The sequence below is a fragment of the Ranitomeya imitator genome, chromosome 4 (assembly GCF_032444005.1).
Source record: "Ranitomeya imitator isolate aRanImi1 chromosome 4, aRanImi1.pri, whole genome shotgun sequence".
Classification (NCBI taxonomy): Eukaryota; Metazoa; Chordata; class Amphibia; order Anura; family Dendrobatidae; genus Ranitomeya; species Ranitomeya imitator.
Window position 1 is genome coordinate 699,983,312 of NC_091285.1, and position 72,089 is coordinate 700,055,400.

At 46.4% G+C, this 72,089-nt stretch overlaps 1 protein-coding gene across 1 annotated transcript; it reads left to right on the top strand.

Moving 5' to 3' along the window:
- The first annotated feature begins 374 nt into the window (after positions 1-374).
- On the top strand, positions 375-57,881 carry LOC138674778 (olfactory receptor 6B9-like). Its single transcript, XM_069762595.1, has 4 exons — positions 375-397; positions 3,184-3,303; positions 55,895-55,955; positions 56,943-57,881. The coding sequence occupies exons 1-4, from the start codon at positions 375-377 to the stop codon at positions 57,879-57,881; spliced, it is 1,143 nt and encodes a 380-aa protein (XP_069618696.1).
- Positions 57,882-72,089: the final 14,208 nt, after the last annotated feature.

Consider the following 72,089-nt stretch of genomic DNA (forward strand, 5'->3'; position numbering starts at 1 on the left):
CCACTCCTCCTTTGTTTTTGTTATAGTCCAGGATGATTCTGGGCTTTTTGTCACTTCCTGATGACACAGCTGCATCTTTGTGAAGTGTGGACATCAGTACCACATTCCGTCGTTTTTTGGGGCAATATGAAACAGCACTGGTGGTGTCTGTAAAATCAAACTTTGAGGAAAGTGGAGCCTTGTCTTTCATCTGCAATAATTCAGCGGGCAGCTCAGGTTTGTTTTTTTTCAATGTGCCCGCCATGGTGATTTTCCTCCTGAGAAGTTCTTGTCCAAGGTCATAGCTGGTAAAAAATTGTCACAAGTAATGTTGTGACCCTGCAGTCCAGTAGTCATATTGAGGGCTACACGTTTTCCTTGTTTTTTTTTCAGGGATGCCGCTTGCAGACTTGCCTGTGTAAATCTGTAGATTCCATGCATAGCTAGTTTGTGCATCACAGGCTGCCCAGATTTTTATGCCGTATTTGCCTGGCTTACTTGGCACGTATTGCCGGAAGGGGCATTTTCTGCGGAAAGGGAGAAAACGTTCGTCTACTGTCACCTCTAGCCCTGGGTTTAACATCAGTGGAAGGAGCTGCACCCATTTCTCCCAAACATCCCTGATGGGAGCAAGTTTGTCAGATTTTGTTCTGGTGTCTCTGTTGTCAAATCTGAGGACTCTTGATATCATTTGAAACTTTTGAAGTGACATTGTTGACCGGAAAATATTCCTGCCTGTCGATGCGTCCCAGAGACTATCAGTGGCCTCATTGCAGGATTTGTACACTCCAGCAAGGAGAAGAACACCAATGTAGGCATCCAGAAAATCATCATGAAGGTCATTCCACATGTTGTCATGGACTTTTTTTCCTTCAAGGTTTGTCATAGCAATAATGACTTTTTTTTATTGACAATGGCATAAACAGATCAAAACATGTCTTGGTGTCACTTACTCTTGTCACAGCAAACCTTGTGATCCCAGGGGTCATTTTTATGACATTTGCAGCATCTGCCCTGCCATGTACATCTGGAGGTAATGAGCTCCAACTGATCTTGTCACTTTTGGATTTGAATCTTTCAGCGGGAGCAGCTTCAGCACCAGTGACCTCCTCATCAGACTGATCAGAACTGTATGTGTCTTCTGGTTGATACTCCACATCATCTTCTTCCTCAGAAACCTGTTCATCTGTATCAGTTTGCTGCTGTGTGTCTTCTGATTCATTATGATCTAAGATATAATCCAGAATTTGGCTTACATCAAATCTTCTCCTCATTGTTGCATGTGTAAACTGGAGATGTATACTCTGCAAAGTACCAACTCTAAGCTGATTTGGCCATACATGCCTGGACATGTCCTAACTCAAGTTGTTGGAGGTAGAGCTGGCTGTGAGCTGTTGGTTTATACTGTGTTTATGAGTTTAGTTTTGGGACTTATTATTGTTTCTTTACTCTTATATTAGACCTGGGTCGCAATTGACCCCAACAACACAAATGTTATAATTTTAATAAGAGCATTTTACAATTTAGTAAAACAGTTTTATTTTATTGTATTTTGTTTAAAAATAAGTTCCTGAAAAAGTCAAAAAGTCTTGATGCAATAAACAAATGTATGTAGAATTTGTATGCATTTAAAACCTAAAACGGGTCGGTCACGACCCTAACTCTAGAGGAAGGTTTTAAAACTCCCTTTTTTGGGGGGAAAACTGCACTAAAACTCAGGCCCAGTGTATTACACTACACAATGTAAGTGGCAGAACGTGGCTGGAAGATATACGACAAACTAAAAGAACTGACGTAGATCCACTTAGTGCCAATTTAAATCTCCCTTTTTTGGGGGGGAGACTGCAACAAAACTCAGGCCCAGTGTATTACACTACACAATATAAGTGGCAGAACGTGGCTGGAAGATATATGAAAAAATACAAGGACTGTAGTTCAATTTCAATCTCCCTACAATGATCTCAGGACAAGTATGGCAGCAATAAAAAGGACTGCTGCACACAAAAGTGTGGACAAATAAGCAAGATAACTGTGCAGAAAGGAGCAACAGGATTTTTGCTTTTAAAATAGCAGTTGGTTTGCACAGCGGCGCACAAACAGCAATGCAGCTATCAGGGAGCCTTATAATGCAGCCTAATAAGCTACAGAGCTGATGCACAAAATTATAAACTCCACTGTCCCTGCAAAGAAAAGGTGGTGTTGGACAGTGGAAATCGCTACAGCACAAGCAGTTTTGGGGCTTAATCTTCTCTCCATAACTATATCCCTTCTTCTGATGAAGCTGCAGCAACCTTTCCCTATGCTACGATCGGCAGAAGTAAGATGGCGGTCGGCGTGCATGCCCCTTTATAGCCCCTGTGATGCCGCAAAAAGCAAGCCAATCACTGTCATGCCCTTCTCTAAGATTGTGCGGACCGAGACCTATGTCATTACGCTGCCCACACTCCGCGTCCTCCTTCATTGGCTGAAAAATGGCACTGAAAACATCATACGAAACGCGACTTTGGCACGAAGATCGCCGACCTCATGGCCGATCCCACACTAGGATCGGGTCGGGTTTCACGAAACCCGACTTTGACGAAAGTTGGCGATTTTTGAATTTGTCCGATCCCTTTCGCTTAACCCTAGTCTTTATCATGCTATGTATTGGAGGGCATACCAACTCCCATGGTTTTAGGATTCCCTTGGTTGAAAAAACATAACCTGGTCATAGACTGGTGGTCCAGGGAAGTAGTCAGCTTGGGTAAGTCGTGTAAGGACTGCCGTTCTTCTAAAACCTACCCATTCCCTTTCGGTGGGGGTAGCAGAGGTGCTGCGAGGGACCAGGGGGCAAGACTTTATCCTCGCTACAGGTTAACCCAGTGGGTCAGAGACCTCTTAGGAGGAGGGGTCAGATGAGGGTGGTGGTTTCCTCAGAGCATTGTGGGGGTGTGAGTGTAGTTACACAGAGGGATGCCTCTGTTGTCAAATCCTCAAAGAATTCTCTGTCCTGTGGCAAACATTTGCAAGGAAATAAACGTTCAGGTCCGGACCTATGTGTGAATGAGTACTTATGGGTGTCCACCAAAAACATCAGGTGGAAGTGTGAAACTGGGACCTGGAGTTTCAGGGTGATTGGGTCATTCTCAGCCTTGGGACTTTTCAGATGGAGTTATCCCCAGTTATGCATGTACACAACTCATTCCCTTGGTTGACGCTCTGTAGATTTGTGGCTCCTCCGGAGCCTACGTTGCTGGCATTTTCATCAGGTCGCGTTTGCCATAAACCTGGGAGTCAGGTGCCTGACGAGGTGAACTCTGGTGGATTGAGGCGTCCTCAGCGAGGGTAAGTCTGTTGAGATCTGATGTTGAGTGTCCAGAGGCCACTCATTGAAAGGGGGGTACTGTCACGATCCATGTTTGGATCTGTGGCAGATTTCGTTTCCCTCTGATTTAAACCTTTTTTCCTTTCTGCTAATTGGGGGTTAATGCAGTTTCCCCCCCAGTGGTGTAATTGCATTGCATTGCTGCTGGGTCCGCTGATGTTTGTGACCACTCCCACCATCCTTTATAAGGTCACCTGGTGCATCAGCTGACTGTTGGTTATACAGGTCCTTTTAGGAGAACAACCTAGGAGACCAACTTAGCATGCACAAGCTAAGTTCTGAGTTTTGTTTCTTTGTAATTTGTGCATTCACCTTTTGGTATCGTGTTCCCTTCTCTCTCATATTGTTTATTCCTGTTTATTTGCTTTGTCGTGCTGTTTACACTGTTCACCTTCTGGGGTGGGGGTTGGGGTTTAGTTCAGGGTTTAACAGGAGACAGGGAAAGATCGGTGACTTGGGCTTCCCTACCTAAAAGGGTACTCCCAAGTTAAGGAAAGACAAGGCTACCCCTAGCCTGAGGGGCAGTTCAGGGGCCCAGATTCCTAATCCCCTGTCTTCCTGAACCTTGCTTTGTGACAATGAGGCAGTGATGCACGCTGAGCTGACTACAACCAGCAGTGGCTGCAGAACAGACTACAGTGTGTGCTGAACTCACACAGAGACCTTGCAGACAGCCGTGAATGGCACTGCAAGGCGAAAAAAAGCTCCTCTATGTACTCCTATATAGTGTTCTTCCACAATCTAGCAGGATACGGATAGATACCTACTAATAGGATAAATCTGGAAAAATGTGCAGCAGGCAGCACTAATTGAAAAAAGGACAATGGAACAGTATATTACATAGTTATTAAGGTTGAAGGAAGACTTTAAGTCCATCTAGTTCAACCCATAGCCTAACCTAACTTGCCCTAACATGTTGATCCAGAGGAAGGCAAAAAAAAACCCATATGGCAAAGAGTAAGCTCCACCTTGGGAAAAAAATTCCTTCCCGACTCCACATACGGCAATCAGACTAGTTCCCTGGATCAACGCCCTATCAAGGAATCTAGTGTATATACCCTGTAACATTATACTTTTCCAGAAATGTATCCTGTCCCCTCTTAAATTTAAGTAATGAATCACTCATTACAACATCATACGGCAGAGAGTTCCATAGTCTCACTGCTCTTACAGTAAAGAATCTGCGTCTGTTATTATGCTTAAACCTTTTTTCCTCCAAACGTAGAGGATGCCCCCTTGTCCCTGTTTCAGGTCTATGATTAAAAAGATCATCAGAAAGGTCTTTGTACTGTCCCCTCATATATTTATACATTAACATAAGATCCCCCCTTAGTCTTCGTTTTTCCAAACTAAATAGCCCCAAGTGTAATAACCTATCTTGATCTCTTTGTTACTACCAAACTTTCCTTCCTCGCCATCACCGAAACCTGGCTCACCCCCTCTGACTCAGTCTCCCCTGCTGCACTCTCTTACGGTGGCTTCCACCTTTCCCACACACCCCGCCCCAGCAGCAAACATGGCGGAGGAGTTGGTTTTCTCCTGTCAGATAACTGCTCCTTCACCCCAATCCCACTGCCACCCTCTGTTACCCTCCCTTCCTTTGAGGTGCACTCTATGCGCATCTATTCCCCCACCAACCTCCAACTGGCTGTCATTTACCGCTCCCCAGGGCCAGCCACCGTCTTCTTTGACCACTTCACCACCTGGCTACTTCATTTCCTTTCTGCGGACATCCCCACTATCATCATGGGCGACTTCAACATACCCATTGACACTTCCCTCTCAGCTGCCACTAAACTTCTATCTCTCACTTCCTCCTTCGGCCTCACTCAATGGTCTTCTACAGCCACTCACAAAGACGGTCACACACTGGACCTCATCTTCACCCGCCTCTGCTCTCTATCTAACCTCTCTAACTCACCTCTTCCACTCTCTGACCACAACTTTCTCACATTCTCATCTCTCTCCACTCCATGTCTAAAATCCCCACCCCACAAACTTTCACACCCTCGCAGAAATATTAAACATCTTGACCTACATTCATTCTCTGAATCCCTCCTCCCCCTCACAGGCATAAGTTCCATACACAATGCGGATGACGCTGCTGCTCTATATAATACCACAATAGCTGTAGCTTTGGAATCTGCTGCCCCACTTACACATACCAAAGCTCGCAAAATCAACAGACAGCCCTGGCACACCAGCCTGACCAAAGAACTTAGGCGAGCTTCCAGGGCTGCTGAGCGCAGATGGAAAAGATCCCACTCTAACGAGCACTTCATCGCATTCAAACAGTCCCTCACTACTTTCAAGACCACACTTGCCACAGCTAAACAAACCTACTTCTCATCTCTCATATCCTCCCTCTCTCACAACCCTAAACAGTTATTCAACACCTTCAATTCTCTCCTCCGTCCCCCAGCACCTCCTCCCTCCCCACTTATCTCTGCTGAAGACTTTGCCTCATTTTTCAAGCAGAAGATTGATAGCATTAGAGACAGTTTTGGTCAACAACCCCCAGAGCTCTTCCTCCCGATTTCCCAGCCCTCCACCTCCAAAACCAACTTCTCCACCATTACAGAAGATCAACTCTCCACTCTACTCTCAAGATCACATCTCACCACCTGTGCACTTGACCCGCTCCCATCCCACCTCATCCCAAACCTCACCACAATCTTCATCCCAACCCTAACCCATCTCTTCAACTTATCTCTAACAACTGGTGCTTCCCCTCAAGCTTTAAACATGCCTCCATCACACCTATCCTCAAAAAGCCCTCTCTTGACCCATCCTCTGTATCTAGCTATCGCCCTATATCACTTCTCCCCTATGCCTCCAAACTACTGGAACAACACGTCTACCTTGAACTGTCCTCCCATCTCTCTTCTTGCTCCCTCTTTGACCGCCTACAATCTGGCTTCCGGTCACACCATCCCACCGAAACTGCCCTAACTAAAGTCACCAATGACCTCTTAACCGCCAAGAGCAAGCGACACTACTCTGTCCTCCTCCTCCTCGACCTGTCGGCTGCCTTTGACACAGTGGACCATTCCCTATTATTACAAACCCTCTCATCCCTTGGCATCACAGACTTGGCCCTATCCTGGATCTCATCATACCTAACAGACCGGACATTCAGCGTCTCCCACTCACACACCACCTCCTCACCTCGCCCTCTATCTGTCGGAGTCCCACAAGGTTCAGTCCTTGGGCCCTTGCTCTTCTCCATTTACACCTTTGGCCTGGGACAGCTCATAGAATCTCATGGATTTCAGTATCACCTCTATGCTGACGACACACAGATCTACATCTCTGGACCAGATATCACCTCCCTTCTAACCAGAATCCCTCAATGTCTGTCCACTATTTCATCCTTCTTCTACGCTAGATTTTTGAAACTTAACATGGACAAAACAGAATTCATCATCTTTCCCCCATCTCACGCGACCCCCCCAACGAACCTATCCATTACAGTAAATGGCTGCCCACTCTCCCCAGTCCCACAAGCTCGCTGCCTCGGGGTAATCCTTGACGCTGATCTCTCCTTCAAACCACATATCCAAGCCCTTTCCACTTCCTGCCGACTGCAACTCAAAAATATTTCACGAATCCGTTCATTCCTCAACCATGAATCTGCAAAAACCCTAGTCCATGCCCTCATCATCTCTCGCCTTGACTACTGCAACCTCCTGCTCTGTGGCCTCCCCGCTAACACTCTCGCACCCCTCCAATCTATTCTAAACTCTGCTGCCCGACTAATCCACCTGTCCCCCCGCTATTCCCCGGCCTCTCCCCTCTGTCAATCCCTTCACTGGCTCCCCATTGCCCAGAGACTCCACTACAAAACCCTAACCATGACGTACAAAGCCATCCACAACCTGTCTCCTCCATACATCTGTGACCTCGTCTCCCGGTACTTACCTACCCGCAACCTCCGATCCTCACAAGATCTCCTACTCTACTCCCCTCTTATCTCCTCTTCCCACAATCGTATGCAAGATTTCTCTCGCGTATCACCCCTACGCTGGAACCCTCTACCACAACACATCAGACTCTCGCCTACCATCGAAACCTTCAAAAAGAACCTGGAGACCCACCTCTTCAGACAAGCCTACAACCTGCAGCTACCACCGATCGACCAAACCGCTGCATGACCATCTCTACCCTCACCTACTGTATTCTCACCCATCCCTTGTAGATTGTGAGCCCTCGCGGGCAGGGTCCTCATTCCTCCTGTACCAGTTATGACTTGTATTGTTTAAGATTATTGTACTTGTTTTCATTATGTATACCCCTCCTCACATGTAAAGCGCCATGGAATAAATGGCGCTATAACAATAAATAATAATAATAATAATAATCTTGGTATTGCAGACCCCCCAGTCCTCTAATAACCTTGGTCGCTCTTCTCTGCACCCGCTCCAGTTCAGCTATGTCTTTCTTATACACCGGAGACCAGAACTGTGCATAGTATTCTAAGTGTGGTCGAACAAGTGACTTGTATAGAGGTAAAATTATGTTCTCCTCATGAGCATCTATGCCTCTTTTAATGCATCCCATTATTTTACTTGCCTTTGTAGCAGCTGCCTGACACTGGCCACTGAATATGAGTTTGTCATCCACCCATACACCCAGGTCTTTTTCATTGACGGTTTTGCCCAGAGTTTTAGAATTAAGCACATAATTATACATCTTATTACTTCTACCCAAGTGCATGACCTTACATTTATCCCCATTAAAGCTCATTTGCCATTTATCAGCCCAAGCTTCTAGTTTACATAAATCATCCTGTAATATAAAATTGTCCTCCTCTGTATTGATTACCCTGCAGAGTTTAGTGTCATCTGCAAATATTGAAATTCTACTCTGAATGCCCCCTACAAGGTCATTAATAAATATGTTAAAAAGAAGAGGGCCCAATACTGACCCCTGTGGTACCCCACTGCTAACCGCTACCCAGTCCGAGTGTGTTCCATTAATAACCACCCTTTGTTTCCTATCCCTGAGCCAGCTCTCAACCCACTTACACATGTTTTCCCCTATCCCCATTATTCTCATTTTATGTATCAACCTTTTGTGTGGCACCGTATCAAAAGCTTTTGAAAAGTACAAATACACTACAACCACTGGGTTCCCTTGGTCCAGTCCGGAACTTACCTCTTCATAGAAACTGATCAAATTAGTCTGACATGAACGGTCCCTAGTAAACCTGTGCTGATACTGGGTCATGAGGTTATTCCTCTTCAGATACTCCAGTATAGCGTCCCTTAGAATGCCCTCCAGGATTTTACCCACAGTAGAGGTTAAGCTTACTGGCCTATAATTTCCGAGTTCAGTTTTTGTCCCCTTTTTGAATATTGGCACCACATTTGCTATACGCCAGTCCTGTGGTACAGACCCTGTTATTATGGAGTCTTTAAAGATTAAAAATAATGGTCTATCAATGACTGTACTTAATTCCTGCAGTACTCGAGGGTGTATCCCATCCGGGCCCGGAGATTTGTCAATTTTAGTGATTTTTAGACGCCGCCGCACTTCCTGCTGGGTTAAGCAGGTGACATTTAATGGGGAATTTTTATCACTAGTCATTTTGTCTGCCATGGGATTTTCTTGTGTAAATACTGATGAAAAAAAGTCATTTAGCATATTGGCTTTTTCCTCATCCTCATCCACCATTTCACCCAGACTATTTTTAAGGGGGCCAACACTATCATTTTTTAGTTTCTAACTATTTATGTAGTTAAAGAATATTTTGGGATTATTTTTACTCTCTCTGGCAATGAGTCTCTCTGTCTCAATCTTTGCTGCCTTGATTTGCTTTTTACAGAATTTATTTAATTTTTTGTATTTATTTAATGCCTCCTCACTACCTACTTCCTTTAATTCTCTAAATGCTTTCTTTTTGTCACTTATTGCGCCCCTTACAGCTCTATTTAGCCATATTGGTTTCCTTCTATTTCCAGTATGTTTATTCCCATATGGTATATACTGTGCACAGGTCCTATCCAGGATGCTAATAAACGTCTCCCATTTTCTTTGTGTATTTTTGTGTCTCAGGATATCGTCCCATTTAATTGCACCAAGATCCTCTCTCATCCGTTGGAAATTTGCCCTCCTGAAGTTTAGTAACCCCTCTATTAGACATCTTTTTAAATGATACATGAAAACTTATTATTTTGTGATCGATATTTCCCAAGTAACCCCCAACCTTTATATTTGCTATGCGGTCTGGCCTGTTGGTTAATATTAGGTCTAGCAGTGCCCCCCTTCTTGTTGGGTCCTGAACCAGTTGTGAAAGGTAATTGTCTCTCATAGTTGTCAAAAACCGATTACCTTTGCAGGAACTGCAGGTTTCTTTTCCCCAATCTATTTCAGGGAAGTTGAAGTCCCCCATGATAATGACTTCTCCTTGAGGCAGTGACGCACGCTGAGCTGACTACCACCAGCTGTGGCTGCAAAATAGACTACAGCACGAGCTGATCTCACACAGAAACCTTGCAGACAGCCGAGAACGGTGCTGCAAGGCCAAAAACAGCTCCTCTATGTATTCCTATATAGTGTTTTTCCACAATCTAGCAGGATATGGATGGAAACCCACTAATGGGATAAATCTGGAAAAATGCGCAGCCCTCAGCACTAATTGAAAAAAGGACAATGGAACAGTATGAGGCAGTGACGCACGCTGAGCTTACTACAACCAGCTGTGGCTGCAGAACAGACTACAGAGTGATCGGAACTCACACAGAGACCTTGCAGACAGCCATGAACAGCGCTGCAAGGCAAAAACAAGGTTCTCACACAGTGGTTGCTAAATTAGCCTGTGTAAAGCACAATGAAGCAAATCGCTATCTCAAACTGGCCCTCAGTCGGAACACAGCATCCTGTCCCTAAATGAATTCACAGCAGAATGAACCCAAAATGGCAGTGGCGACTTTTATAGTGCATCATTACATCATTTCAGCAGCCAATCACAGCCATGCCAGTAGTTACATGACTAACATGCATAACAGGATGTGCCCACACTTCTTAGGATTCCTCATTGGCTGAATTAAATCAAATTGGCTCATGGAATTATGGGAACTTCCGATTCCGGTATCCGATATTGTGAAAGCATCGGAACTCAGTATCGGAATTCCGATTCCGCGAATATCGGCCGATACCCGATATTTGCTGTAACGGAATGCTCAACACTAGTGGGTGGTGACTGTGTGTGTGTGTGGGGTCTGCGGGCTGTTCAGATGTGTTCGGATGTGTGCGGGACTGTTCGGGTGTGTGCGGGACTGTTTGGGTGTGTGCAGGTGGGGTCTGCGGGCTGTTCGGATGTGTGTGGTGCTGTGCGGGACTGTTCGAGTGTGTGTGGGCTGTTCGGGTGTGTGCGGAGCTGTTTGGATGTGTGCTCTGCTGTGTGGGACTGTTCGGATGTGTGCCTGGCTGTTCTGGTGTGTGCGGGACTGTTCGGGTGTGTGCGGGTGGGGTCTGCGGGCTGTTCGGATGTGTGCGGTGCTGTGTGGGACTGTTCAGGTGTGTGTGGGGCTGTTTGGATGTGTGCAGTGCTGTGCAGGACTGTTCGGGTGTATGCGGGCTGTTCGGGTGTGCAGGGCTGTGTGGGACTTTTCGGGTGTGTGCAGGACTGTTCGGGTGTGTGCAGGACTGTTCGGGTGTGCGGGGGGGTCTTTGGGGGTGTGTGCAGGCATCATCTGATGGGACTACAAGTACGCAGCATCCAATCTGCAGCTAATCTGGATGTAATCCGGACAGTGGACATGCACCCTACACTATCCATACATCTTTCAATAGATATATTTATCTATCTATCTATCTATCTATCTATCTATCTATCTATCTATCTATCTATATATATCCAGATATATGAATAGATAGATGTATGATCTATCTATATTTAGATCTGTCTGTCCATCTCATCTATCATTTATCTGTGTGTGTAATGGAGTGTGGGTTGGACAAATGTAAAAGAGGAGGTTGGACAATTAATAAAACAATTTTTTTTATTGTTCAATAATACAACTTTATTTAGCCTTCAAAAATGCATACAAAAACACATAAAAAATGCACAAAAACCGCACCAAAAACAAATAAAAAAATGCATTGAAACCTCGCAAAAACCACACCAAAATCTGCATCAAAACCGCACCAAAACCGAAAAAAAATCCATCGAAACCGCGTGAAAACTGCATCAAAACCGCACCAAAAACTGCATCAAAAACGCATCAAAACTGCATAAAAAATTACTAAAAAATGAATCGAAACCGCAAAAAACTGCATCAAAACCTGCACCAAAAACTGCATCAAAACTGCACCAAAACAGCACCAAAAACTGCATCAATAACGCACCAAAACTGCATTATAAACTGCATCAAAAATGCGTCAAAGCTGCATAAAAAACTAATAAAAAATGCATCGAAACCGTGAAAAAAACACAACAAAAACTGCATCAAAAACTGCATCAAAACTGCACCAAAAACTGCATCAAAAACGCACCAAAAACTGCATCAAAAACACACCAAAAATGAATAAAATATCATCGACACCATGCAAAAACTGCACCAAAAACTGCATTAAAACTGCACTAAAAATGCATCAAAAACGCATTAAAACCGCACCAAAAATTGCATCAAAACCGCATCAAGAGCTGCATCAAAAACGTATCAAAAATGAAAAAATGCATCGAAACCGCGCAAAATCCGCAACAAGAACTGCACCAAAAACTGCATCAAAACTGCACCAAAAACTGCATCAAAACTGCATCACATTTGCATTAAGGCTATGTGCACACATTGCAGATTTCCTGCAGAACTGCAGCTTTTTTTTCCGCGCAGAAATGCTGCAGATCTGCAAGTGATTTACAGTACAATGTAAATCAATGGCAAAATAAAAATGCTGTGCTAATGGTGCAGAAAATTCTGCACAGAAAACGCAGCAGATTCAAAAAAGGACCATGTCAATTCTTTGCGCGTTTCTGCACCCATTCCATAATAGAAATCTGCAGGGGTAAAAAAAAGGAAGAAATCCGCACAAAAATCTGCAACGTGTGCACATACCCAAAAAAGGTGCAGATTCTGACCTGTGTTTTCTGCCAAGAAATTCAGAATCTGCATGGAAAATTCCACAGTCAAATCTGCAACGTGTGCACATAGCCTAAAAACTGAATCAAAACTGCACCAAAACTGCATCAAAAACTGCACCAAAACTGCACCAAAAACTGCATTAAAACTGCATAAAAAACATATCAAAACTGCATCAAAAACGAAAAAAAAATGAATTGAAACCTCGCAAAAACCACACCAAAATCTGCATCAAAAACTGCACCAAAAACTGCATCAGGCTATGTGCACACATATTCTTGGCTACTGCGGGTTTTTCCACAACAGATTTGATAAATCTGCAGGGCAAAAACGCTGCGTTTTTTGCTGCAGATTTACCGTGCATTTTCTACTGCTGTTTTCCATAGGAAATCCGCAGAATGAAGTGACTTGCTGTGGAATGTAAACCACTGTGTTTCCGCGCGGTTTTTTCTGCAGCATGTGCACAGCGTTTTTGGTTTCCCGTAGGTTTACATTGAACTGAATGCATGGGAAACTGCTGCGGATCACTTGTTTTAATTGGATTTCTGCGGATCAGAGAGTACAGTGTGTTAGAGGTCAAGTTCCCGCCTCTGCACAGGGGGAATCTCGAACCATCTCTGCTGCGGTCTCCTATTCTTCTCCAGCCGCAGTGGAGTCTGCTCAGCAGAGACGTTGTTCCCAGCGTCTTGCTCAGTCTCACTCTGTGCATAGGATTACTGCTGATTTGCCTGCTTCTGCCATTGAAGCCAGTGCTGGGCAACGGCGAGCAGACGCTTTTGGGATCGAAGTCCTGCTTTTTCCCTTCTGAGCATGCCCAGGGTGAGATCTCCCATTGGAGATCGGGGGTCACATGCTCAGATGCTGCAGCGGTTCCCATTGGCCCTTTATTGGAAGGTCCTGAATATGCTGCAGCTATATAAGCTGCGCATGACCGCACGGCCATGCGCTAGTGTACATTTGTAAACGTGTGTGTGTTGTGAGTGAAAGTCGTTCATTAAAATCCCCTCCTTATTGGATGACTGTTTGCGGAAGGTGGGTGATTGCTATCTAGCGCCCGACTTAGCTACCAGCACGTTACACACCATACAGCGTCTAATTACTGTGACCGCCAGTGCGGCGCCGTGCGCTTTCACAGCGTTTTCCTGACCCAAGCCTGGGTGGTTAGTGGCGTCCGCTAGTGCGGCACCGCATACACTCTCGTGCATCTTTTATTATTACTTTGGTTACGCTGACACCCCATTAGCGGTGTCGAGCGCAAGTAGTCTAGTCGGACTCAGATTCCAAGACTGAGCTTGGTGACTCCTTGCTTGCACGCTTGTGTGGTACCGCGGCCCTGTGACTTAACAGGGTTCACTTCCTTCACACAGGGTGAAGTTAACCGTGTGTGTATTCACATTGTACCGCCATATAGTCCGTCATTACTTGGCAGCAGGTTCCATCTCTGCACGGTGGACCCCGGGCTGCGAACGCACCTTAATCTATCTTATTATTTGGTGCATTCCACTAGCCCTAACATAGTGTTTGTTTATTATTTTAATATTTTTTTACAGGTGACACTGGTAATGGTGTAATGGTGAGCATGTACTCTATGTTATATGTACTATATATCTATATGTATGTACTGTATGTATGTACTCTATGGTGCATGTCGTATGTTGCATGTCGCATTGTGCATGTTGCATGTTGTATGTTGTATGTCAAATGTCACGTGGTACATGTTGCATGTTGTATGTCGCATGGTGCGTGTCACATGGTGCATGTAGTATGGTGAATGTAGTATGTTGCATGTTGCATGGTGCATGTCACATGATGCACGTTGCTTGTCACATGGTGCATGGCGCATGTCGTATGTTGCATGGTGCATGTCGCATGGTGCATGTCTGTATGTCTGTATGTGTGTTGTATGTCTGCATGTATGTGGTATGTATGCACTGTATATGTGTGTTTTTTTATGTTCAACACATAAGCCGGATAATGGGACTACTACTGTCCCAACATTAGCTAATGTGTCAATCACTGTCACTGTAGCAGGCAGAGCCCGATGGAACTTGTAGTCCCATCGGAGGATGCATGCACACAGAGACACACACACCAATTACCCCCCCTGCCAGCGGACCCACCGCACGCACCCGCAGACCCCAGCACCGTGCGGCACCGGCACATCACAGCGCAGACCTACTGCACTGCCCGGCATCGACACATCACAGCGCAACCCAACCGCACCGCCCAGCGCCAGCACGCCGACCCCCTGTGCCCGCAGACCCCTCGTGCCCGCACATCCCGGTGCCAGCACGCAGAACCCGGTGCCCGCAGACCCCCCCGCACCCGCACATCCCGGGGCCGGCACGCAGACCCCCCGCGCCCACACATCCCAGCGCAGCCCCGCCCATCCCATCACATCCCGCACACCCCAACACCGCCAACAGCCCAGTCACTCTTGATAAGTGACCGCTGTCTGTGGAGGCTGGGTCACGCCAGCTGCTGATGTCTGGAAATTGACGTGACGTGACGTTGGCGGAAATTAGCGGCGGCTGCAGCCTGGGTTCACGTGACCCAGACTCAGCCGCCGGCATAGCATCGCTCACAGTCGAAAACGACAACAGAATGTATTTGCAAAATTCATTAGGGGCCCCGGGGGGATGCGTTGGGGGGTTAATTGAAACCCTTTAATTTTTCCTTTCATATTCTCGTGAAGAACCTGAAGGAATAATAAACATCTTGAATGTGGTTTTGAGCACCTTAAGGGGTGTATTTTTTTAGAATGGTGTCACTTTTGGGTATTTTCTGTCATGTAGACCCCTCAAAGTGACTTCAAATGTGAGGTGGTCCCTAAAAAAATGGTTTTGTAAATTTTGTTGTAAAAATGATAAAATTGATGGTCAATTTTTACCCCTTATAGCTTCCTAAAAATAAAATAAATAAATAATTATAGAAGTTGTGGAAAATGTTACTTATTAACTATTTTGTGTGACATATCTCTGGTTTATTGGCACAAAAATTAAAAGTTTAACAATTGCAACATTTTCGAAATTTTAGCAAAATTTCAATTTTTTTTTTAAATTCTTTATTTAAGAGAGATTTTTGAAAACATAACATAACAGCATCCTGTAGAGTAACCAACAGCGGCTAATCACAGAATAAACCATGAGGATTTGTATTAGGCCAGTCTCACACGTCCAGATATTTCCGGTACCGGAAAAATTGGTACCGGAATTATCCATGTCCGTGTGTCCGTGTGCTCACGTGGCACATCAGTGTGGCACACGTGCGGCATCCGTGTGCCGCCCGTGTGCCGACTGGGTACCACACGCACTGTGCAGGAGATAGCGCTACATTTAAGTGCTGTCCCCTGCATCTGGTCCGAAGCCTATGGGAGGTGGAGCCGCATATTCATCACTGTAATGGGCGGCACCACGTGACCGCACATACAGGAGAAGCTGAGGCAAGGAGATGAAGCAGCGAGGGAGCAGGGTAAGTATTTTATTAACAGCGGGGGGGGGGGCGCACAGGGGGTGGGAGGGGGTTGGAGACAGGGATCTTTTTTTTAAACACCAAAAAAAAAAAAAAAAAAAGATTTTACATATCTTCTCTCCAGCGAACGCTGCTGGAGAGAAGAAATGAATGGCGGCTTCAGCACCACGCTGGGGGGACAGCGCTTACTGTAGCGTTGTCTCCTGCACGGCACACGGACTGCACACGGACAACATCCGTGTGCGGTACGTGTTTTACATGGACCCATTGACCTTAATGGGTCCGTGTAATACGTGCGCTCCCACGAACACTGACATGTCTCCGTGTTTTCCAAATGGACACACGGTCCGTGAAAAATCATTAACATGTGCAGAGATACATAGATTTTAATGTGTCTACGTGATTCAGTGGCTCCGGTATGTGAGGAAACTGTCACCTCACGTACCGGAGCCACTGACGTGGGAAAGCGGCCTTACACAGTTGATGCCGAGGATAACGAATACAGCATTACATCGAGATGAGGAACATTCGGATCAAACAGCAAGTGAATAGCCAGGTAGAGACCAAAACAAAAGCAACTGTATAAACCAGGGGGAAAACAGTATTCCAGGAAGTAAGAGCAAATGTTATAGAGAAGTCTCCACAAGACCGAAACCGTATCTTCTGGAGACCTGTAAGAATGAGTCAGTAAGACACAAAAGGTAAATAGAGGCAAACATACATCATGCGAGCAGACAATAAAAACATAGTAGAATAACTATAAAAGTCATTAGTTGAGGTCGGGCTCCGCACCTTGGCTCTAATGGAGTCTAATGATTGAGAAAGGCTCAGGAAGAGAATGGGCAATGAATGAGTGTTTGACATTCATGGGAGGGGGTGGCAATGCTAACCCAAGGACGTCAGGAAAGTAGAAATTTTTCTTGTGTGTATGTGCTTCCCAGCTTGACAATTCTTCCATTCTATAAATATCTTGAACTTTCTTAATAAACTCGTTCAAAGTGGGGGAGACGCTTGTCTCCAATGAATTGAAAGCACATGCTTTGTCGCTGCCAACAAAAGAGGGAGTAAATCATGTTTTTTGGCTTCAAATCAGTGTGTAGGGAACGAGAGTAAAACTTCTTGAGGTGATAGATCCTGTGTAATCAAGCTTAAGCGACGGAAGTATTTATTAATATCAAACCAGTATTTGGAGATAATAGGGCACGTCCAAAAAATATGTGACAAGGAGCCCACCGAATTTGAACACCTCCAGCATAGAGGAGGGGAATAGGGTTGAGCGAAACGGATCGTTCATTTTCAAAAGTCGCCGACTTTTGGCAAAGTCGGGTTTCATGAAACCCGACCCGACCCCTGTGTGGGGTCGGACATGCGGTACGCGACTTTCGCGCCAAAGTCGCGTTTCAATGACGCGAAAAGCGCCATTTCTCAGCCAATGAAGGTGGACGCAGAGTGTGGGCAGCGTGATGACATAGGTCCTGGTCCCCACCATATTAGAGAAGGGCATTGCAGTGATTGGCTTGCTGTCTGCGGCGTCACAGGGGCTATAAAGGGGCGTTCCCGCCGACCGCCATCTTACTGCTGCTGATCTGAGCTTAGGGAGAGGTTGCTGCCGCTTCGTCAGAAGCAGGGATAGCGTTAGGCAGGGTCCATTAACCACCAAACCGCTTGTGCTGTAGCGATTTCCACTGCCCAACACCACCTTCGGTGTGCAGGGACAGTGGAAGCTACATTTTTTTTTTTCCCCTCAGCGCTGTAGCTCATTGGGCTGCCCTTGAAGGCTCCCTGATAGCTGCATTGCTGTGTGTACGCCGCTGTGCAAACCAACTGCTTTTTTCAAAGCACAAATCCTGTTGTTCCTTCCTTTCTGCACAGCTATCTTGTTTGTTTGTCCACACTTTTTATTTAATTTGTGCATCAGTCCACTCCTTATTGCTGCCTGCCATACCTGGCTGAGATTACTGCAGGGAGATAGTAATTGTAGGACACTCCCTGTTTTTTTTTTTTTTTTTTTTTTTAATTCTCCCTAAAAAAATAAGTTGTGGGAGATTAAGATTGGCATTACTGCTAGAGTGCCATCCCTGTGTGTGCCATCTCTCTCACATAGTGGGCCATAGAAAGCCTTTTTATTTTTCTGTTTTTTTTGGGGGGGTTTATAAATTCTCCCTGAAAAAAAAAAAAAAAACAGTGGGAGATTAATATTGGCCTTTGGGCTTGTGTGCCAGTCCTGAGTGTGCCATCTCTCTCTCAAATAGTGGGCCATAGAAAGCCTATTTTTTTTTTATTTGGTTTCTAAATTCTCCCTGAAAAAATAAAAAAAAACAGTGGGAGATTAATATTGCCCTTTCTGCTTGTGTGCCAGTCCTGACTCCTGAGTGTGCCATCTCTCTCTCTCAAATAGTGGGCCATAGAAAGCCTATTTATTTATTTTTTATTTGGTTTCTAAATTCTCCCTGAAAAAATCATTTTTTTTATTTGATTTCTAAAGTCTCCCTGAAAAAAAAAAAAATCAGTGGGAGATTAACCCCTTAAGCCTCAAGGGTGGTTTGCACGTTAATGACCGGGCCAATTTTTACAATTCTGACCACTGTCCGTTTATGAGGTTATAACTCTGGAACGCTTCAACGGATCTTGGCGATTCTGACACTGTTTTCTCGTGACATATTGTACTTCATGGTAGTGGTAAAATTTATTCAATATAACTTGCGTTTATTTGTGAAAAAAAGGAAATTTGGCGAAAATTTAGAAAATTTTCCAACTTTGAATTTTTATGCAATTAAATCACAGAGATATGTCACACAAAATACTTAATAATTAACATTTCCCACATGTCTACTTTACATCAGCACAATTTTGGAACCAAAATATTTTTTTGTTAGGGAGTTATAAGGGTTAAAAGTGGACCAGCAATTTCTCATTTCTACAACACCATTTTTTTTAGGGACCACATCTCATTTGAAGTCATTTTGAGGGGTCTATATGATAGAAAATACCCAAGTGTGACACCATTCTAAAAACTACACCCCTCAAGGTGCTCAAAACCATATTCAAGAAGTTTATTAACCCTTCTGGTGCTTCACAGGAATTTTTTGAATGTTTAAATAAAAATGAACATTTAACTTTTTTTCACAAAAAATTTAATTCAGCTCCAATTTGTTTTATTTTACCAAGGGTAACAGGAGAAAATGGACCACAAACATTGTTGGACAATTTGTCCTGAGTACGCCAATACCCCACATGTGAGGGTAAATCACTGTTTTGGCGCATGGCAGAGCTCGGAAGCGAAGGAGCGCCATTTGACTTTTCAATGCAAAATTGACTGGAATTGAGATGGGATGCCATGTTTCGTTTGGAGAGCCCCTGATGTGCCTAAACATTGAAACCCCCCACAAGTAACACCATTTTGGAAAGTAGACCCCCTAAGGAACTTATCTAGAGGTGTGGTGAGCACTTTGACCCACCAAGTGCTTCACAGAAGTTTATAATGTAGAACCGTAAAAATAAAAAATCATATTTTTTCACAAAAATTAACTTTCCGCCCCCAATTTTTTTTTTCCCAAGGGTAAGAGAAGAAATTGGACCCCAAAAGTTGTTGTACAATTTGTCCTGAGTACGCTGATACCCCATATGTGGGGGTAAACCACTGTTTGGGCGGATGGGAGAGCTCGGAAGGGAAGGAGCGCCGTTTGACTTTTCAATGCAAAATTGACAGGAATTGAGATGGGACGCCATGTTGCGTTTGGAGAGCCACTGATGTGCCTAAACATTGAAACTCCCCACAAGTGACACCATTCTGGAAAGTAGACCTCCTAAGGAACTTATCTAGAGGTGTGATGAGCACTTTGACCCACCAAGTGCTTCACAGAAGTTTATAATGCAGAGCCGTAAAAATAAAACAAAAATTTTTCCCACAAAAATTATTTTTTTAGCCCCCAGTTTTGTATTTTCCCGAGGGTAACAGGAGAAAGTGGACCCCAAAATTTGTTGCCCAATTTGTCCTGAGTGCGATGATACACCATATGTGGGGGGAACCACTGTTTGGGCGCATGGGAGGGTTCGGAAGGGAAGGAGTGCCATTTGAATGCAGACTTAGATGGAATGGTCTGCAGGTGTCACATTGCATCTGCAGAGCCCCTAATGTACCGAAACAGTAGAAACCCCCCACAAGTGACACCATTTTGGAAACTATACCCCCTAAGGAACTCATCTAGATGTGTTGTGAGAGCTTTGAACCCCCAAGTGTTTCACTACAGTTTGTAACGCAGAGCCGTGAAAATTAAAAAAAAAATCTTTCCCCCAAAAATTATTTTTAGCCCCCAGTTTTGTATTTTCCCGAGGGTAAGAGGAGAAATTTGACCCCAAAAGTTGTTGTCCAATTTGTCCTGAGTGCGCTGATACCCCATATGTGGGGGGAACCACCGTTTAGGCGCATGGGAGGGCTCAGAAGGGAAGGAGTGCCATTTGGAATGCAGACTTAGATGGAATGGTCTGCAGGCGTCACATTGTGTTTGCAGAACCCCTAATGTACCTAAACAGTAGAAATCCCCCACAAGTGACCCCATATTGGAAACTAGACCCCCCATGGAACTTATCTAGATGTGTTGTGAGAACTTTGAACCCCCAAGTGTTTCACTACAGTTTATAACGCAGAGCCATGAAAATAAAAAATCTTTTTTTTTCCCACAAAAATTATTTTTTAGCCCCCAGTTTTGTATTTTCCCAAGGGTAACAGGAGAAATTGGACCCCAAAAGTTGTTGTCCTATTTGTCCTGAGTACACTGATACCCCATATGTTGGGGTAAACCCCTGTTTGGGCACACGGGAGAGCTCGGAAGGGAAGAAGCACTGTTTTACTTTTTCAACGCAGAATTGGCTGCGTTTGGAGAACCCCTGATGTGCCTAAACAGTGGAAACCCCCAATTATAACTGAAACCCTAATCCAAACACACCCCTAACCCTAATCCCAACAGTAACCCTGACACACCCCTAACCCTAATCCCAACCCTATTCCCAACTGTAAATGTAATCTAAACCCTAACCGTAACTTTAGCCCCAACCCTAACTGTAGCCTTAACCGTAGCCCTAACCCTAGCCCTAACCCTAACCCTAACCCTAGCCCTAACCCTAGCCCTAACCCTAACCCTAACCCTAGCCCTAGCCCTAACCCTAGCCCTAACCCTAACCCTAGCCCTAACCCTAGCCCTAACCCTAGCCCTAACCCTAGCCCTAACCCTAACCCTAGCCCTAACCCTAGCTCTAGCCCTAACCCTAGCCCTAACCCTAGCCCTAACCCTAGCCCTAACCCTAACCCTAGCCCTAACCCTAGCCCTAACCCTAGCCCTAGCCCTAACCCTAACCCTAGCCCTAACCCTAGCCCTAACCCTAGCCCTAACCCTAACCCTAGCCCTAGCCCTAATGGAAAAATGGAAATAAATACATTTTTTAATTTTTCCCTAACTAAAGGGGTGATGAAGGGGGGTTTGATTTACTTGTATAGCGGGTTTTTTAGCGGATTTTTATGATTGGCAGCCGTCACACACTGAAAGACGCTTTTTATTGAAAAAAATATTTTTTGCATTACCACATTTTGAGAGCTATAATTTTTCCATATTTTGGTTCACAGAGTCATGTGAGGTCTTGTTTTTTGCGGGACGAGTTGACGTTTTGATTGGTAACATTTTCGGGCACGTTACATTTTTTGATCGCTTTTTATTCTGATTTTTGTGAGGCAGAATGACCAAAAACCAGCTATTCATGAATTTCTTTTGGGGGAGGCGTTTATACCGTTCCGCGTTTGGTAAAATTGATAAATCAGTTTTATTCTTCGGGTCAGTACGATTACAGCGACACCTCATTTATATCATTTTTTTATGTTTTGGCGCTTTTATAATAATAAATAATAATTATTTCTGCATCGCTTTATTCTCAGGACTATAACTTTTTTATTTTTTTGCTGATGATGCTATATGGTGGCTCGTTTTTTGCGGGACAAGATGTCGCTTTCAGCGGTACCATGGTTATTTATATCCGTCTTTTTGATCGCGTGTTATTCCACTTTTTGTTCGGCGGTATGATAATAAAGCGTTGTTTCTTGCCTCGTTTTTTGTTTTTTTTCTTACGGTGTTTACTGAAGGGGTTAACTATTGGGCCAGTTTTATAGGTCGGGTCGTTACGGACGCGGCGATACCAAATATGTGTACTTTTATTGTTTTTTTTTTATTTAGATAAAGAAATGTATTTATGGGAATAATATATATATATTTTTTTCATTATTTTGGAATATTTTTTTTTATTTTTTTTTACACATTTGAAAATTTTTTTTTTACTTTTTTACTTTGCCCCAGGGGGGGACAATACAGATCGGTGATCTGACAGTTTGCACAGCACTCTGTCAGATCACCGATCTGATGGGAGTGCAGGCTGCTTCACAGTGCCTGCTCTGAGCAGGCTTCTGTGAAGCCACTTCCCTCCCTGCCGGACCCGGATCCGCGGCCATCTTGGATCTGGGCCTGGAGGAGCAGGAAGGGAGGTAAGACCCTCGCAGCAACGCGATCACATCGTGTTGCTGCGGGGGGCTCAGGGAAGCCCCGCAGGGAGCCCCCTCCCTGCGGGAAGCTTCCCTATACCGCCGGCACATCGCGATCATGTTTGATCGCGGTGTGCCGGGGGTTAATGTGCCAGGGGCGGTCCGTGACCGCTCCTGGCACATAGTGCCGGATGTCAGCTGCGATAGGCAGCTGACACCCGGCCGCGATCGGCCGCGCTCCCCCCGTGAGCACGGCCGATCGCTATGACGTACTATCCCTTCACTGGGAATTAAGTCCCAGGGCACCTCGACGGGATAGTACGTCATATGGGATAAAGGGGTTAATATTAGCCTTTCTGCTTGTGTGCCACTCCTGACTCCTGGGTGTGCCATCTCTCTCTCTCAAATAGTGGGCCATAGAAAGCCAATTTTTTTTTTTTATTTGGTTTCTAAATTCTCCCTGAAAAAATTAAAAAAAATCAGTGAGAGATTAATATTGGCCTTTCTGCTTGTGTGCCAGTCTTGACTCCTGGGTGTGCCATCTCTCTCTCTCTCAAATAGTGGGCCATAGAAAGCCTATTTTTTTTTTTTTATTTGGTTTCTAAATTCTCCTTGAAAAAATAAAAAAAAAACAGTGGGAGATTAATATTGGCCTTTCTGCTTGTGTGCCAGTCTTGACTCCTGGGTGTGCCATCTCTCTCTCTCTGAAATAGTGGGCCATAGAAAACCAATTTTTTTTTTTATTTGGTTTCTAAATTCTCCTTGAAAAAATAAAAAAAAAATCAGTGGGAGATTAATATTGGCCTTTCTGCTTGTGTGCCACTCCTGACTCCTGGGTGTGCCATCTCTCTCTCTGAAATAGTGGGCCATAGAAAGCCTATTTTTTTTTTATTTGGTTTCTAAATTCTCCCTGGAAAAATAAAAAAAAATCAGTGGGAGATTAATATTGCCCTTTCTGCTTGTGTGCCAGTCTTGACTCCTGGGTGTGCCATCTCTGTCTCTCAAATAGTGGGCCATAGAAAGCCTATTTTTTTTTTTTATTTGGTTTCTAAATTCTCCCTGAAAAAATAAAAAAAAATCAGTGGGAGATTAATATTGCCCTTTCTGCTTGTGTGCCAGTCTTGACTCCTGGGTTTGCCATCTCTCTCTCTCAAATAGTGGGCCATAGAAAGCCTATTTTTTTTTTTATTTGGTTTCTAAATTCTCCCTGAAAAAATCTATTTTTTTTATTTGGTTTCTAAATTCTCCCTGAAAAAAATCAATTTTTTTTATTTGGTTTCTAAATTCTCCCTGAAAAAAAAAAAAAAAAAAGTGGGAGATCAATATTGACATTTGTGCTTGAGTGACAGTCCTGTGTGTGTGGCATCTCTCTCATTTGGTGCCACCGAAAACAGAGTGTGTAACATTGTGCCTGATTTTCCTTGCGGTCTCACCCACCAGTAATGGGATATCTAAATCATACTGAAGTTATAGCTCACCGTGTAAGTTGTTTGACAGCAACAAATACCGTTACTTTGGTTAAGTTTTTAAAACAATGAGGAAGTCTGGTGGAAGAGGTCGTGGCCGTGGGCGTTCATTGTCAGCTGGTAATGATGGTAGTGGTAGTGGAGCATCAGGTGGTCGTGGGAAAAAAAATATTGCACCTAAGTCTGGAGCTGTGGAGCCAGGTTCGTCGTCTGGCTACAGAAGGCCTCGAACGCTCCCTTTTCTGGGAGTAGGAAAACCGCTTTTAAAGCCGTAGCAGCAAGAGCAAGTTTTGGCTTACCTTGCTGACTCAGCCTCTAGCTCTTTTGCCTCCTCTTTTGAAACTGGTACATGTAAAAGCAGCGCGTCGTTAGTGGATGTTCACGGTCAGGGACAAGTCGCTTCCTTGTCCTCTTCAGCAAAAACAACAACAGAGAAGGATGCAGCAGGCGACACAATGGTTTACTCCATGGAGCTCTTTACACATTCCGTCCCTGGCTTAGAAAGTGAAACAGTTAACAGGCCATGCCCATTACAAGTTGAATCTGACATGGAGTGCACTGATGCACAGCCACAGCCAGACTACTATGCTGGTCCTTTGACTCAGACCACAACATTGCCCTTGCAGGGTACTGATCCAGAATCAGACCCTGATGAGACTATGTTGCCCCGTCACGAACGCTCTACCACCGACTTACACGGTGACACAGACGAAGTTGCGCACAAGCTAGAAGAGGAGGTTATAGATGACCCAGTTGTTGACCCCGATTGGCAGCCATTGGGGGAACAGGGTGGAGGCGGCAGTAGTTCTGAAGCGGAGGAGGAGGGGCCGCAGCAGGCATCAACATCGCAACAGGTTCCATCTGCCGGGCCCGTAGATGGGACAAAACGCGTGGCAAAGCCAAAACCTGTTGGAGGACAGCGTGGCCATCCGGTTAAAGCTCAGTCTGCAATGCCTGAAAAGGGATCCGATGCTAGAAAGAGTGCAGTCTGGTATTTTTTTAAACAACATCCAATTGATCAGCGAAAAGTCATCTGTCAAAAATGTTCAACTACCTTAAGCAGAGGTCAGAATCTGAAAAGTCTCAATACAAGTTGCATGCATAGACATTTAACCACCATGCATTTGCAAGCCTGGACTAACTACCAAATGTCCCTTAAGGTTGTAGCACCCTCGGCCAATGAAGCTAGTCAGCAACGCTACATCCCTGCCGTCACTGTAAGGCCACCATTTTCCACACCACCTGCAGTATCTGTGCAGGTTTCTTTGCCAGGCCAAAGCAGTCAGGGTCAGGGAATCACCAGTTTCGTAGTAGGAAACACTGCATGTAGGGCACCGGCGGAAACAATACCGTCTCCAACCGTCTCTCATTCTGCCATGTCCACCGGCACACCCGCTAGTTCCACAATCTCCAGCTCTCCAGTCCAGCTCACCCTACATGAGACTCTGGTTAGAAAAAGGAAGTACTTATCCTCGCATCCGCGTACACAGGGTTTGAACGCCCACATAGCTAGACTAAGCTCATTAGAGATGATGCCCTACCGGTTAGTTGAAAGCGAAGCTTTCAAAGCCCTGATGGACTACGCTGAACCACGCTACGAGCTACCTAGTCTACACTTCTTTTCGAGAAAAGCCATCCCAGCCCTCCACCAGCATGTTAAAGAGCGCATCGTCCATGCACTCAGGCAATCTGTGAGTACAAAGGTGCACCTGACAACAGATGCATGGACCAGTAGGCATGGCCAGGGACGTTATGTGTCCATCACGGCACACTGGGTGAATGTGGTAGATGCAGGGTCCACAGGGGACATCAATTTTGGGACAGTTCTGCCTAGCACACGGTCTAGGAAACAGTTGGCTGTAGGTGTTCGCACCCCTTCCTCCTCCTCCTCCTCGTCCTTCTGCAGAAGCGAGAGCTCGTCCACAGACCGCAGTCGCCAAACCACTCCATCCGCAGCTGGCACTGTTGCACACCAGTTGTCCCATTATGGGCCAGCTACTGGCAAGCGTCAGCAGGCTGTATTGGCTATGAAGTGTTTGGGCAACAACAGACACACCGCAGAAGTTCTGTCCGAGTTCTTGCAGAGAGAAATGCAGTCATGGCTGGGCACAGTAGATCTTGAGGCAGGCAAGATAGTTAGTGATAACGGAAGGAATTTCATGGCTGCCATCTCCCTTTCCCAACTGAAACACATTCCTTGCCTGGCTCACACCTTAAACCTGGTGGTGCAGTGCTTCCTGAAAAGTTATCCGGGGTTATCCGACCTGCTCCTGAAAGTGCGCGGACTTTGCTCACATATCCGCCGTTCGCCCGTACACTCCAGCCGTATGCAGACCTATCAGCGGTCTTTGAACCTTCCCCAGCATCGCCTAATCATAGACGTTGCAACAAGGTGGAACTCAACACTGCACATGCTTCAGAGACTGTACGAACAGAGGCGGGCTGTTATGTTTTTGTGGGAGGATACACATACACGGGCAGGCAGTAGGATGGCAGACATGGAGTTGTCAAATGTGCAGTGGTCAAAGATACAAGACATGTGTCAAGTCCTTCAGTGTTTTGAGGAATGCACACGGCTGGTTAGTGCAGACAACGCCATAATAAGCATGAGCATCCCCCTAATGCGTCTGCTGATGCAAAGTTTGACGCACATAAAGGAGCAGTCATCTGCAGCCGAGGAAGAGGAAAGCCTTGATGACAGTCAGCCATTGTCTGGTCAGGGCAGTGTACAGGACGAGGTAGCGGGAGAACAGGAGGAGGAGGACGAGAAGGATGATGTGGATGAGTATTTTTTTAATGAGGAAGCTTCTCCGGGGCCACTGGAAATTGGTGGCGTGGCAAGGCCGGGTTCTGGGTTTTTGAGGGACACAAGTGACGTAGATTTGCCTGAAACTGCCCCTCAACCAAGCACAACCGCAGATTTGACAACTGGAACTTTGGCACACATGGCGGATTATGCCTTACATATCCTCAAAAGGGACACACGCATTACGAAAATGATGAACTATGACGATTACTGGTTGGCCTGCCTCCTTGATCCTTGCTATAAAGGCAAATTGCAAAATATTATGCCACATGAGAACTTGGAACTAATATTAGCAACCAAACAATCAACTCTTGTTGACCGTTTGCTTCTGGCATTCCCAGCACACAGCGCCCGTGATCGTTCTCACACGAGCTGCAGGGGGCAGCAGACCAGAAGTGTTAGAGGTGCAGAAATCCGAAGTGGCGTTGGACAGAGGGGTTTTCTGACGAGGTTGTGGAGTGATTTTGCTATGACCGCAGACAGGACAGGTACTGCTGCATCAATTCAAAGTGACAGGAGACAACATTTGTCCAGTATGGTTACTAACTATTTTTCATCCCTTATCAAAGTTCTACCTCAACCGTCATTCCCATTTGATTACTGGGCATCCACATTAGACACCTGGCCAGAATTGGCAGAATATGCATTGCAGGAGCTTGCTTGCCCGGCAGCTAGTGTCCTATCAGAAAGAGTATTCAGTGCTGCAGGTTCAATATTAACCGAAAAAAGAACTCGTCTGGCTACCCAAAATGTTGATGATCTAACCTTCATTAAAATGAACCACAACTGGATTTCGAATTCTTTTGCCCCTCCTTGCCCGGCTGACACCTAGCTTTCCTATGAAAAGGTCTTGCCTGTGGACTACTCTGAATGACTTTACCAATCTCGTAATTTGCAGCAGCTGATTGTCCAGCATACGACATGTTTACACCTCCCTAAATGGCCAAACTCCCCCCACGGGGCCGTGGTATCGCCACTTGGCGCAAGCACCCGTAAGAGTCCTGTTTGTCTGAAGAGGTGGGTGTGCCCGCTTTTGGTCGACGGCACTGCCACTGGGTCCCTCATAGTACAATAAAGTGTCTCTAGCGGTGGTGGTGCGCACTCAACGTCAGACACACTGTTGTAACATGAGGGACCCTGGGCCTGTACCGCCAGCCACAAGAGAGTTCCCCCACCCCCAGCTCAAACATTGCTCTAACACTTGCACAATTATCTCTCACAGTTCCACCAATGTTTAGTCTATGCGCTGACATCCGTAAATTCCTGCCACTAACAATACCATTGTGTTGACATGTATGATGGTACTTAACATAGTCAGGGGCAGTGTCCTATATTTACCCAAGTAAATACTTTGTGCCAAATTACTAGGTCTGAAACTACGCAGAGGAGCCCACCCCTGTACCTAATGATTGCACCCTTTTGTGTTTTCGTTTTGTTGTAATGCGAGACATTAACATGTATTTATTGTTTCGGACTACTAACTGGCAGACACTCATTACAATCGGCCTCCGCTGACAACACCAATGGTGCCTGTGTACCCCTGCAAGAGAATTCAAAGTGCCTACAGCCCAATTTTATTATGTTAGGCCTTCGAAGCCTGTCTGTGGTCCCTCCTTCCACTAGGCCTCCACTGACCTGTCTACTGCTGCCCGTGTACCCCTGGAATCAATTATAAAGTGCCTACAGCCCAATTTTATTATGTTAGGCCTTCGAAGCCTGTCTGTGGTCCCTCCTTCCACTAGCCCTCCACTGACCTGTCTACTGCTGCCCGTGTACCCCTGGAACCAATTTTAAAGTGCCTACAACCCAATTTTATTATGTTAGGCCTTCGAAGCCTGTCTGTGGTCCGTCCTTCCACTAGTCCTCCACTGACATGTCTACTGCTGCCCGTGTACCCCTAGAACCAATTTTAAAGTGCCTACAGCCCAATTTTATTATGTTAGGCCTTCGAAGCCTGTCTGCGGTCCCTCCTTCCAATAGTTCTCCACTGACCAGACCAATGCTGGCCGTGTACCCCTGGAACCCAGCTGAAAGTGCATGGAGCCTCCTTTTTTTCTTTGTTTTATATTTAGAAAGCCCAGATGAACTACGCTGTACCACGGTTCAAGCTACCCAGTCGACATTTCTTTTGCGAGAAAAGCCATCCCAGCCCTCCACCGGCATGAAAAAGTCTGCATTGTCATAGCACTCAGGCAATCAAACAGTAGAAAGGTGCACCTGACAAGAGACGCATGGACCAGTAGGCATGTCCACAAAAAGTTACGTGTCCATTAAGGCGCACTGGATTAATGTGTTGGATGCATGGTCCACAGGGGACAGCCTACAAAGTCTGTTTGCAGTCCCTAATTCAAATTGTCCTCCGCTGACCACACCACTGCTGCCCGTGTACCCCTGGAACCAATTTTAAAGTGCCTACAGCCTAATTTTGTTATGTTAGGCCTACTAACATAAGTCTGCGGTCCCTCCTTCCAATACTCCTCCACTGACCACACCACTGCTGCCCGTGGACCCCTGGAACCTATTTTTAATTGCAAGAGCATCCTTTTTTTAATAGTAGGCGTACAAAGTCTGTCTGCGGTCCACTATTGAAATTGTCCTCCACTGACCAGAGCAATGCTGCCTGTGTACCCCTGTAACCATTTTTAAACTGCATTGAGCCACATTTTTGGTTTAAGGCCTACTACCTGTGTCCGTCTGCGCCACTCAATACAGCTGTCCTCCTTTGAAAAAAGCAGAGCGTCAATAGTCTTGTTTTCAGCCTCTAGGAATTTGAAAACTGCATTGGGGCTACTACTTCGGTAGGGCCTACTAACGGTGTCTGCCGCTCCAAGGTGTTCCCCAGGTTTCCTCGCCATTGCTTCGATCTTCTGACTCTCGTTTAGTAGTTGTTGAAAACTACACTGCATTAGGCCTACAAATTGGGTATGGGGTGTAAGAGACGGTGTGTTCCACTCCAAGGTGTTCCCCAGGTTTCCTCTCCATTGCTTCGGTCTTCCGACTCTCGTTTAGTAGTTGTTGAAAACTACACTGCATTCGGCCTACAAGTTGGGTCTGGGGTGTAGAGACGGTGTGTTCCGCTCCAAGGTGTTCCCCAGGTTGCCTCTCCATTGCTTCGATTTTCTGGCTCTTCTTAAGTAGTTGTTGAAAACAACACTGCATTCGGCCTACAAGTTGGCTCTGGGTTGTAGAGACGGTGTCTTCCGCTCCAAGGTGTTCTCCAGGTTTCCTCTCCATCGCTTCAATCTTAAAGCTCTTCTTAAGTAGTTGTTGAAAACAACACTGCATTCGGCCCACAAGTTGGGTCTGGGTTGTAGAGACGGTGTCTTCCGCTCCAAGGTGTTCTCCAGGTTTCCTCTCCATTGCTTCAATCTTAAAGCTCTTCTTAAGTAGTTGTTGAAAACAACACTGCATTCGGCCTACAAGTTGGGTCTTGGGTGTAGAGACGGTGTCTTACACTCCAAGGTGTTCCCCAGGTTTCCTCTCCATTGCTTCGATCTTCTGGCTCTCGTTTAGTAGTTGTTGAAAACAACACTGCATTAGGCCTACTAGTTGGGTTGGGGCCTTCTATCTGTGTCTGCCGCTCCTTGCTGTTCTCCTACAGTGAACAAAGCTGTGCCGCCGGTTTACTACTGTTGCCAATTTTGAACTGCATTTAGAATACTTACTGATTTGGGCCTACTCTCTGTGTCAGCCTCTCATTACAGTTGTCCTCCACTGCAATGCCCCCTGGTTAGTCCTGTTACCAATTTTAAACTGCATTTAGCCCACTTTATTCTTTGGGCCTATATCTGTGTTTCCTCCTCATCCTGCCCATTGCCCAGCCAGTGATAGATGAGTCTGCTGGTACATTGACCCATAACGCAACATTCCCCGTGCACGCTACACAGCAAGATTGTGACCCTGCTGAAAGTCAGGTTGCTCTTCCCGCATACCATACCACCTTACACGGGGACAAAGAGGAAGGTGCAGATGAAGGTGCAGGTTCCTTCATCGGGTGGGGGGAGGAATACTCGTTGGTGACGTCACTGGCACAGGGCCCCTCATAGTACGCAAAAGTGTTGTTGCCGGTGGGAGGCGCCCCCGCCGTGCAAACACACTGCTGTACTTTGAAGGGCCCTGTCCCAGTGCCAATGCCAACGAGTGGGCCCCCCCTGCTTGCTCAGGATCACAGCACTTGCAAAGTTGAAATACTTACCTCTCCCTGCTCCACTGCCGTGATGTGGTCCAGATTTACTGGGCACACTAATTACTTGAACCAGCCCTACCCCCCACTACTTTAGCCAAATGACCCCCAATTTCAAATGCCTTCCAATTATTATAAGCTAAATTACGATTGACAAGCTTCAGTAGCAAGAATGGATGTTTTTGCCAATACAATTGTTAGGGGTCGAGTTCCCGCTTCTGCACTGGGGGAATCTCGAGCCACTTCCGCTGCGGTCTCCCATTCTTGTCCAGCCGCAGTGGAGCCTGCTCAGCAAGGACGTCGGTCCCAGCGTCTTGCTCATTCTCACTCTGTTCAGAGAGTTAGTGCTGCTTCTCCAGTCTCTTCCATTAAAGTCAGTACTGGTCAGCAGCGAGCGGACTTCTCTGGGACTAAGTCCTTGTCTGCATGTACTGAGCATGCCCAGCGTAAGGTCTCCCGTTGGAGATCGAGGGTCATGTGCTCAGGCTCTGCAGCACATTCCATTGGTCCTCTTGGCAGGTCCTAGAAGGGCAAAAGTGCTGTGGCCACTTCCTGTGCTGCTCCTATATAAACTGCGCATGACCGCACGGCCATGCGCTAGTATTGTCTAACAATTGTTGATGTGTGTATGTTGTGAGTGCAAGTCGTCCTTTGAAATCCCTTCCCTATTGAATGTCTGTTCGCGGAAGGTGTATGGCTGCTACCTAGCGCCCGACTTAGCCTACAGCACTAGACACACATCTCAGCGTCCTGTAGCTGTGCCTGCCAGTACGGCGCCGTGCGCCTGCCTTGCGCTTTCCATACCCGAGTCTGGGTGGTTAGTGGCGTCCGTTAGTGCGGCATCGCTCGCACTCTTGTGCACTTATACTTCTTAAAGTTCTCTACACACCCAGTTGCGGTGTTACGCCAGCAAGGGTCTAATCGGGCTCCAATCCCTTCTGGGGTTAAGTCCGCTGACCACTTGCTCGCGCACTAGTGCGGTACTGCGGTCCTGTGGATTAACAGGATCGCTTTCTTCACGCTGGGTGAGGTTTAACCCACGCGTGTATCCTTTAGTGTACCGCCATATTGTCCGTCTTGCTAGCTGCAGGGTCTTTTACCTGCACGGTGGACCTCGGACTGCGAACGCACCTAGTTTCGTACCATCTATACATGGTGCGTTCCGCCAGTCCCTAACATAATACTAGCGCCAAGGTCTGGCTAGTATGGCGGACATTCAGCAATCTTTGCGGTATATCCAGCAGTTGGAGGGTAGGTTGAAGGTTCTCGAGAACTCAACCTCAGCTGTGGATGTTACCGCAGTTGCTGTAAAGGCTGCTGGCGTGGCGGCAGCAACCTTGTCCACTGCCACCCCTGTTCCGACATTATCCCGCCTCCCGTTGCCAGAAAAATTTTCTGGAGATTGCAAAACTTGTAGGGGATTCGTGAGTCAGTGCTCTATCCACCTCGAGCTCCTGGCTGCACGTTTTCCTACAGAGCGGGCTAAGGTGGGATTTATTGTCTCGCTGTTGTCGGACAGGGCGTTGGAGTGGGCTACGCCGCTGTGGGAGCGTGATGATCATGTGGTGCAGAGTGCTCCGTTGTTTCTGGGCACGCTGAAAAAGGTCTTTCTAGGACCTCAACTCACCCATGATACAGCGCTCCAACTACTGGCATTAACTCAGGGTGAGTCCTTGGTCAGCCATTTTTCCGTCCGATTCCGTACGTTAGCTTCCGAGCTGGAGTGGTCGGATAAAGCCCTTATCCCCATATTCTGGAGGGGCCTGGCTGACCATGTTAAGGACGCTCTGGCCACTAGGGAGATTCCTGCCACACTGGAGGAGTTAATATCTATTTCTACTCGTATAGACCTCCGTTTTAACGAGCGGAGGTTGGAACGAGCCCAGTGTAGGCAGAGGTTTCGGCTGGCTCCTACCTTCGCCAAACCTTTGAAATCTCCAGTCCAGACATCTGAGTCACATGAGACCTTGGAGGTGACACGAGCGGGATCCAAGTCTCAGTCCGCTCGTGCACATAAGGTTCGTCATGTTCGCCAGCAGTCAGGACGTCTTGCCTCCAAGAGTCCTCAGCGGTCGGGGAAACGTCAGCGTCTAGTGGCAGTTGGAGGAGGTACACTAGACACGGCGACGTTTGCCTCAAAGTTGTCCTTCAAGGGGACAATTACCATAGGCCCATCCACTCTCACGGTCGAGCTATGCTTGGACTCTGGGGCAGAGGGTAACTTTATGTCCTCCGCCTTTGCCCAGCGTCACGCAATACCCTTGGTGATGCTCGCCCAGCCAGTGACCGTTCGAGTGGTAAATGGGTCAACACTACCTTCACAGATTACTCACCAAACCATTCCTTTCACCCTATCTGTGTCTCCATCACATCAGGAGATAATCTCCCTATTAGTCATTCCTGAGGGAATTGATGAGGTCCTGTTGGGGATGCCATGGCTTCGCTACCATTCTCCTCATATTGAGTGGTCCTCTGGGAGAATTTTGGGATGGAGTAAATCCTGTGAGGGTAGATGTCAGAGGGAGTGCGTTCAGGTTGCTTCTACACAGGTACCCGCAGATCTTTCCTCTCTCCCCAAGCACTATTGGTCCCATGCAGACGTGTTCTCCAAAAGAGCTGCGGAGACCCTTCCGCCTCACCGCCCCTATGACTGTCCTATTGACCTCTTGCCTGGTGCTGAGCCTCCCCGGGGTCGAGTCTACCCGTTATCTCTCCCGGAGACGGAGGCAATGTCCCAGTATATTCAGGAGAATCTGGCAAGAGGATTCATTAGGAAGTCAGTGTCACCGGCAGGGGCTGGGTTCTTCTTCGTACAGAAGAAGACTGGAGACTTACGTCCATGCATAGACTACAGGGGTCTTAACGCAATTACCGTTAAGAACAAGTACCCATTACCCCTGATATCTGAGCTCTTTGATAGGCTACGGGGAGCAAAGGTATTTACAAAGTTAGATCTGCGGGGTGCTTACAACCTGATTCGCATCCGTGAGGGGGATGAATGGAAGACGGCTTTTAACACCAGGGATGGGCACTATGAATATCTAGTGATGCCCTTTGGGCTCTGTAATGCCCCAGCCGTTTTCCAAGACTTTGTGAACGACATCTTTCGGGATATGCTCACCACCTCGGTCGTAGTCTATCTGGATGACATTCTCATCTACTCTCCAGATATAGACTCCCATCGGAGAGATGTTCGCAAAGTCTTCGACCTCTTACGGGCAAACTCCCTCTACGCTAAGTTGGAGAAGTGTGTGTTTGAGCAGGAGTCCTTGCCTTTCCTTGGATATATCATTTCTGCCCAGGGTTTGGCTATGGATCCTGCCAAGCTACAGGCTGTAATGGACTGGCAGGAACCCCATTCTCTTAAAGCGGTGCAGCGCTTTATGGGGTTCATTAATTATTATCGCCAGTTCATTCCACACTTCTCAACTTTGGTAGCTCCCTTGGTCGCCCTCACCAAGAAGGGAGCAAATCCCAAGTTGTGGTCAGAGGAGGTCTCCAAGGCCTTTCTCTCGATTAAGTCACACTTCGCTAGCGCTCCCATCCTACATCGCCCCGATGTAGATAAACCATTCATCTTGGAGGTGGATGCCTCATCCGTTGGTGCTGGAGCAGTCCTTTTCCAAAAGGATGCTCAAGGTCGGAAGCATCCTTGCTTCTTCTTCTCCAAGACCTTCACACCAGCGGAGAGGAATTATTCCATCGGGGACAGGGAGTTGCTAGCTATGAAGTTGGCTTTTTCAGAGTGGAGACACCTCTTGGAGGGAGCTCGCTTTCCCTTCCAAGTCTTCACTGACCACAAGAACTTGGTGTATATACAGACGGCCCAGCGGCTGAATTCTCGCCAGGCTAGATGGTCCCTGTTCTTCTCCCGGTTCCATTTTACCCTCCATTTTCTCTCCGGGGAGAAGAACGTTCGTGCCGACGCTCTCTCCCGCTCCGTAGTGTCATCTGAGGAGGAGGAGGAGGAGCCTCGGCTTATTGTCCCTTCTGAGAGCCTGAGAACTGTAGCTCCGGTTTCGCTAGAGTCTGTGCCCCCGGGCAAGACTTTCGTGCCAGCTAACTTGCGACCGGAGGTTCTCTCTTGGGCTCACTCCTCCAGAGTGGGGGGGCATTTTGGGACAAAGAGGACATCAGAGCTTTTGGCGAGAACATACTGGTGGCCGCATATGGCCCGAGATGTCAGGGACTACATTCAGGCGTGCGTTTCTTGCGCCCAGAATCGGTCTCCTCGGCAACGGCCTGCTGGGTTGCTTTACCCTCTACCGGTGGCAGACAGGCCCTGGGAGATGGTCGGAATGGACTTTGTGGTGGGTCTACCCAAGTCGCGTGGCTGCTCCATTATTTGGGTTGTCACTGACCATTTCTCTAAGATGGTGCATTTGGTGCCGCTTCCTCGGTTACCCTCAGCACGGGCCTTGGCGGTGTTGTTCGTTAAACACGTTTTCCGTTTGCATGGTATGCCTGATAAGATTGTCAGCGATCGGGGTCCCCAGTTCGCATCTCGGTTTTGGAGAGAGCTCTGCCGTTTACTCAGCATAGAGTTAAACCTCTCCTCTGCTTACCATCCCGAGACGAATGGGTTGGTGGAGAGAACCAACCAGACTCTGGTGACATATTTGCGACATTTCGTCTCTGCTAGGCAGGATGACTGGGCATCTTTGCTACCTTGGGCGGAATTTGCCCTGAACAACGCCGTAGCCGATTCCACTGGTCAAACTCCTTTTCTCCTTAATTACGGCCAGCATCCGCGTGTCCCTGTGCCCATGCCCGTGTCCTCCACCGATTCTAGGGTGGCAGACTGGGCGGTGGAGGCACGTGACATGTGGGACCGCACACAGGATGCTATCCGGGCCTCCAAGGAGAGAATGAGGGTTTCGGCTGATACACACCGGCGCCCCGCTCCGGTCTTTGCTCCCGGCGACTTAGTGTGGCTCTCCGCCCGTAACATCAGGCTGCGAGTTGAGTCCACTAAGTTTGCTCCTCGCTACATTGGCCCGTTTAAAGTTCTGGAACAGGTCAACCCTGTGGTTTACCGTTTGGCCATTCCTCCACGCCTTGGTATCACCGATACCTTTCACGTTTCCCTCTTAAAGCCCGTTCGCTTGTCTCGGTTTTCTGAGTCTTCTGCTGGGACATCGGGTTCATCCACGGATGAATTTGAGGTGAATGCTATTGTTGGAAGCAAGGTGGTACGTGGCAAAAAATTTTATTTGGTGGATTGGAAGGGTCATGGTCCAGAGGATAGAACCTGGGAGCCTGTGGAGCACATTCGGGCTCCGCAGCTCATTGCTGCCTTTGAACGTAGCGAGGCCCAAGGAGGGGGGGGGGGCCCTAGGAGGGGGGGTAATGTTAGGGGTCGAGTTCCCGCTTCTGCACTGGGGGAATCTCGAGCCACTTCCGCTGCGGTCTCCCATTCTTGTCCAGCCGCAGTGGAGCCTGCTCAGCAAGGACGTCGGTCCCAGCGTCTTGCTCATTCTCACTCTGTTCAGAGAGTTAGTGCTGCTTCTCCAGTCTCTGCCATTAAAGTCAGTACTGGTCAGCAGCGAGCGGACTTCTCTGGGACTAAGTCCTTGTCTGCATGTACTGAGCATGCCCAGCGTAAGGTCTCCCGTTGGAGATCGAGGGTCATGTGCTCAGGCTCTGCAGCACATTCCATTGGTCCTCTTGGCAGGTCCTAGAAGGGCAAAAGTGCTGTGGCCACTTCCTGTGCTGCTCCTATATAAACTGCGCATGACCGCACGGCCATGCGCTAGTATTGTCTAACAATTGTTGATGTGTGTATGTTGTGAGTGCAAGTCGTCCTTTGAAATCCCTTCCCTATTGAATGTCTGTTCGCGGAAGGTGTATGGCTGCTACCTAGCGCCCGACTTAGCCTACAGCACTAGACACACATCTCAGCGTCCTGTAGCTGTGCCTGCCAGTACGGCGCCGTGCGCCTGCCTTGCGCTTTCCATACCCGAGTCTGGGTGGTTAGTGGCGTCCGTTAGTGCGGCATCGCTCGCACTCTTGTGCACTTATACTTCTTAAAGTTCTCTACACACCCAGTTGCGGTGTTACGCCAGCAAGGGTCTAATCGGGCTCCAATCCCTTCTGGGGTTAAGTCCGCTGACCACTTGCTCGCGCACTAGTGCGGTACTGCGGTCCTGTGGATTAACAGGATCGCTTTCTTCACGCTGGGTGAGGTTTAACCCACGCGTGTATCCTTTAGTGTACCGCCATATTGTCCGTCTTGCTAGCTGCAGGGTCTTTTACCTGCACGGTGGACCTCGGACTGCGAACGCACCTAGTTTCGTACCATCTATACATGGTGCGTTCCGCCAGTCCCTAACAACAATGGGCTCTGTACATGTTTTCCTGGCCTCTACTCACTGCCGACTATGCTCCCCCATTGACTTGCATTGGGTTTCGTGTTTCGGTCGATCCCCGACTTTTCGCGATAATCGGCCGATTCCACTCGACTCGACTTTTGAGATAGTCGGGTTTCGCGAAACCCGGCTCGACTCTAAAAAGGTCAAGGTAGCTCAACTCTAGAGAGGAAGTTAAACCCATCTGGTATAATATTTCGGGGGTTCTATTGTTATGTCTGCTAATGAAAGGTGTTATGAAGGCAATCCAGAAACACAGTGTGCCTAGCGATCAGAGCGCACACAGTGATCTGACAAATACCCAAAAACAAAAGAACGAGCTCTGAGACGTGGAAACTCTGTAGACTGCACACCTGATCCTATCCTAAACACAACTAAAAGCGGCTGTGGATTGCGCCTAACAACTACCTATGCAACTCGGCACAGCCTAAGAAACTAGCTAGCCTGAAGATAGAAAAATAGGCCTGACTTGCCCCCAGAGAAATACCCCAAAGGAAAAGGCAGCCCCCCACATATAATGACTGTGAGTAAGATGAAAAGACAAAACGTAGGGATGAAATAGATTCAGCAAAGTGGGGCCCGATAATCTTAGACAGAGCGAGGACAGTAAAGCGAACTTTGCAGTCTACAAAAAACCCTAAAGCAAAAACCACGCAAAGGGGGCAAAAAAGACCCACCGTGCCGAACTAACGGCACGGCGGTACACCCTTTGTGTCTCAGAGCTTCCAGCAAAACAAAAGACAAGCTGGACAGAAAAAAAGCAACAAAATAGCAAAAAAGCACTTAGCTATACAGAGCAGCAGGTCACAGGAACAATCAGGAGAAGCTCAGATCCAACACTGGAACATTGACAAGGAGCAAGGATAGCAGCATCAGGTGGAGTTAAGTAACGAAGTAGCTAACGAGCTCACCAGAACACCTGAGGGAGGAAGCTCAGAAGCTGCAGTACCACTTGTGACCACAGGAGTGAATTCAGCCACAGAATTCACAACAGTACCCCCCCCCTTGAGGAGGGGTCACCGAACCCTCACCAGAGCCCCCAGGCCGACCAGGATGAGCCGCATGAAAGGCACGAACAAGATCGGGAGCATGAACATCAGAGGCAAAAACCCAGGAATTATCTTCCTGAGCATAACCCTTCCATTTAACCAGATACTGGAGTTTCCGTCTAGAAACACGAGAATCCAAAATCTTCTCCACAATATACTCCAATTCCCCCTCCACCAAAACAGGGGCAGGAGGCTCAACAGATGGAACCATAGGTGCCATGTATCTCCGCAACAACGACCTATGGAATACATTATGTATGGAACAGGAGTCTGGGAGGGTCAGACGAAAAGACACAGGATTGAGAATCTCAGAAATCCTATACGGACCAATAAAACGAGGTTTAAATTTAGGAGAGGAAACCTTCATAGGAAGTTGAGCCTTCTCCTGGGACAAGGTCAAATTGTCCACTACCTGAGTCCAGATCTGCTGCAACCTGTCCACCACAGAATCCACACCAGGACAGTCCGAAGACTCAACCTGTCCTGAAGAGAAACGAGGATGGAACCCAGAATTGCAAAAAAATGGAGAAACCAAGGTAGCCGAGCTGGCCCGATTATTAAGGGCGAACTCAGCCAACGGCAAAAAGGACACCCAATCATCCTGGTCTGCAGAAACAAAACATCTCAGATATGTTTCCAAGGTCTGATTGGTTCGTTCGGTCTGGCCATTAGTCTGAGGATGGAAAGCCGAGGAAAAGGATAGGTCAATGCCCATCCTACCACAAAAGGCTCGCCAAAACCTTGAAACAAACTGGGAACCTCTGTCAGAAACAATATTCTCAGGAATGCCATGCAACCGAACCACATGCTGAAAGAACAAAGGTACCAAATCAGAGGAGGAAGGCAATTTAGCCAAGGACACCAGATGGACCATTTTAGAAAAGCGATCACAGACCACCCAAATGACTGACATCTTTTGAGAAACGGGAAGGTCAGAAATGAAATCCATCGAAATATGTGTCCAAGGCCTCTTTGGGACCGGCAAGGGCAAAAGCAACCCACTGGCACGAGAACAGCAGGGCTTAGCCCTAGCACAAATCCCACAGGACTGCACAAAAGTACGTACGTCCCGTGACAGAGATGGCCACCAGAAGGATCTAGCCACTAACTCTCTGGTACCAAAGATTCCAGGATGACCAGCCAACACCGAACAATGAAGTTCAGAGAAAAGTTTATTAGTCCACCTATCAGGGACGAACAGTTTCTCCGCTGGACAACGATCAGGTTTATTCGCCTGAAATTTTTGCAGCACCCGCCGCAAATCAGGGGAGATGGCAGACACAATGACTCCTTCCTTGAGGATACCCGCTGGCTCAGATAAACCCGGAGAGTCGGGCACAAAACTTCTAGACAGAGCATCCGCCTTCACATTTTTAGAGCCCGGAAGGTACGAAATCACAAAGTCGAAGCGGGCAAAAAATAACGACCAACGGGCCTGTCTAGGATTCAAGCGCTTGGCAGACTCGAGATAAGTCAAGTTCTTATGATCAGTCAATACCACCACGCGATGCTTAGCTCCTTCAAGCCAATGACGCCACTCCTCGAATGCCCACTTCATGGCCAGCAACTCTCGGTTGCCCACATCATAATTACGCTCAGCGGGTGAAAACTTCCTGGAAAAGAAAGCACATGGTTTCATCACTGAGCAATCAGAACCTCTCTGTGACAAAACCGCCCCTGCTCCAATCTCAGAAGCATCAACCTCGACCTGGAACGGAAGAGAAACATCTGGCTGACACAACACAGGGGCAGAACAAAAACGACGCTTCAACTCCTGAAAAGCTTCCACAGCAGCAGAAGACCAATTAACCAAATCAGCACCCTTCTTGGTCAAATCGGTCAATGGTTTGGCAATGCTAGAAAAATTACAGATGAAGCGACGATAAAAATTAGCAAAGCCCAGGAACTTTTGCAGACTTTTCAGAGATGTCAGCTGAATCCAATCCTGGATGGCTTGGACCTCTCAATGGAATAGGACACCGCAAAGGCTCCAAGAAAAACCCACAACGTTTAGCATAATCCAAATCCATCAGATTCAGGGCAGCGCCTGAATCCACAAACGCCATGACAGAAAACGACGACAAAGAGCATATCAAGGTAATGGACAGAAGGAATTTGGACTGTACAGTACCAATGACGGCAGACCTAGCGGACCGCTTAGTGCACTTAGGACAATCAGAAATAGCATGAGAGGGATCACCACAGTAGAAACACAGCCCATTCAGACGTCTGTATTCCTGCCGTTCAACTCTGGTCATAGTCCTATCGCACTGCATAGGCTCAGGTTTAACCCCAGGCAATACCGCCAAATGGTGCACAGATTTACGCTCACGCAAGCGTCGACCGATCTGAATGGCCAAAGACAAAGACTCATTCAAACCAGCAGGCATAGGAAATCCCACCATGACATCCTTAACCCTCCGTCACATACAACTGATCTGACAGGCGCTTCTCTTTTACTTTCATTTCTCCTTCCTCACCAGATTGTGAGGAAACCCCCTCCCTCCAGGTAGTCTCCTGTCTCTTGAAGGTCTGTGAAACCTGATATCACAGTTGGATTTCAGAGCTTCAGGGGAGAGGATATAGCTGCACAGATCTCTCAGGCTCATTGTATGTGAATACGTCACATTCAGTAAGGTTGGTATTTTATGTTTTTATTCATCACAATAGTTTATTTAGCTTGTTTTATGAATGTATAGCACAAAATGTGAGGATATTTCATAGAAATAAGGGAGATTTTATAAAAGAACGTGTGCTGCTCAGGCATATACAGTAGTTCCCTAACATATTCCTTCTCTTGCTTCAGATTATCTGCTGAAATGGAGAGGAAAATGTACAATTTATCCAAACAACTTGATGTTGAGGAAGTAACAAACATGCTGTTAGATGGTAGAGACCTCACACTGAATGAGGATTTAGGAGAGGAAAGTGAGATTGATTCTCATGATGAGGTGGAAGAATGTGTCCTGGATTCTGAAACAGAGCAAGATGGTGACAGTGGTGAGGATGAAGAAGTTGGATCATATTATATTGGAAAAGATAAAAATACTAAATGGAACAAGAAGCCATTCCAGAAAAAACGTAGGGAACCTTTAAACATTATTACTCACCTTCCTGCAGTAATAGGAACTGCACGTAATGCAAAAACTGCAGTTGAATGCTGGAACAGTATATTTACAGATGACATTCTGGACTCTATTGTCACATATGCCAACCAATATATAGACATTATAAAGGACAAGTACATCTGCAACAGAACCATCAAGCCCACAGATGAAATAGAACTGCGTGCTTTTTTTGGATTACTGTACCTTGCAGGAGCTTATAGGGCAAATAGACAAAGTTTGGAGGAACTTTGGGGTAAAGATGGGGATGGAGTTGAAAAATTTAGCCTTGTTATGTCCATAAACAGATTCAAGATTCTAATTCGTTGCCTTCGGTTTGACGACAGAACTACCCGAACCGAGCGCAAAACACATGACCGACTTGCTCCAATTCGTGATATATTTCAAAGATTTGTTGTAAACTGTAAACAAAGTTATTACCCTGGAGAGAATCTCACTATTGACGAAATGCTCCCTGGTTTTCGTGGTAGATGTGCCTTTCGTCAATATATTCCATCAAAGCCAAACAAATATGGAATAAAAATTTATGCCCTTGTTGATGCCAGTAAGACCTACACTTACAACCTGGAAGTTTATGCAGGAAAACAACCAAAAGGTCCTTACTGTGTGAGCAACAAACCCATTGATGTTGTAAAAAGACTGGCTGAACCCTTATTTGGATCGGGTCGCAATATTACAGCTGACAATTGGTTTACAAGTTGTGATCTGATTGATTATCTGAAAATTCAGAAGCTGTCATATGTGGGAACTGTAAGAAAAAACAAAAGGGAATTGCCGCCACAGTTTGTAAGTGTGAAAGAGAGACAACAGTACAGCAGTATGTTTGCATTCCATAATGGAAAGGCTTTAGTTTCCTATGTACCACATGCCAAAAAAATCGTACTTCTTCTATCAACACTTCATGATGATGCTGCCATCGATCCTGGGACTGGGGCAGAAAAAAAACCGGAGATAATTACATTTTACAATGCCACCAAAGGGGGTGTGGATACAGCAGATCAGATGTGCTCCACTTTCAACGTCAGCAGAAACATCAAACGCTGGCCAATGGTCATATTTTTTGCTATGTTGAATTTGGGTGGTATAAATTCACAAGTAATTTATCTTGAAAACAAGCTTGAACCACTCCGTAGACGATTGTATCTGAAAAAATTGGCCCATGAACTAGTACTTGGAGAGCTACGCAGGAGAAGCGTGAAAACAATCGGTATCCCCTCTCGCCTTCAAGTTCAGCTCAAAAGGTTCCGCCCAGAAGATGATGGTGAAAAGTCACCATCTGCACCACCTCACAAAAGAAGGAGATGCACCACCTGCCAAACGGAAAGCGGAACCAGAAGGCTTCCAAATTATGAATGTCTCAAATGTCATAAAGCAATTTGCCTGACACATGCAAAAATGGTGTGTAATTCTTGCTATTTGCTCTGCAAGTGTGACTTTTCTGGGGAAACCTCAGCATCTACTTCTGATTGAATATGTTTTTAATAGTACTTAAGGTACCTTAAAATTAAGTTTGTGTTCAAAAATTTTCTTTGTACATTTTTTTGAGAGAGTCGAACTGGGGACTATTTGGCGGGAGTTTTGAAAAGTTTGTATTTCATAGTTATTAGTTTTAAGTTAAGTAAATTTTTTTTTGCAACTGATTATGTGTAGTCTCTTTTATTACATCCCTATGAAGGTCACTGATCACTTTTAGAGCACTGAAATTGCAAACATTAGATATTATAGGTATTTTTCCAGCAGGCGCCTGACAGGCACATTGTATGTGAACTCGTTAGTCCGAATATTGTATGTGACGGAGGGTTAAGAGCCTCAGAGAGACCCTTTCTGAACAAAGCTGCCAGCGCAGATTCATTCCACTGAGTGAGTACTGACCATTTCCTAAATTTCTGACAATATACTTCTATATCATCCTGACCCTGGCACAAAGCCAGCAAATTTTTCTCAGCCTGATCCACTGAATTAGGCTCATCGTACAGTAATCCGAGCGCCAGGAAAAACGCATCGACACTACTCAATGCAGGGTCTCCTGGCGCAAGAGAAAATGCCCAGTCTTGAGGGTCGCCGCGCAAAAAAGAAATAATAATCAAAACCTGTTGAATAGGATTACCAGAAGAATGAGGTTTCAAGGCCAGAAATAGCTTACAATTATTTTTGAAACTTAGAAACTTAGTTCTATCTCCAAAAAACAAATCAGGAATAGGAATTCTTGGTTCTAACATAGATTTCTGATCAATAGTATCTTGAATCTTTTGTACATTTATAACGAGATTATCCATTGAAGAGCACAGACCCTGAATATCCATGTCCACACCTGTGTCCAGAATCACCCAAATGTCTAGGGGAAAAAAAAAAAGTGAACACAGAGCAGAAAAAAAAAAAAAAAAAAAGATGTCAGAACTTTTTCTTTCCCTCTATTGAGAATCATTAGTTGGGCTCCTTGTACTGTTATGTCTGCTAATGAAAGGTGTTATGAAGGCAATCCAGAAACACAGTGTGCCTAGCAATCAGAGCGCACACAGTGATCTGACAAATACCCAAAAACAAAAGAACGAGCTCTGAGACGTGGAAACTCTGTAGACTGCACACCTGATCCTATCCTAAACACAACTAAAAGCGGCTGTGGATTGCGCCTAACAACTACCTATGCAACTCGGCACAGCCTAAGAAACTAGCTAGCCTGAAGATAGAAAAATAGGCCTGACTTGCCCCCAGAGAAATACCCCAAAGGAAAAGGCAGCCCCCCACATATAATGACTGTGAGTAAGATGAAAAGACAAAACGTAGGGATGAAATAGATTCAGCAAAGTGGGGCCCGATAATCTTAGACAGAGCGAGGACAGTAAAGCGAACTTTGCAGTCTACAAAAAACCCTAAAGCAAAAACCATGCAAAGGGGGCAAAAAAGACCCACCGTGCCGAACTAACGGCACGGCGGTACACCCTTTGCGTCTCAGAGCTTCCAGCAAAACAAAAGACAAGCTGGACAGAAAAAAAGCAACAAAATAGCAAAAAAGCACTTAGCTATACAGAGCAGCAGGTCACAGGAACAATCAGGAGAAGCTCAGATCCAACACTGGAACATTGACAAGGAGCAAGGATAGCAGCATCAGGTGGAGTTAAGTAACGAAGTAGCTAACGAGCTCACCAGAACACCTGAGGGAGGAAGCTCAGAAGCTGCAGTACCACTTGTGACCACAGGAGTGAATTCAGCCACAGAATTCACAACATTCTATACCAGCGTGATAAAATTTTAAAGGAGTTTTCCTGTAGCGAGATACATCTTGAGAAGCCATGAGAATTACTCAACATTTGGTTCGATTCTTGGGGGGACAAAGAACGCTTTAATTCTGATTCCCATGAAGATAAATAGAGTGGTTTGAACTGAGTGGGTGGACAAATGAGGTTAGCGTACATTTTGGAAATTAGTTTGGAGGAAGGAGAACTGAGGCCTACTAGAAATTCTAGCCAGAGCAACTCAGAGTTATTTTTTTGTATTGATTTGAGTTTGGAAAGTATAAAAGTTACATGGTGCTTTTGTAGAAGGTCGTGGGGTCGTCTTTTGGCATCCCTTGGCCAAGCGTCTATACAGGGGATTTGGTTGGGAAGGAGGTGTGAGATTGGAAAGTTAGGTAACGAGTCCCAAAGACCAAAAACATCAGTATAATTGGGGTCAGTAAGCCAAGGGATTATCTTCAGTGGGATATTATCTAAAAAGTAACAATGAGGTACTTTGTGAGTGAGTACAGGAGGACCATAGAAAGATATCAGCATTATTACCCAACAGAGTGATTTCGAAGTTAGGAGTTTTAGAATCTATATTAGACTTAACCAGACGTAACCATCTATGTTATGGCTGGCAATCAGGCAACACAGCGTGCAGTAATCAGCGCACATACAGAGATCTGGCAATAACCAAAAACAATAGGACAAGCTCTGAGACGTGGAATCTCTGTAGACTGCAGTACCTGATCTATCCTCACACAACTATAAGCAGCAGTGGATTGCGCCTATAACTACCTATGCAACTCGGCACTGCCTGAGGAGCTGACTAGCCTGAAGATAGAAATACAAGCCTGACTTACCTCAGAGAAATACCCCAAAGGAATAGGCAGCCCCCCACATATAATGACTGTTAGCAAGATGAAAAGACAAACGTAGGAATGAAATAGATTCAGCAAAGTGAGGCCCGATATTCTAGACAGAGCGAGGATAGCAAAGAGAACTATGCAGTCTACAAAAAACCCTAAAACGAAAACCACGCAAAGGGGCAAAAAGACCCACCGTGCCGAACTAACAGCACGGCGGTGCACCCCTTTGCTTCTCAGAGCTTCCAGCAAAAGTTAATAGCAAGCTGGACAGAAAAAACAGAAAACAAACTAGAAGCACTTATCTAGCAGAGCAGCAGGCCCAAGGAAAGATGCAGTAGCTCAGATCCAACACTGGAACATTGACAAGGAGCAAGGAAGACAGACTCAGGTGGAGCTAAATAGCAAGGCAGCCAACGAGCTCACCAAAACACCTGAGGGAGGAAGCCCAGAGACTGCAATACCACTTGTGACCACAGAAGTGAACTCAGCCACAGAATTCACAACAGTACCCCCCCCTTGAGGAGGGGTCACCGAACCCTCACCAGAACCCCCAGGCCGACCAGGATGAGCCACATGAAAGGCACGAACAAGATCTGGGGCATGGACATCAGAGGCAAAAACCCAGGAATTATCTTCCTGAGCATAACCCTTCCATTTGACCAGATACTGGAGTTTCCGTCTAGAGACACGAGAATCCAAAATCTTCTCCACAATATACTCCAATTCCCCCTCCACCAAAACAGGGGCAGGAGGCTCCACAGATGGAACCATAGGTGCCACGTATCTCCTCAACAACGACCTATGGAATACATTATGTATGGAAAAGGAGTCTGGGAGGGTCAGACGAAAAGACACCGGATTGAGAATCTCAGAAATCCTATACGGACCAATAAAACGAGGTTTAAATTTAGGAGAGGAAACCTTCATAGGAATATGACGAGAAGATAACCAAACCAGATCCCCAACACGAAGTCGGGGTCCCACACGGCGTCTGCGATTAGCGAAAAGCTGAGCCTTCTCCTGGGACAAGGTCAAATTGTCCACCACCTGAGTCCAGATCTGCTGCAACCTGTCCACCACAGAATCCACACCAGGACAGTCCGAAGACTCAACCTGTCCTGAAGAGAAACGAGGATGGAACCCAGAATTGCAGAAAAATGGAGAGACCAAGGTAGCCGAGCTGGCCCGATTATTAAGGGCGAACTCAGCCAACGGCAAAAATGACACCCAATCATCCTGGTCAGCGGAAACAAAACATCTCAGATATGTTTCCAAGGTCTGATTGGTTCGTTCGGTCTGGCCATTAGTCTGAGGATGGAAGGCCGAGGAGAAAGATAGGTCAATGCCCATCCTACCACAAAAGGCTCGCCAGAACCTCGAGACAAACTGGGAACCTCTGTCAGAAACAATATTCTCAGGAATGCCATGTAAACGAACCACATGCTGGAAGAACAAAGGCACCAAATCAGAGGAGGAAGGTAATTTAACCAAGGGCACCAGATGGACCATTTTAGAAAAGCGATCACAGACCACCCAAATGACCGACATTTTTTGAGAAACGGGAAGGTCAGAAATGAAATCCATCGAAATATGTGTCCAAGGCCTCTTCGGGACCGGCAAGGGCAAAAGCAACCCACTGGCACGTGAACAGCAGGGCTTAGCCCTAGCACAAATTCCACAGGACTGCACAAAAGCACGCACATCCCGTGACAGAGATGGCCACCAGAAGGATCTAGCAACCAACTCCCTGGTACCAAAGATTCCTGGATGACCGGCCAGCACCGAACAATGAAGTTCAGAGATAACTTTACTAGTCCACCTATCAGGGACGAACAGTTTCTCGGCCGGACAACGATCAGGTTTATTAGCCTGAAATTTCTGCAACACTCTCCGCAAATCAGGGGAGATGGCAGACACAATGACTCCTTCCTTGAGGATACTCGCCGGCTCAGATAACCCCGGAAAGTCGGGCACAAAACTCCTAGACAGAGCATCCGCCTTCACATTTTTAGAGCCCGGAAGGTATGAAACCACAAAATCAAAACGAGCAAAAAATAACGACCAACGGGCCTGTCTAGGATTCAAGCGCTTGGCAGACTCAAGATAAGTAAGGTTCTTATGATCAGTCAAAACCACCACGCGATGCTTAGCACCCTCAAGCCAATGACGCCACTCCTCGAATGCCCACTTCATGGCCAGCAACTCTCGGTTGCCCACATCATAATTACGCTCAGCAGCAGAAAATTTCCTGGAAAAGAAAGCACATGGTTTGAACACTGAGCAACCAGAACCTCTCTGTGACAAAACCGCCCCTGCACCAATCTCAGAAGCATCAACCTCGACCTGGAACGGAAGAGAAACATCAGGTTGACACAACACAGGGGCACAGCAAAAACGACGCTTCAACTCCTGAAAAGCTTCCACGGCAGCAGAAGACCAATTAACCAAATCAGCACCCTTCTTGGTCAAATCGGTCAATGGTCTGGCAATGCTAGAAAAATTACAGATGAAGCGACGATAAAAATTAGCAAAGCCCAGGAATTTCTGCAGACTTTTTAGAGATGTCGGCTGAGTCCAATCCTGGATGGCCTGAACCTTAACCGGATCCATCTCGATAGTAGAAGGGGAAAAGATGAACCCCAAAAATGAAACTTTCTGCACACCGAAGAGACACTTTGATCCCTTCACGAACAAGGAATTAGCACGCAGTACCTGGAAAACCATTCTGACTTGCTTCACATGAGACTCCCAATCATCTGAGAAGATCAAAATGTCATCCAAGTAAACAATCAAGAATTTATCCAGATACTCACGGAAAATGTCATGCATAAAAGACTGAAAAACAGATGGAGCATTGGCAAGTCCGAACGGCATCACCAGATACTCAAAATGACCCTCGGGCGTATTAAATGCCGTTTTCCATTCATCTCCTTGCCTGATTCTCACCAGATTATACGCACCACGAAGATCTATCTTGGTGAACCAACTAGCCCTCTTAATCCGAGCAAACAAGTCAGAAATCAATGGCAAGGGATACTGAAACTTAACAGTGATCTTATTAAGAAGGCGGTAATCAATACACGGTCTTAGCGAACCATCCTTCTTGGCTACAAAAAAGAACCCTGCTCCCAATGGTGACGACGATGGGCGAATATGTCCCTTCTCCAGGGACTCCTTCACATAACTGCGCATAGCGGTGTGTTCAGGTACGGACAAATTAAATAAACGACCCTTAGGGAATTTACTACCAGGAATCAAATCGATAGCACAATCACAATTCCTATGCGGAGGTAGGGCATCAGACTTGGACTCTTCAAATACATCCTGAAAGTCCGACAAGAACTCTGGGATGTCAGAAGGAATGGATGACGAAATAGACAAAAATGGAACATCACCATGTACTCCCTGACAACCCCAGCTGGTTACCGACATAGAGTTCCAATCCAATACTGGATTATGGGTTTGTAGCCATGGCAACCCCAACACGACCACATCATGCAAATTATGCAGTACCAGAAAGCGAATAACTTCCTGATGTGCAGGAGCCATGCACATGGTCAGCTGGGCCCAGTACTGAGGCTTATTCTTGGCCAAAGGTGTAGCATCAATTCCTCTCAACGGAATAGGACACCGCAAAGGCTCCAAGAAAAATCCACAACGTTTAGCATAATCCAAATCCATCAGATTCAGGGCAGCGCCTGAATCCACAAACGCCATGACAGAATACGATGACAAAGAGCACATTAAGGTAATGGACAAAAGGAATTTGGACTGTACAGTACCAATAACGGCAGAGCTATCGAACCGCCTAGTGCGTTTAGGACAATTAGAAATAGCATGAGTAGAATCACCACAATAGAAACACAGTCTGTTCAGACGTCTGTGTTCTTGCCGTTCTACTTTAGTCATAGTCCTGTCGCACTGCATAGGCTCAGGTTTACTCTCAGACAATACCGCCAGATGGTGCACAGATTTACGCTCGCGCAAGCGACGACCGATCTGAATGGCCAAGGACATGGACTCATTCAAACCAGCAGGCATAGGAAATCCCACCATTACATCCTTAAGAGCTTCAGAGAGACCCTTTCTGAACAAAGCCGCTAGTGCAGATTCATTCCACAGAGTGAGTACTGACCACTTTCTAAATTTCTGACAATATACTTCTATATCATCCTGACCCTGGCATAAAGCCAGCAGATTTTTCTCAGCCTGATCCACTGAATTAGGCTCATCGTAAAGCAATCCGAGCGCCAGGAAAAACGCATCGACACTACTCAATGCAGGGTCTCCTGGCGCAAGAGAAAACGCCCAGTCCTGTGGGTCGCCGCGCAAAAAAGAAATAATAATCAAAACCTGTTGAATAGGATTACCAGAAGAATGAGGTTTCAAGGCCAAAAATAGCTTACAATTATTTCTGAAGCTCAGGAACTTAGTTCTGTCACCAAAAAACAAATCAGGAATCGGAATTCTTGGTTCTAGCATCATAGTAACATAGTAACATAGTTAGTAAGGCCGAAAAAAGACATTTGTCCATCCAGTTCAGCCTATATTCCATCATAATAAATACCCAGATCTACGTCCTTCTACAGAACCTAATAATTGTATGATACAATATTGTTCTGCTCCAGGAAGACATCCAGGCCTCTCTTGAACCCCTCGACTGAGTTCGCCATCACCACCTCCTCAGGCAAGCAATTCCAGATTCTCACTGCCCTAACAGTAAAGAATCCTCTTCTATGTTGGTGGAAAAACCTTCTCTCCTCCAGACGCAAAGAATGCCCCCTTGTGCCCGTCACCTTCCTTGGTATAAACAGATCCTCAGCGAGATATTATATACTTATACATGGTTATTAGATCGCCCCTCAGTCGTCTTTTTTCTAGACTAAATAATCCTAATTTCGCTAATCTATCTGGGTATTGTAGTTCTCCCATCCCCTTTATTAATTTTGTTGCCCTCCTTTGTACTCTCTCTAGTTCCATTATATCCTTCCTGAGCACCGGTGCCCAAAACTGGACACAGTACTCCATGTGCGGTCTAACTAGGGATTTGTACAGAGGCAGTATAATGCTCTCATCATGTGTATCCAGACCTCTTTTAATGCACCCCATGATCCTGTTTGCCTTGGCAGCTGCTGCCTGGCACTGGCTGCTCCAGGTAAGTTTATCATTAACTAGGATCCCCAAGTCCTTCTCCCTGTCAGATTTAACCAGTGGTTTCCCGTTCAGTGTGTAATGGTGATATTGATTCCCTCTTCCCATGTGTATAACCTTACATTTATCATTGTTAAACCTCATCTGCCACCTTTCAGCCCAAGTTTCCAACTTATCCAGATCCATTTCCACATCGATTTCTGATCAATAGTATCTTGAATCTTTTGTACATTTACAACGAGATTATCCATTGAGGAGCACAGAGCCTGAATATCCATGTCCACAGCTGTGTCCTGAAGCACTCTAATGTCTAGGGGAAAAAAAAGACTGAAGACAGAGCTAAGAAAAAAAAATGATGTCAGGATTTCTTTTTTCCCTCTATTGGGAATCATTGGTGTGGCTCCTTGTACTGTTATGGCTGGCAATCAGGCAACACAGCGTGCAGTAATCAGCGCACATACAGAGATCTGGCAATAACCAAAAACAATAGGACAAGCTCTGAGACGTGGAATCTCTGTAGACTGCAGTACCTGATCTATCCTCACACAACTATAAGCAGCAGTGGATTGCGCCTATAACTACCTATGCAACTCGGCACTGCCTGAGGAGCTGACTAGCCTGAAGATAGAAATACAAGCCTGACTTACCTCAGAGAAATACCCCAAAGGAATAGGCAGCCCCCCACATATAATGACTGTTAGCAAGATGAAAAGACAAACGTAGGAATGAAATAGATTCAGCAAAGTGAGGCCCGATATTCTAGACAGAGCGAGGATAGCAAAGAGAACTATGCAGTCTACAAAAAACCCTAAAACGAAAACCACGCAAAGGGGCAAAAAGACCCACCGTGCCGAACTAACAGCACGGCGGTGCACCCCTTTGCTTCTCAGAGCTTCCAGCAAAAGTTAATAGCAAGCTGGACAGAAAAAACAGAAAACAAACTAGAAGCACTTATCTAGCAGAGCAGCAGGCCCAAGGAAAGATGCAGTAGCTCAGATCCAACACTGGAACATTGACAAGGAGCAAGGAAGACAGACTCAGGTGGAGCTAAATAGCAAGGCAGCCAACGAGCTCACCAAAACACCTGAGGGAGGAAGCCCAGAGACTGCAATACCACTTGTGACCACAGAAGTGAACTCAGCCACAGAATTCACAACACATCTAGCTAGGTGAATTGCGTGGTAATAGGTCTTAACCCCTTAATGATAGCCAATAGGTCTTTTAACTGACCTGAGATATAAGAAAATAGCATCCCCATACAGGAGACAATCCAGCAGCTGTCAGCTGTACACTATATCTGACAACTTGCTGTATCAACCACGATCAATGTTAGCACCGTCCATATCTGTTTAACCCTTTAGATGCTGCTGTCAATAGTGACTACATCATTATAACTGGTTAACAGAGTGTGGGGGCTTCCTCTTTATCCCAATTGGTGCCCTCCGATCATGATTGTGTGGTCCTGATGTTTGCGATGGTAATTCACGACCAAATAGCGTCCTTAGAGTCTGTCGGCTGTTGTAACCTGTTCAGAAATTAGCGACATTTAGGTGGTAAAAATGCACATTTTCATTTCTGTCATACCACTTTTCATTAATTCCTGTAAAGCACCTGAAGGGTTAATAAACTACCTGAAAGCAGCTTTCAATATGTCAGGGAGTGCTGTTTTTAAAATGGTATCACCTTTGGGGGTTTCCCAATATATGAGACCCCTAAAGTCACTTCAAACATGGATAGTTCCCTAAAAAAATAACTGTTGTAAATTTCCCTGAAAAAATGAAAAATTACTGCTACATTTTTAACCTCCTAAAATGCTAACAAAATAAAAGAACATTTTACAAATGGTGCTGATGTAAAGTCGACATGCGGGAAAAGTTATTTATTAATGGTTTGCTGTGGTATGACTATCTATTAAAGGGATAATCCTTCAAACTTTGAAAATTGCTAAATTTTTAAAATTTTTCTCAAATTTGTGATATTTTTTACAAATATACACAAAACATATTGACCTAAATGTACCATTATCATAAAGTATAATGTGTCACGAAAAAACAATCTCAAAATCACTGGGATTTGTTGAAACATTCCAGAGTTATTGCCACATAAAGTGACACTGGTCAGATTTAAAAAATTTGGCTCCGTCACTAAGGGGTTAAAGTTGGGGAGGTCAAGTCCACCTTTATTTTTAGGTAGATAAAAGAATTTTAGGGAGAAGTCTGGCTCTTTTAAATCTCCAAATATAATTTGCAACCAATTTATTCAAGGAGGTGAAGAAAGAATTAGGGATATGGATGGGGACCATATTCATTATATAAAATTTTTTTGGGAGAATGTGGGCTTTGATAACTTTAACCCTCCCCATCCAGGAAAGATAAGGTAAGTCATAAGATTTGAGTAGAGTTTGTATCTTGGTTTGTAAGGGTAAAAAATTAAATTTAAAGAGTGAAGTGGGGTCTGTAGCGGGATAAATCTCTAGGAATTTTAGTTTCTCAGGGGGCCAGTTAAAAGGGGTAGTTTGTTTAAGAATCTTGGATACTTCAGATGGAATCGAGATGTTCAAAACTTCCAACTTGTTCATGTTGATTTTAAAGTTTGAGACAATACCAAATTCATTAAATAAATTTAAAAGACTGGAAAAGGCTGTTTAGGGATTCGAGATCAAGAGAAGAAGGTCATCAGCAAACGCAGCTGTCTTGAATTCATATTGGCCCACTGTTAAGCCTCTAATCTCCGGGTTTTGCCTAATTTTCTGGATCAAGGTCTCCATTACCAACACAAAAAGGAAGGGGAGAGAGGGCAGCCCTGTCTAGTTCTGTTTCTAATCCTGAAGGAATTAGAAAATAAACTATTCACTCTGACCTTAGCAACTGGAGTCGTGTAAAGGGTCATGATAGCCTCTATAAACGGAGGAGGAAACTCATATTTTTTTAAGGTGCAAATCAGATAGTGCCAGCTGATTCTATCGAAGGCCTTCTCGGCATCTGTCGACAGAATGACAAGGGGGATGCCAGAGCACTTAGCATGAGAAATAGCCAAAAGAGTTTTGATAGAGTTGTCCTTACCCTCTCTTCCTCTGACAAAGCCAACTTGGTCAGGATGTATTAGTGTTTCTAGAACACCATTAATTCTGGCAGCCAGAATCTTTGCCCATAATTTTAGGTTGCTATTGAGCAAGGAGATAGGCCTATAATTACTACAGAGGCCGCCGTCTCTGCCCTCCTTGGGAATAATATATGCCTCTAGGGATTGAGTAGGAGGACACTTCCCTTCCAGAAATGAGTTGAATAGGACAACTAGGTGGGGGAGAAGAATGTCTGAAAACTTTCTGTAGTAACTCACAGGGAAACCATCTGGACCTGGAGTTTTGTTTTTTGGGATTGTTTGAAGGATGTCTTTAATATCTTGGATAGTAATCTTAGAGAGAAGAGCAAAGTAGGGTTGAGCGAAACGGATCTGACAATTTCAAAAATCGCCGACTTTTGGCAATTTTTACCTGGTTTACCTGGTTTACTGAAGACTTCAGGCAGCCACAGTCCAGGGTACCAGATCACATGGCAGGCAGGGTCCAGCTGGCTTGGAAGCGAATCCAGAGTCCCCTTTACCAGGTGGAGTTAAAAGCCTTCCACTAGCACGGTGGTGTTGTAGTCTCTTACTGCCTATGGCTTCAGATAAGGTCCTCACAATTCTTCTCTCTGTCCCCCATGTAGGATAGGAAATAACCTGTATGACTGGTGACTTGAGCCTTTTTACAGGTACTCAAGCACGCCGCGGGCTCTATGTGTGTCACCGTGGCTCCTGGGTATTAAGGCGGACAGGTAACTTGCAGTTCATCTGTCCTGCTGGTCTCTGATGTAAGTCGTAGTGTCCTTACAATCTCGGTCGTCTGACTACACGGCTCCTTCAGACCCTCTGACCCTCTAGGTCGGTCTGCTCCTTTCTGTCTCTCTGACAATCTCAACTCTCTTTCCCTGCAAACCACAATATATAGGGGAGTCACATAGTAAATAGGATCAAAAGCTCCCCCTTGCGGCTTGGAGTGTGAACATGTTGTGTGTATTGTGGTTACCTGATAAAAGATATCCTTCATCGCTTCCAAACGCAACATCACTCTCCCCGCGCGGAAAATAATGCTACTGTGATGACCAGGACCCTGGGGCGCAACACTTATTTCCAACCTCAACAATTTGAAGTAGTCCTGTCCAATTCTGAACAGTGAAAGTAACTTTCCAGATGGGTGCACTACCTGTTAAGGACACTTCTTTTTTAGTTTTGCCACTTTCTGATACAAATGCGCTTTTTATCTTCTGTGGCTGTGGCCATATGCTCCAGTCCTTGAATGGTTTTCCGAACAGATCACCCAGTGGGGTCACCTAGTTCTCACAATTGCTTCAAAATTCCATCTTAACCACCTTCTCAGAAAGTTTGCTCTTTATTAGCCGCCTCTAATATTTGGAGAAACGCAGGGTTGATCCAGCAACAGAACTGCGATCTTTGTAGCAAAATCTATCTTTTATTGAGCCATTTTAAAATAGAACATCACAAAAATGTGGTCCACTAGATATACTGTTAGCTGTAATAGCACAATAAACCGATGTACAGCATTAAAACGAACACCTTTCGAATTGCGTCTTAATCATGGTACTATGATTGACTTTTACTATTAAAATATTTTACTGTTACTTTTGAAAAATAGAATAAAAACAAGTTTTTTTCTTTGTGCTGCCAAATTCATAGACTATACACATTTTTGTTTTCTTTTTCCCACCAATGGATTCGTATTTGGGCTTGTTTTTTGAGAACCAAATGTGATTTTTGTTGGCACAATTATGGCCTCTTTTCATCCTTTTGATCGATTTTTATTGCATGTTTAAAGGTGCAACTGTACTGAAAAATGGAAAATTCTATTTTTTCGGCATTCACTGGGCACTTAAATGTGATTATTTACATGTTAGATTATGTATCTACATATTTGATCATGTTTATTTTATTTCTGCATTTTACATCATCCTTGGAATAATCCAATAATTATTAATAATAATGCCTCTTTGGACTACACCTCGAGAGATATGGGAGACAAAAACAACACCAAATCTGTAGAGGCAATGGCATAATATATATATAATCATACTTATACGGAGTCATGTCATAGCTTCTGTTCTATGAGTAAATGTTGATGCATCTGACTATGTCCGATCATTTTACAGAATCTGACCAGGATGATGAACATCTTCTCTTGCAGGTGGAGACTCGTCACTTATTACCTCACGATGAAAAATAAGAGGAACATGGAAATGCCTGATGTAAGAACACAAATGATGTAGGGATCTATGATAATTCTCGTTTCAATCACATTTAGACCATGAAAATAAGAATGGAAATTTTCAAAACAAAGTTACTCAATTATTTTTCTAGGAAATAAAATTTGTGTTCAGCTGAACATTGATCATAATGTAATTAAGCTTAGATAGAAATTGCTATTGATGCGAAGACATCTTTATCTCATTCCATGAAGTGAGGAGATGGTGAGGACACATAGACAACTTTGCAATGATGTCCGCTCCACATACCACATCGTATTGACACTTGAAAGTCACATTCACATGTTATTGAGGAATCAATTCTGTGACAGTGATCATTGTTGTCCGTGAGGATTTTGGCCAAGATGTCAGATAAATCTTTAAACAGAACATTGTTTTCTATCAGCAGTGAAGGGTACACACGGGCATTTGGTTCTGGTGCAAAACAGTCTCAGGTTTAATTTGTCTCACAAACTTCGAAAGTAAGCACAGCAGCTTCACTTTGACCAAAATTTTAAAAAAATCAATAACTAAATAAACAGTCCTTTCTCAGGGTAGGCACAGTAAAATGATGCGGTCCTACGTTCACAGCAAGTCCGGACATTGCTACGGTCTGTGCACCAGTAGAGCTCCCCACTCCAGCTCCACTACCTCAGACACACTTGAGCCAATTCAGCTGCCTTTTATAAGACCTGCAAGGCCCCTACCGGAGCTATAGGAGCGACTATTTCTACCCCGGCTCTTTTGGTTGCTCCTAAATCCCGGACCCAATATCTGGTCCATTTACTAAAACCTCTCAGTAACCATCAATTACTGGAGCTTCAATTCTGGGATTTATATCACTGAGGCCAGCCACTTCGGTGACACAAACCTGCCACCCAGGACATTCCCATCTGCTCTCCTGCAACATGAAGAACTCCAGTTCCTTATTATATTAGTAACAAATCTTACTGACTTTTAAATCTCTTATGTTTGTATACTTTTTTGCAGGTGAACAATCTGACTGATATTAAAGAGTTTGTACTCTTAGGTTTTCAAGGCAGTTCAAAGCTAAGAATTGTACTCTTCTGTGTACTTCTTGTGATATTCTTGGTGACAATATATGGGAATCTCCTGATCATCACCCTGGTGTCCACCAGCAAGAACCTCCACACTCCAATGTACTTCTTCATCTCACAACTGTCCATCAGTGACATCTTACTGATTTCAGATATTGCCCCCAACATTCTCTACGTTTTAATGAATAAAGGAGGGACCATTGCTTTTATTGGTTGCATGACCCAAATTTATTTCTTTAGTGCCACAGAATCATTTGAATGCCTTCTCCTCACGGTGATGTGTTATGACAGATATGTGGCCATCTGTAATCCCCTCCGTTATACCTCTATAATGACAAGTGGAAATTGTGTGATATTGTCCATCAGTTCTTGGTTGCTCAGTTTCTTTGCGTCACTCATTTACATTATAATAATATCCAGGTTAAAGTTCTGTGGGTCTAATGTTATTGACCATCTATTCTGTGATCTTGTTCCCTTACAAGACATTGCATGTTCGGATACTTTTCCTGTAAAACTACAAATGTATTTATTAAGTATTCCACTGTTGATTATTCCCAGCATAATATTTATTGTTAGCTACGTGAAGATTATCCGTGCCATTTTACAGATTTCATCTAATATCAGTAGACAGAAAGCCTTCTCCACCTGCAGTTCCCACCTCACCGTGGTCTCCATATTTTACACAACTCTTTTCAGTGTGTATATTCTTCCAAAAAGTGAACAAACATCAGATATTAATAAAATCACATCCCTTCAATACACTGTATTTAACCCCTTGATTAATCCCATTATTTATAGTTTTAGAAATAAAGACATTAAAGGTAATCTTCGACTTCCCAAATGTTTTTTCAAATGGCAAGCACGGTTATGAAAAAGAAAATCAGATTTACGTACAGACTCTGGCCTCTGTCACTTATCTGCTGACTATTCTACTGATGTGTTCTATGACATCCACTTGCAGTTGCCTAACCACTGCAGCCAATCTCAAAACTCAGTTTTAAAGCGTTTATGACTTTTCATACTTCCATGTGAGCTCTTTAAAGTGCAGCAGTTTAAATCAACTTGCAAAGGAGCCATCCTTTAACCCGTTAAAGTCCAATGATGGATATATCAATCATTGGTCGCCTCCACCTGTTTGATCTGATCAGCTGTCAAGTGCCTCTAACAGTCATAGTAACATAATATTTAAGGTTGAAGGAAGACTTTAAACTTTTGGAAATGGTTTTTGCTAATCACTCTGGATCTCCCGGATGATGACCCTAAAGACGACGACCCTGAAGACCACCCCGAAGAAGACGACGACCGCGGAGACGACGACCCTGAAGACCACCCTGAAGAAGATGACAACCCCGGAGACGACGACCCTGGAGACGATGACCCTGGAGACAACGACCCTGGAGACCACCCCGAAGAAGACCAAGAAGCAGAAGAACAAGAAGCTGCAGAACAAAAAGCAGAAGAACATTAAGCATAAGACTAAAAATCAGAGCAAAAGATATTATCTAAATTACAAGCAGAAGAAGACTAAGCAGTGTATGGGGGTGAGTTCGTTCACGTATTGCCCAGTCACGTAGTATATTGCCCAGCCACGTAGTATATTGCCCAGACACGTAGTAAATTGCCCAGTAATGTAGTATATTGCCCAGTGACGTAGTATATTGCCCAGTGACATAGTATATTGCCCGGCCACAAAGTATATTGCCGAGTTACGTAGTATACTGCACAGTCACGTAGTATATTGCCCAACCACGTATTATATTGGCCAGTAGCGTAGTATATTGCCCAGTGACGTAGTATATTGCCCATTGACGTAGTATATTGCCCAGTGACATAGTATATTGCCCAGTCATGTAGTATATTGTCCGGCCACATAGTATATTGTCCAGTCACGTAGTATATTGCCCGGCCACATAGTATATTGCTCAGTCACGTAGTATATTTCCCAGCCACGTAGTATATTGGCCAGTAACCTAGTATATTGCCCAGTGACGTAGTATATTGCCCAGCCACGTAGTATATTGCCCAGTGACGTAGTATATTGCCCAGTGTCGTAGTATATTGCCCAGTGACGTAGTATATTGCCCAGACACGTAGTATATTGCCCAGTCACGTAGTATATTGCCCAGTCACGTAGAATATTGCCCAGTCACGTACTATATGATATAGCACAGCCCATGTAGTATATTTCACAGCCCATGTAGTATATTGCCCAGCCCATGTAGTATATAGCAATGTGGGCATCATATCCCTGTTAAAAAAAAGAATTTAAATAAAAAATAGTTATATACTCACCTTCTGGAGCCTGTTGTGAATTCTGTGGCAGAGCTCCCTCCTGTGGTCACAAGTGGTACTTCTGCTGATCCTCTCTGTGAGCTTCCGTTCGTGGAGGAAAGTGGTACTGCGGCTTCTGAGTTTCCTTCCTCAGGTGATGTGGTGAGATCGTTAGGTGCTGCTCTACTTAACTCTACCTAGTGCTTTGATCCTGGCCTCCTGTCAATGTTCCAGTATTGGACTTGTTTTCTACTGGATCGTTCCTGTGGCCTGCTGCTCTGCATAGCTAAGTTTTCCTTTGCTATTTTTGTTTGCTGTTTTTTCTGTCCAGCTTATCTATTTGTTTTGCTGGAAGCTCTGGGACGCAGAGGGTGTACCTCCGTGCCGTTAGTTCGGTATGGAGGGTCTTTTTGCCCCCTTTGTGTGGTTTTTTAGGGTTTTGTGTTGACCGCAAAGTTACCTTTCCTATCCTCGCTCTGTTCAGAAAGTCGGGCCTCACTTTGCTAAATCTATTTCATCTCTACGTTTGTCTTTTCATCTTAACTCACAGTCATTATATGTGGGGGGTCTGCCTTTTCCTTTGGGGTATTTCTCAGAGGCAAGGTAGGCTTATTTTCTATCTTCAGGCTAGCTAGTTTCTCAGGCTGTGCCGAGTTGCATAGGGAGCGTTAGGCGCAATCCACGGCTGCATCTAGTGTTGTTGGAGAGGATCAGGGATTGCGGTCAACAGAGTTCCCACGTCTCAGAGCTCGTTCTATATTTTTGGGTTATTGTCAGATCACTGAATGTGCTCTGACCGCTATGTCCATTGTGGTACTGAATTGCCTAATCATAACTCATAACAGTACAGGAGGCCATCGTACTAATGATTCTCAATAGAGGGAAAAAAGAAGTTCTGAGACCATTTTTTTTTCTCTGCACTGTGTTTTGCCTTTTTTTTCCCCTAGACATTTGGGTGGTTCAGGACACAGGTGTTGCAATGGACATTAAAGGTTTGTCTTCATGTGTGGATCAGCTCACGGCAAGAGTACAAAATATTCAAGACTTTGTGGTTCAGAATTCTATGTTAGAACCGAGAATTCCTATTCCAGATTTGTTTTTTGGAGATAGAACTAAATTTCTGAGTTTCAAAAATAATTGTAAACTATTTTTGGCTTTGAAACCTCACTCCTCTGGTGACCCAGTTCAACAAGTTAGGATCGTTATTTCTTTTTTGCGTGGCGATCCTCAGGACTGGGCATTTTCTCTTGCGTCAGGAGATCCTGCATTAAGTAATATCGATGCGTTTTTCCTGGCGCTTGGATTGCTGTACGATGAACCTAATTCAGTGGATCAGGCAGAAAAAAATTTGCTGGCCCTTTGTCAGGGTCAGGATGAGATAGAGGTATATTGTCAGAAATTTAGAAAGTGGTCCGTGCTCACTCAATGGAATGAATCTGCGCTGGCAGCTATGTTCAGAAAGGGTCTCTCTGAAGCCCTTAAAGATGTCATGGTGGGATTTCCTATGCCTGCTGGTTTGAGTGAGTCTATGTCTTTGGCCATTCAGATCGGTCGACGCTTGCGTGAGCGTAAATCTGTGCACCATTTGGCGGTATTACCTGAGCTTAAACCTGAGCCTATGCAGTGCGATAGGACTTTGACCAGAGTTGAACGGCAAGAACACAGACGTCTGAATGGGCTGTGTTTCTATTGTGGTGATTCCACTCATGCTATCTCTGATTGTCCTAAGCGCACTAAGCGGTTCGCTAGGTCTGCCACCATTGGTACGGTACAGTCAAAATTTCTTCTGTCCGTTACTTTGATCTGCTCTTTGTCTTCCTATTCTGTCATGACATTTGTGGATTCAGGCGCTGCCCTGAATTTGATGGACTTGGAGTATGCTAAGCGTTGTGGGTTTTTCTTGGAGCCCTTGCAGTGTCCTATTCCATTGAGAGGAATTGATGCTACGCCTTTGGCCAAGAATAAGCCTCAATACTGGACCCAGCTGACCATGTGCATGGCTCCTGCACATCAGGAGGTTATTCGCTTTCTGGTGTTGCATAATCTGCATGATGTGGTCGTGTTGGGGTTGCCATGGCTACAAATCCATAATCCAGTATTACAATGGAAATCCATGTCGGTGTCCAGCTGGGGTTGTCAGGGGTTACATGGTGATGTTCCATTTCTGTCAATTTCGTCATCCACCCCTTCTGAGGTTCCAGAGTTCTTGTCTGATTACCGGGATGTATTTGATGAGCCCAAGTCCGATACCCTACCTCCGCATAGGGATTGTGATTGTGCTATCAATTTGATTCCTGGTAGTAAATTCCCAAAAGGTCGACTGTTTAATTTATCCGTGCCTGAGCACGCCGCTATGCGCAGTTATGTGAAGGAATCCCTGGAGAAGGGGCATATTCGCCCGTCATCGTCGCCATTAGGAGCAGGGTTCTTTTTTGTAGCCAAGAAGGATGGTTCGCTGAGATCTTGTATAGATTACCGCCTTCTAAATAAGATCACGGTTAAATTTCAGTACCCCTTGCCTTTATTATCTGATTTGTTTGCTCGGATTAAGGGGGCTAGTTGGTTCACCAAGATAGATCTTCGCGGTGCGTATAATCTTGTGCGAATTAAGCGAGGCGATGAATGGAAAACTGCATTTAATACGCCCGAGGGTCATTTTGAGTATCTACTGATGCCATTCGGACTTGCCAATGCTCCATCAGTGTTTCAGTCCTTTATGCATGACATCTTCCGAGAGTACCTGGATAAATTCCTGATTGTGTACTTGGATGACATTTTGATCTTCTCGGATGATTGGGAGTCTCATGTGAAGCAGGTCAGAACGGTTTTTCAGGTCCTGCGTGCTAATTCTTTGTTTGTGAAAGGATCAAAGTGTCTCTTTGGTGTGCAGAAGGTTTCATTTTTGGGGTTCATCTTTTCCCCTTCTACTATCGAGATGGATCCTGTTAAGGTCCAAGCCATCCATGATTGGACTCAGCCGACATCTCTGAAAAGTCTGCAAAAGTTCCTGGGCTTTGCTAATTTTTATCGTCGCTTCATCTGCAATTTTTCCAGTATTGCTAAACCATTGACCGATTTGACCAAGAAGGGTGCTGATGTGGTCAATTGGTCTTCTGCTGCTGTGGAGGCTTTTCAAGAGTTGAAGCGTCGTTTTTCTTCTGCCCCTGTGTTGTGTCAACCTGATGTTTCGCTTCCGTTCCAGGTCGAGGTTGATGCTTCTGAAATTGGAGCAGGGGCTGTTTTGTCGCAGAGAAGTTCTGATTGCTCGGTGATTAAACCATGCGCCTTCTTTTCCAGGAAGTTTTCGCCTGCCGAGCGAAATTATGATGTGGGCAACCGAGAGTTGCTGGCCATGAAGTGGGCATTCGAGGAGTGGCGTCATTGGCTTGAAGGAGCTAAGCATCGCATGGTGGTATTGACTGATCATAAGAACTTGACTTATCTCGAGTCTGCCAAGCGGTTGAATCCTAGACAGGCTCGTTGGTCGCTGTTTTTTGCCCGTTTTGACTTTGTGATTTCGTACCTTCTGGGCTCTAAAAATGTGAAGGCGGATGCTCTGTCTAGGAGTTTTGTGCCCGACTCTCCGGGTTTGTCTGAGCCGGCGAGTATCCTCAAGGAAGGAGTAATTGTGTCTGCCATCTCCCCTGATTTGCGGCGGGTGCTGCAAAAATTTCAGGCTAATAAACCTGATCGTTGTCCAGCGGAGAAACTGTTTGTCCCTGATAGGTGGACGAATAAAGTTATCTCTGAGGTTCATTGTTCGGTGTTGGCTGGTCATCCTGGAATCTTTGGTACCAGAGAGTTAGTGGCTAGATCCTTTTGGTGGCCATCTCTGTCGCGGGATGTGCGTACTTTTGTGCAGTCCTGTGGGATTTGTGCTCGGGCTAAGCCCTGCTGTTCTCGTGCCAGTGGGTTGCTTTTGCCCTTGCCGGTCCCGAAGAGGCCCTGGACGCATATTTCCATGGATTTTATTTCAGATCTTCCCGTTTCTCAAAAGATGTCAGTCATTTGGGTGGTCTGTGATCGCTTTTCTAAGATGGTCCATCTGGTACCCTTGTCTAAATTGCCTTCCTCCTCTGATTTGGTGCCATTGTTCTTCCAGCATGTGGTTCGTTTACATGGCATTCCTGAGAATATCGTTTCTGACAGAGGTTCCCAGTTTGTTTCGAGGTTTTGGCGAGCCTTTTGTGGTAGGATGGGCATTGACTTGTCTTTTTCCTCGGCTTTCCATCCTCAGACTAATGGCCAGACCGAATGAACCAATCAGACCTTGGAAACATATCTGAGATGCTTTGTTTCTGCTGATCAGGATGACTGGGTGTCCTTTTTGCCTTTGGCTGAGTTCGCCCTTAATAATCGGGCCAGCTCGGCTACCTTGGTTTCGCCATTTTTCTGCAACTCTGGGTTCCATCCTCGTTTCTCTTCAGGACAGGTTGAGTCTTCGGACTGTCCTGGTGTGGATACTGTGGTGGACAGATTGCAGCAGATTTGGACTCATGTAGTGGACAATTTGACCTAGTCCCAGGAGAAGGCTCAACGTTTCGCTAATCGCAGACGCTGTGTGGGTCACCGACTTCGTGTTGGGGATCTGGTTTGGTTATCTTCTCGTCATATTCCTATGAAGGTTTCCTCTCCTAAGTTTAAACCTCGTTTCATTGGTCCGTATAGGATTTCTGAGGTTCCTAATCCTGTGTCTTTTCGTTTGACCCTTCCAGATTCTTTTTCCATACATAATGTATTCCATAGGTCATTGTTGCGGAGATACGTGGCACCTGTGGTTCCATCTGTTGACCCTCCTGCCCCGGTTTTGGTGGAGGGGGAGTTGGAGTATATTGTGGAGAAGATTTTGGATTCTCGTGTTTCAAGACGGAAACTCCAGTATCTGGTTAAGTGGAAGGGTTATGCTCAGGAAGATAATTCCTGGGTCTTTGCCTCTGATGTCCATGCTCCCGATCTTGTTCGTGCCTTTCATGTGGCTCATCCTGGTCAGCCTGGGGGCTCTGGTGAGGGTTTGGTGACCCCTCCTCAAGGGGGGGGTACTGTTGTGAATTCTGTGGCAGAGCTCCCTCCTGTGGTCACAAGTGGTACTTCTGCTGATTCTCTCTGTGAGCTTCCGTTGGTGGAGGAAAGTGGTACTGCGGCTTCTGAGTTTCCTTCCTCAGGTGATGTGGTGAGGTCGTTAGGTGCTGCTCTACTTAACTCCACCTAGTGCTTTGATCCTGGCCTCCTGTCAATGTTCCAGTATTGGACTTGTTTTCTACTGGATCGTTCCTGTGGCCTGCAGCTCTGCATAGCTAAGTTTTCCTTTGCTATTTTTGTTTGCTGTTTTTTCTGTCCAGCTTATCTATTTGTTTTGCTGGAAGCTCTGGGACGCAGAGGGTGTACCTCCGTGCCGTTAGTTCGGTATGGAGGGTCTTTTTGCCCCCTTTGTGTGGTTTTTTAGGGTTTTGTGTTGACCGCAAAGTTACCTTTCCTATCCTCGCTCTGTTCAGAAAGTCGGGCCTCACTTTGCTAAATCTATTTCATCTCTACGTTTGTCTTTTCATCTTAACTCACAGTCATTATATGTGGGGGGTCTGCCTTTTCCTTTGGGGTATTTCTCTGAGGCAAGGTAGGCTTATTTTCTATCTTCAGGTTAGCTAGTTTCTCAGGCTGTGCCGAGTTGCATAGGGAGCGTTAGGCGCAATCCACGGCTGCCTCTAGTGTTGTTGGAGAGGATCAGGGATTGCGGTCAACAGAGTTCCCACGTCTCAGAGCTCGTTCTATATTTTTGGGTTATTGTCAGATCACTGTATGTGCTCTGACCGCTATGTCCATTGTGGTACTGAATTGCCTAATCATAACTCATAACAGGAGCCCCCGGATCCAAGTGAAGCGGTTCCCGACGCTCGTCGCACGCTCCAGTCTCAAAAGTGCATTGCGGTCTCGCGAGATGATGACGTAGCGGTCTCACGAGACGGCTACGTCATCATCTCGGGAGATCGCAGCATGGACCAGTTACCGGAGCGTCTCAAGTCAGAAAGGCCTGTTGTGGATCCGAGGGGCCGACGGACGGTGTTTATATAACGATTTTTTTTAATAATTATTTTTAACATTAGATCTTTTTACTATTGATGCCGCATAGGCAGCATCAATAGTAAAGCGTTGGTCACACAGGGTTAATAGCAGAGTTAACCGAGTGCGTTACACCGCGGCATAGCGCGGTCGGTTAATGCTGCCAATAACCCTGTGTGAGCGGTGATCGGAGGGGTGTATGGAGGGGCACTGACTGCGGGGAGGAAGGAGCGGCCATGTTGCCGCTGGACTGCGCCCATCGCTGATTGGTCGTGACTAGTGTTGAGCGATACCTTCCGATATCGGAAAGTATCGGTATCGGATAGGATCGGCCGATATTCAAAAAATATCGGATATCGCCGATACCAATACCCGATCCCAATGACAGTCAATGGGACCAAAATATCGGAATTAAAATAAACCCTTTCTTGCCTTGTAGGTTCATTCTACATGAAGGAAAACAACTAAGAATAATGCCGGATGTATTTGGGGAGGTGGCGGAGACATTAAAGTCATAGAGGTTTATCTCAATCAAATAGAATAGCATGTTTTTTGTTTTTTTTAAGACGTTCGGAGTGACAAAGATATTGACTATGTAAATTTTTTATTTTTATTTTGTCAGATATTGATGTTTCACTATTCCACGCCCTTCCCCTTCTTTTTTTTCTTTTTTTTTTTACTTTTCCCACACTTTCATCTTCATCATCATCATCAGCATCTTTGCGATCAACTTCTTCTTCACCTTATTCATCTTCTTCTTCATCCTTTACCTTTTTTTTTTTTTTTATTACATTCTTCATATTCATTTTATTCAACTATTATTATTCTTCCTATTCTACATATTCTTTTTATTCCACTGTTATTATTCTTCCTATTCTACTTCTTCATCATATTCTCATTTGTGACAGGCATTCCCGTAGTTGTTATCTATAAAAGTTGGAAGATTACACCTTCCGTTCTGCCAGTCACAAAAGTTACATTTGTCCGCGTTCAGTTTGGCCTGCAGCATCAGGCTTTATCCAGGGGCACCACGAGGAGGAACGGACTCACCCCCATACACTGCTTAGTCTTCTTCTGCATATAATTTAGATAATATCTTTTGCTCTGATATTAAGTGTTATGCTTAATGTTCTTCTGCTCTTTGTTCTGCAGCCTCTTGTTCTTCTGCTTCTCGGTCTTCCATGTTGTCGTCTCCAGGGTCGTCGTCTCCAGTGTCGTCATCTCCGCCGTCGTCGTCTCAGCCGTCGTCGTCTCCGCCGTCGTCGCCGTCGTCATCGGGGTGGTCTTCCAGGTCGTCGTCGTCGTCATCGGGGTGGTCTTCCGGGTCGTCGACTTTAGGGTCTTCAACTTGTAGCAGAAGGTACAAGAAGGCTGAGAAAATGCCAAGAACCAGCTGATGGAACTGGAACTCGGATGGCTACCCGAAGGTTCAAGAGCCTATGGAACTACCGAGGACCAGCTGACGTTACTGGAACCCGGTTACTAAGCAGGAGGTACCCGTGCTAAAAAGCACTACCAAGGACCGCCTGACGTTGGCGGAACTCGGATACCCAGAAGGAGGCACCTAAGCCAAAGGCTCTGCCTGGAACCAGCTGACGGTACTGGAACCAGGATGGGGAGCAGAAGGTACAAGAGCAAAAGACACTGCCGAGAACCAGCTGACGGTACTGGAACCCGGATGGGTAGCCGAAGGTCCAAGAGCCAATGGAACTACCGAGGACCAGCTGACGTTACTGGAACCCGGTTACTAAGCAGGAGGTACCCGTGCCTGAAAGCACTACCAAGGACCACCTGACGTTGGTGGAACTTGGATACCCAGAAGGAGGCACCTAAGCCAAAGGCTCTGCCCGGAACCAGCTGACGGTACTGGAACCAGGATGGAGAGCAAAAGGTACAAGAGCAAAAGACACTGCCGAGAACCAGCTGATGGTGCTGGAACCAGGTGGTGGACCTGAAGGCCCACAGGAGAGGAGAGAACAGCTAGGCCGCAAGGCAGCCGCAGTTACCGAACCCCAACAGTCCTACAGGGGGAGCTAGGCCTACTGGCACTACAGAACCAGCCTTGACTACCAGTTCACGCAGCCCACATAGGAAGCTCCTAAACTGGAGGCACCCTGGAGTTGGCTAACCCGACCGCAACACGACGGGGCAAGCATAGGCGTCTCAGTGAACTTGACACAACCCGGAAACAGCTGACGGTGCTGAAACCAGGCTTGGCACGAGGGAGTACCTGTGTCAAAAACACTGCCGAGAACCAGCTGGCGTTGCTGGAACCCAGATGCGTTGCCCCAGTGTGCAAGAGCCAATGGCACGACCGAGGACCAGCTGACGGTGCTGGAACCCGGTTACTAAGCTGTAGGTGCCCGCGCTTAAAAGCACTACCAAGGACCGCCTGACGTTGGCGGAACTCGGATACCCAGGAGGAGGCACCTAAGCCAAAGGCTCGGCCCGGAACCAGCTGACGGTGCTGGAACCAGGAGGTGGACCCGAAGGCCCACAGGAGAGGAGAGAACAGCTAGGCCGCGAGGCAGCCGCAGTTACCGAACCCCAACAGTCCTACAGGGGGAGCTGGGCCTACTGGCACTACAGAACCAGCCTTGACTACCAGTTCACGCAGCCCACATAGGAAGCTCCTAAACTGGAGTCACCCTGGAGTTGGCTAACCCGACCGCAACACGACGGGGCAAGCATAGGCGTCTCAGTGAACTTGACACAACCCGGAAACAGCTGACGGTGCTGAAACCAGGCTTGGCACGAGGGAGTACCTGTGTCAAAAACACTGCCGAGAACCAGCTGGCGTTGCTGGAACCCAGATGCGTTGCCCCAGTGTGCAAGAGCCAATGGCACGACCGAGGACCAGCTGACGGTGCTGGAACCCGGTTACTAAGCTGTAGGTGCCCGCGCTTAAAAGCACTACCAAGGACCGCCTGACGTTGGCGGAACTCGGATACCCAGGAGGAGGCACCTAAGCCAAAGGCTCGGCCCGGAACCAGCTGATGGTGCTGGTACCAGGAGGTGGACCCGAAGGCCCACAGGAGAGGAGAGAACAGCTAGGCCGCGAGGCAGCCGCAGTTACCGAACCCCAACAGTCCTACAGGGGGAGCTGGGCCTACTGGCACTACAGAACCAGCCTTGACTACCAGTTCACGCAGCCCACATAGGAAGCTCCTAAACTGGAGGCACCCTGGAGTTGGCTAACCCGACCGCAACACGACGGGGCAAGCATAGGCGTCTCAGTGAACTTGACACAACCCGGAAACAGCTGACGGTGCTGAAACCAGGCTTGGCACGAGGGAGTACCTGTGTCAAAAACACTGCCGAGAACCAGCTGGTGTTGCTGGAACCCAGATGCGTTGCCCCAGTGTGCAAGAGCCAATGGCATGACCGAGGACCAGCTGACGGTGCTGGAACCCGGTTACTAAGCTGTAGGTGCCCGCGCTTAAAAGCACTACCAAGGACCGCCTGACGTTGGCGGAACTCGGATACCCAGGAGGAGGCACCTAAGCCAAAGGCTCGGCCCGGAACCAGCTGACGGTGCTGGAACCATGAGGTGGACCCGAAGGCCCACAGGAAAGGAGAGAACAGCTAGGCCGCGAGGCAGCCGCAGTTACCGAACCCCAACAGTCCTACAGGGGGAGGTGGGCCTACTGGCACTACAGAACCAGCCTTGACTACCAGTTCACGCAGCCCACATAGTAAGCTCCTAAACTGGAGGCACCCTGGAGTTGGCTAACCCGACCGCACCACGACGGGGCAAGCATAGGCGTCTCAGTGAACTTGACACAACCCGGAAACAGCTGACGGTGCTGAAACCAGGCTTGGCACGAGGGAGTACCTGTGACAAGAACACTGCCGAGAACCAGCTGGCGGTGCTGGAACCCAGATGCGTTGCCCCAGTGTGCAAGAGCCAATGGCACCGAGGACCAGCTGGCGGTGCTGGAACCCGGTTACTAAGCTGTAGGTGCCCGCGCTTAAAAGCACTACCAAGGACCGCCTGACGTTGGCGGAACTCGGATACCCAGGAGGAGGCACCTAAGCCAAAGGCTCGGCCCGGAACCAGCTGACGGTGCTGGAACCAGGAGGTGGACCCGAAGGCCCACAGGAGAGGAGAGAACAGCTAGGCCGCGAGGCAGCCGCAGTTACCGAACCCCAACAGTCCTACAGGGGGAGCTGGGCCTACTGGCACTACAGAACCAGCCTTGACTACCAGTTCACGCAGCCCACATAGGAAGCTCCTAAACTGGAGGCACCCTGGAGTTGGCTAACCCGACCGCAACACGACGGGGCAAGCATAGGCATCTCAGTGAACTTGACACAACCCGGAAACAGCTGACGGTGCTGAAACCAGGCTTGGCACGAGGGAGTACCTGTGTCAAAAACACTGCCGAGAACCAGCTGGTGTTGCTGGAACCCAGATGCGTTGCCCCAGTGTGCAAGAGCCAATGGCACGACCGAGAACCAGCTGACGGTGCTGGATCCCGGTTACTAAGCTGTAGGTGCCCGCGCTTAAAAGCACTACCAATGACCGCCTGGCGTTGGCGGAACTCGGATACCCAGGAGGAGGCACCTAAGCCAAAGGCTCGGCCCGGAACCAGCTGACGGTGCTGGAACCAGGAGGTGGACCCGAAGGCCCACAGGAGAGGAGAGAACAGCTAGGCCGCGAGGCAGCCGCAGTTACCGAACCCCAACAGTCCTACAGGGGGAGCTGGGCCTACTGGCACTACAGAACCAGCCTTGACTACCAGTTCACGCAGCCCACATAGGAAGCTCCTAAACTGGAGGCACCCTGGAGTTGGCTAACCCGACCGCAACACGACGGGGCAAGCATAGGCGTCTCAGCGAGTTTGACACAACCCGGAAACAGCTGACGGTGCTGAAACCAGGTTTGGCACGAGGGAGTACCTGTGTCAAAAACACTGCCGAGAACCAGCTGGCGGTGCTGGAAGCCGGATGCTTTGCCTATCAAACATTGTCTTCCTACAGCCCCAACTAGCGGTGTTGGAGCAAAGGGTAAGCAGGGGGAGCAGAGTGTAGGCCGAAGCCTGCACTGGAGTCAGCTTTGTGTCTGCGTTGCGTTTGCAGGACACTTTGCCGGCTACACAGTGGGGGAACAGCAGGCGGTGCTGAACCCCACTAACACATTGGCTGGTGTTTTTCTCTGTGCAGCTAGCACTTCCAGGCTAAAACTGGCGGTGTTATGAGCCCAGGGTCAGCAGGAGGAGGAGAGGAGCAGAGTGTAGGCCGAAGCCTAGTTGAACCAATTTCAAAGGAAACCTTTAACCCCCCCTCAGGTGTTGCAAGGTACAAGAGCAACACCTTGAACAGCATTAATGCTGCACAAGTCTAAGGTTGCTCTCTTCATTTTGCTCCTTGCACACGCTGAATAAAACATGTACACTATTTAGCCCATTATACTGTCAAACAGTAGTGGAAACGTGACTTTTCTTTTGAAGAAGACACAGCACAGGTGTCAAAATTTACACCTAGGTGCTGGGCGCAGACTCCTTACCGTGGTTATTTGCAGTACGGGAGAGTGCACTCTTGTGTTATCCCTTGGCAATACCCTGTTAGTGCAGGCACTCTTGTGTTATCCCTTGGCAATACCCTGTTAGTGCAGGCCGTCTTATGACCTCATTTCATGTTGGCCGGTGCGGTTAACGATGGCCATAAATCCCAGACCCACAGTGCCTTTCCATAAAGTCACACTGCGGTGCTGGGATTCGTGGCCTTGTGCAGTAAATATGTTCGCCGCTCACACATGTCCTTACACCTGCTTCAGACTGGGCGGCCTCAGCTGATCCCTTATTGCCTGCCACGGCCATGAGGCCGCACAGTCTGAAGAAGGCGGAAGGAGGGGAGTGAAGACAGGCGAACATATGCACTGCTCGTGCCCATCAATCACACCCTCGCAGTCAAAATATATGAGACAACGAGGGGCGTTGTGTCGGGCAGGGCGGACGCACAGGCACAGCCAGCCAACCAATGATGTCTGAAGACGGGCAGCGCTAACAATGGGGGTGCTGCGTGTCATTAAAAAGGAAAGTCACACCTCAGGGACATTGTAATGGTCTCTAATGAGACACATTTTGTACGTGTTGAGTTCCACGTGGGCAAGGAGAAAAAGTCAGCCACCTTGTACAAATGCAGCAGTACTGCTGTACAAGGTGGCTGTTATACATAGAAACACCTGGGGGTGGGGGGCAGGCTCACTTCAATTTCAGTTCATGTGCCTGCGTGGCGTTTGCAGGTCACGTTGCCGGCTACACAGCAGGGGAACAGCTGGCGGTGCTGAACCCCACTAACACATTGGCTGGTGTTTTTCTCTGTGCAGCTCGCAATTCCGGGCAAAAACTAGCATTGTTAGAGCCCAGGGTCAGCAGGAGGAGGAGAGGAGCAGAGTGTAGGCCGAAGCCTGCACTGGTGGCAGCTTTTGGTCAGTTGTGCCAGCGTGGCTTGTGCTGGACACGATGCCGGCTACACAGCAGGGGAACAGCTGGCGGTGCTGAACCCCACTATCACATTGGCGGGTGTTTTTCTCTGTGCAGCTAGCACTTCCAGGCTACAACTGGCGGTGTTATAGCCCAGGGTCAGCAGGAGGAGGAGAGGAGCAGAGTGTAGGCCGAAGCCTAGTTGAACCAATTTCAAAGGTAACCTTTAACCCCCCCTCAGGTGTTGAAAGGTACAAGAGCCACACCTTGTGCAGCATTAATGCTGCACAAGTAAAAGGTTGCTCTCTTAATTTTGCTCCTTGCAC

Bases quoted from the DNA above. Each gene is read 5' to 3' on its own strand.
- LOC138674778 (XM_069762595.1), top strand. From the start codon at position 375: ATGCCGCTTGCAGACTTGCCTGT. The intron at 398-3,183 runs GTAAATCTGTAG...GACGCTCTGTAG, and splicing joins CCGCTTGCAGACTTGCCTGT to ATTTGTGGCTCCTCCGGAGC. The intron at 55,956-56,942 runs GTAAGAACACAA...ACTTTTTTGCAG, and splicing joins GGAACATGGAAATGCCTGAT to GTGAACAATCTGACTGATAT.